Source organism: Camellia sinensis, chromosome 11 (assembly GCF_055761805.1).
Source record: "Camellia sinensis isolate YWXY chromosome 11, ASM5576180v1, whole genome shotgun sequence".
Classification (NCBI taxonomy): domain Eukaryota; kingdom Viridiplantae; phylum Streptophyta; class Magnoliopsida; order Ericales; family Theaceae; genus Camellia; species Camellia sinensis.
Genome location: NC_138971.1, coordinates 77,111,273 through 77,183,361, shown reverse-complemented (window position 1 = coordinate 77,183,361; position 72,089 = coordinate 77,111,273). Strand labels below are relative to the sequence as shown.

The 72,089-nt window shown below is 40.1% G+C and overlaps 1 protein-coding gene across 1 annotated transcript in view; it reads left to right on the top strand.

The window, feature by feature from the left end:
* Window positions 1-71,137: 71,137 nt before the first annotated feature.
* The window catches only part of LOC114316078 (uncharacterized), a 2,312-nt gene continuing 1,360 nt past the window's right edge, over window positions 71,138-72,089 (top strand). Inside the window, exons 1-2 of the mRNA XM_082895137.1 lie at window positions 71,138-71,379; window positions 71,487-72,008. Coding sequence (XP_082751263.1) covers window positions 71,138-71,379; window positions 71,487-72,008 — 764 coding nt within the window. The remainder of the gene's footprint in view (window positions 71,380-71,486; window positions 72,009-72,089) is intronic.

Here is a 72,089-nt window from a genome sequence, read left to right as displayed (position 1 = left end):
GCGAAAACAGATTCTAAGGCACAATACCCAAAACAAGAAGATTTGTGACAAAAGAGATCCACTACGGGAAAATTTTCATTTCTTTTGTGATGAAAACATGATGACTAACATATAATAGACTCAGAAAATTTGCTTGAAGGTGTGCCTTTGGAAAGTTTGAGAGATTGGTATGAAAAAGATAGTTTTGTACCGAAATGAGGGAAACTACAAGAGAGGTAGAATCATGGCTCAACCCTTATCATTTTTAACACAAGTAACTCATCAATAACACATCTAAAAACAATGTTTAGAACTCTTAAGAACGTGTATTTGAAAAAAGGAAAATGAAAGAGAAGGTTGTGTTGTGGCTTACTTGCTAGGCTTGAACAAGATGGCTCTCCTCTTCCTTCCTCTCCCTCTCAAGACTTCTCTCTTGCTCTCATTTCTCTCCTCTGGGCTGAATGTGTGTGAGGGTGTGCCGTTTGTGTTTGCCATGCTAGGGGGTGGTGGTATTTATAGGCAAATTTTGGTGTAAAAAGACATAAAGGCCCACTAGTTGCAATTGGATGGAAAAGTTTAGATTTACTTGGAGTCTAATGGAATAGGGAGTGATTAGGGACCTTAATCATGGGATTAGACAATATCTAGTTGGTCTCTAGTTGTAGTGAAACTAGTGTTGGAAACAAAACCCTAGATTTAGGGTTACTAGGTGTTAGGGTTTCTAGAACATCATAATTACAATTTCTTGAAAATAGGCCCCTCACAATCTCCTAGGGTGGCCGGCCATTGGGAAGGGAAATGGGGCTATTTTTTTAATCAATTTAGGTACTAGGGGCACATTCCTCAATGTATATATATATCTCAATTGGTTGATGGTACTTATAGTATAAGGGTACATGTACTAGTTTTTGGGGAAATTCTTGAATTTAAATAAAGAGTGAGGGCTTCGAATTAAATTCATGTATTGGAACCTTACTTATGTAGAATTAAATTAATTTAGGCTAAGGAACCTAATCCGGCTAGGATATTCCTGTTTCGATAAAAGTAAAAATAAAAGTGCTAACCGACAAGATTCGAAATAATTCCAGGAACTGAGGGGCTTTAAGAAAATAATTCAAGCATTAGGGTTTTTAAAGTGAATACATTTTTCTGGGGCTTCACAATCTATCCCCCTTAAAACAATTTTGTCCCCGAAATTCAACTACATACTGCCTTCGAAAAGCTCGCGGTAGTTTTCCTTCACCCAATCCTGGCGTTCCCAAGTAGATTCCTCAATTCCCCGATGACGCCATAGCACTTTTACCAAGTGAATTGTTTTGCCGCTAAGGTTCTTCTCTCGACTATCCTGTATTGCTACCGATCCTTCTTTAAATGTAACATCTTTGTCAAGACTGATCTCTTCCCATTTGAGGATGTGTGACGGGTCAACGATGTATTTTCTCAACATAGATACATGGAAGACGTTGTGTATCCCTGCTAACTACGGGGGTAGAGCTAGTCTATATGCTACTTCGCCCACTCCTTCCAATACCTCAAAAGCCCCAATATATCGTGGTGATAGCTTCCCCTTTCTCTGAAAATGTATGACTCCACGCCTAGGTTGCACCTTTAGGAACACGTGGCTGCCTACTTCAAACATCAATGGTCTTCTCCTCCTGTCTGCATAATTCTTTTGACGGTCTTGAGCAGTCTTTAGCCATTGTCAGATCAATTTAACCTTCTCAGTAGTTTCTAGAACAAGTTCGGGTCCTATTAGATTTGCATCACCCACTTCCGTCCAACAAATCGGCGATCTACAAGGTCGTCTGTATAATGCTTCAAAGGGCGCCATACCGCTGCTAGCTTGAAAGTTGTTGTTGTAGGAAAATTCAATTAGTGGTAGGTGTCGTTCCAATTTCCTTGAAAATCCATTGCGCAGGCTCTCAACATATCTTCAAGTCTCTGGCTGGTGCGTTCTGATTGTCCATCTGTTTACGGTTGAAAGGCGGTGCTAAAACATAACTCAGTACCAAGAGCTTCTGCAGACTCCCCCAAAATCGAGAGGTGAACCGTGGATCACGATCTGACACAATAGATACCGGAATTCCATGTAGTCAAATGATCTCCCCAATGTAGAGCCTGCATATAGACTCTAAAGTGTCGGTTATCTTATAGGGTAAGACATGTGCTGACTTGGTGAGGCGATCCACTATTACCCATATAGCATCGCGCCCTCTAGGTGTCTTAGGCAACCCTGTCACAAAGTCCATCGTCACATACTCCCACTTCCATTCGGCTATTGGTAGAGGTTGCAACATTCCCCTTGGTTTTTTATGTTCCGCCTTCACTTGTTGGCATGTTAGACATTTTGCTACAAATTTAGCCACCTCCTTCTTCATTCCATTCCATCAATATTGCCTCTTCATATCTTGGTACATTTTCGTCCCTCCTAGATGTACTACAAATGCAGAATGATGACATTCCTTAATTACCTTTTCACTAAGTAGCTCGTCACTTAGTACAAACAATCTACCTTGGTATCTTAAACTCCCATCGGGGTGAATTACCCAATCGAGCATTAGTTCTCCTGCTTCCAGGCGTCCCTTGATATAGGCTACCTCTTGATCGTGCTTGTGGGCCTCCATGATCTAATTCATCAACTTAGGCATCACCTTCTGTGTGCTAAGATATGCTTTTGTATCATGAGATTCTACTTGGATCCAGAATTCATTGAGTGTCTTAACCATATCCCATTCCTTGACGGAGATCTTAGCCATCATCCCCCTGCTCTTGCGACTTAGAGCATCTGCTACTACATTGGCTTTACCGGGGTGATATGAGAGAGTGAACTGGAAATCCTCAAGATACTCCATCCATCGTCTCTGTCTCAAGTTAAGGTCCTTCTGTGTAAATAGATACTTTAAACTCTTGTGATCTGTGAAAATCTCAAATTGTGCCCCATACAGGTAATATCGTCATTGCTTAAGGGCACAAACTACGGATGCTAACTCCAAGTCATGTGTGGGGTAGTTGCGCTCATGAGGTTTCAACTTTCCATTTTGCATGAGCACGCAACCTAACCCTTCTTTAGACACGTCGCAATACACACTGTACCCCTCTTCTCGTTCTGGGATGGTCATAATTGGTGCACTAGTTAACCTCTTCTTTAGCTCTTGGAAGGATTTTTCGCAAGCTTCGTTCCACTCCTACTTTACTACTTTTTGCGTCAAACGAGTCATTGGTTTAGCTAGTTTGGAGAAATCTTGAATGAACCTCCGGTAATAACGGGCCAATCCTAAGAAGCTGCGGATTTCTGACACGATTTTCGGTTATCTCCAATCTAATACTGCCTCCACCTTGGTTGGATCCACTGCAATCCCATTCTCTGATACTATATGCCCTAAGAATTTTACTTCATTCAACCAAAACTCACATTTACTTGCCTTGGCATATAACTGATTATCCCTAAGAACTTGAAGGACAATCCTTAAATGTTGCTCATGCTCTTCTTCAGACCTTGAATAAACCAAGATGTCATCGATGAACAATACTACAAACTGGTCAAGGTATGGTCTAAAGATCTTATTCATTAGGCTCATGAATACTGTTGGTGTATTGGTTAGTCCGAAGGGCATTACTACAAACTCATAGTGGCCATATCTAGTACGAAAGGCAGTTTTTGGTATATCCTCCTCCTTGACTCATAGTTGATGGTAACCTGACCTGAGATCGATCTTTGAATAGCACCTCAAGCCTCTCAGTTCGTCAAAAAGGTCATCAATCCTTGGGAGTGGGTATCGGTTCTTAATTGTGACTCGATTGAGTTGATGGTAATCGATGCATAACCTTAACGACCCATCCTTCTTTTTAGAAAACAACACGGGTGGTCCCCATGGTGAAGTACTTGGCCTACTGAATCCTTTCTCGAGCAACTCCTGTAGTTGTGTCTTTAATTCTCGTAATTCTGCGAGTGCCATGCGTTACGGGGCCATGGATATTGGGGTACTTCCAGGTTGTAGCTCAATACGAAAGTCTACTTCCCGGGTTGGTGGCAATCATGGTAATTCCGTAGGAAATACATCTGCACACTCGCATACTACGCGCGGAAGTTCTTATTCTCCTTGGCCCTCCTCATTTAAAATCAAACTTGCTATCCTACCCACAAGTTGATTGTGCCACTGCGTCCTATGTTTCGTTGAAGCCATGGGGTCTTGTCTATCCCCCTTAAACTGGAAACGTGTTCCATCTTGTGTGTGAGCTACCAACTTCCTCTGACGACAGTCGATCACTGCTCGGTGGGTAGACAACCAGTCCATGCCCAAAATGATATCAAAGTCCGACATTTCCATGACACGAAAGTTGCAAGTTAAGCGTAGGTCCGACATTCCTATCTTACAGTCCTTACAGATCAATCCTACCCGAACGCATCCTCTCATAGGTGACATTACACTTAAGGCAGTTTCTGAAGGTTCACATACAAGTTCTAATTACTTAGCACAAGCAGAGGATATAAAAGAATGTGATGCACCAGTATCAAATAAAACATGCACCTAAGAATTGTATAGTACTAAATTACCCTCAATTACAGACGGGTCCGCTTCTTCCTCTTGCCAGGCAAAGATTTTGCCGGTTGCCTTCTAGTTGCCACTGGTCTTGGCATTCTGAGTTCCCGCACTCTTCTGGTGCTGCTACCCGGTATATCCTGTCTTATTCGTCTAAGGCTTCTGCCCACCTAATGCCTGGGCATTTGCTCCGGAACCTCCTCCTTGGTATCCAGATGGAGGGAGTTGGGGGCATTCTCTCTTTTTGTGCCCTAAGTGTTGGCAATGAAAGCACTAGATTTGTCCCATCGGCCTTTATTGATAGCCTCCTCTCTGGATCTGTTGCTGCGGTTGGTGACGCTGCTGTTGTGGTTGTGGTCTGGAGTAGGGCTTCGAGGTCATGTTTCCTTTCTAATTCCTCTAAGGTCCAACAGACGTCTGACTCCCTCTCCTCTTGTTCCAAGCCTTTCTAGCGTCAGTTACTTCCCTTTCAGATTCTAATGTCGTTTCTAGCACCTTGGCATATGAGGGGAGTCGTTGTGGAAGAACTCTTCCCCTGATTGTAAGGTCCAATCCCCACTCGAACATCCTTGCTTTCTCTTCATCATATGCTACGTATCTAGTTGCGTAACTGGCTAACTCTTCAAATTTTGCAGCATACTAGGTCACGGTCATATTTCCTTGTTCCAAGTTTCCTTGACTCATTCTCGGCGGATCGTACTTGGGAAATATTTATTTAGGAATAGTTCCCTGAACTGGTTCCATGATAGGCTCGCTACGTCACAAGTATTCTTGATTAACTCCCACCAATGGTCAGCCTCATCATCAAGCTCGAATACTACCAAAGTTATTCTATCAACGGCCTCGGTTATGCCCATGGTGTCTAGCATTTTATCTATCTGCCAAAGCCAATTTTCAGCTACCATTGGGTTCGGTACACCTGTGAACTTTGGGGGCCTCTGCCTCCGAAACTCAGAAAAGAGTGAAGTCCTCTCATTCTGCCAATTGTTCCTTAATTGCCCTAGTTCCTCCAAAATTTGATGACCTAGGTTATTGGGGATGTCAGCCCCTGCGAGGACGGGTCTGTGTTGGTTTCTGGTACGGTTCGGTGCATTGTTGTTGGTTTCGGTATAGCCATTAGCTCGCGTGTCCACCATTCTGTTCATGGCACTTGGTGAGTTGGTTTCTAGTTTTAGAGAATCTTACTACTTAGATTTGAAATGAAGGTTCAGCTTCCTTAGGGTGTACTAAAGCAAGTAACAGGCAACAACATAGATCAACACAGCATTCATATATTATAATAGGCATCATTACAAAAGGGTTCCTAAATCGGAGTTACATTCAAAGGGCATCTACGCATTACAAAGTTCTGGCTATCTTATTCTAAGGATCCCCATCAACGGATCTTAAAAAGTCTAGTTTTACTATTCCTCAAACTAGTTCTCATTTTCCGACCAATCAAAGTCTTCTTCTGGGTCTTCATCAACGGAGTCAGTTGCTTGGTTCGGAGAGCGGGGGGTGTGCGTTGGTGAGGGGGGATTGTGTTCAGATGACACTTCTATAGGGTAGGCTGGGTTTGCTCCTTGTTGTTCTGGTGGCTGCTCCATATTCATTGGTTGATTGTTGTCTGGCCCCTGATAACAAGATGCGTGACTTTCAGCCGGAGTCAGTGGTCGGTGGTATGCTCTGGTGGTCAAAGCTCAGTGTATCAAGGAGTCCATCCTCTGATCATCTTGGTCCATTCGAATCGCCTTCTTCGCTGCCCGGCTCAAGAATTGTAGGCGGCGCCGCACCAGGGACCCCTTCTGCTCCCTCGTATAGCGGGAGTACTCCGTCTCCGCCTTACGTATCTCGGTTCTGATCATTTCCTCAGCGGCACATGTACAGCGTCGGCGGCTAAAGTAGGGGCTAACAGACATGGCCCTCCTTCCTTGCATACGGAAAGTACCCCATGAGTCGAGACTGACGCCGCGTCCTAGGTAGTCCCCCGATGACATCCTAAGGTGGAAAAGATTTTTATTTGTTAGTCTTCTTTAAATATAATAGCGTGATAGAATAAAATAAGATAAAGGGGTAAGGGCTTCTAGAGTCGCATATTGGGTTGTGCGGGTTAAGGGTTGAACCTATGCTCTGATACCAAGTTGTGACGTCCCGATTCTATACTATTGGTGTCAATCAAGGGAGAGTCACTAATGAGTCCAATGGTCAATAACCAAGTAAGATCCCGGATCACTGGAAGAGTCAAATTAGTCTCCCTTCTAAGTCCAACTTTCTTAGGCAGCGCACTACCCTTTTGACAGATCTTAAAAGGTATTGACACAAGGTCTCACAAGCAACGATAAGGTTTGTAGAATATAAATACATAACAATCACAAATATACTTAATTCAAAAGCTTGTTCCATTACATTGCATCCCAAAAGAAAATTTAAATCTTCACTTAAGTCTTACAAAATATCAAACGAAATTTCTAACTTTCCTAAGATAGCCAAAAGTCTTCGAAGGTTTCAGGCTCGTCGTCTCCAGCTTTAAGCTCCTCTTCGGCACCTGGCATGATACGCCGTGAGCTTTGAATGCCCAGTTAACACACACACAACCTGCCCCCTTTTCCGCAGTCCAATACACAATCACAATATGACAACAAGTACTAAAGCATGATACTCAATTAAATAAATAAAGGGTTACCAGGTTAGGTATTAGCAAACTAGAAATCCCCCAAAGAGATTTCGTCCTCCCAACCACAAGAATTAGACGCGGATTATTCGGTATGCCCCCTCTTTTGCTGCTTTGTTGCAGACCTAACCTCAGATGCCTACCAACGGTTATGTACTGTGTAGCGCCAACGGCAGGGCCTCAAAAGAGACGGTAAAATAGGGCCTTGTCCAAATCCCTCCTCACACCAAAACCACCTAGGGTCCGAATACATCTGCTCCGTTCAAGGGTTCCGAAAACCACTTGCGCAAGTCTTTAGCTTCCAAATAGGAAACGCATCCCAACAATCCATACATCACATATTATCATCTTTTTATTACTCAAAAGATCGAAAACCCAATACCATCCCAATTAGGTTTTTCGTGGTGTTAAATGTTTTAAATCAAGGTTAGACCAACTTAACAAGATAATAATATCCACATAAGCATGCATTATTAAGATGAAGAAGATAAAGAAACATAACCATAACACTTACAATATCATGTCAAGATATGATCATAAGCTAATAAGCATTTTCATGAACACAAGAGCATAAAACACCGATGCGCAACAGAATTTCCAGATTCAATATCACATAAGGATTAGAATGAAAGGACTATTTTAAATTTTTCACCGGACTCAACCTTCCTATGGGTCGTAGAGAATTTAATCTAGTTTCCAGAACATATTTCGGAAATGGGATAGCTTTTCTAGATTTTAAGTTATTTTGAAAACACTCTAGCACTGTCCAGATTCGTCGACCGTTACAAAAATTTGATTTTCTTGCAAACCGCTCACTATTTTTCAATGAAACCAATTTTAGTTGAAAGATAACTCCTTAAGGAATATTTTTACATAAAATAGAGGTCCAGAATACGTTTCTACTTTTTTCTAGAAATTTTGAAAGTTGGCTGCGAAAACAGATTCTAAGGCACAATACCCAAAACAAGAAGATTTGTGACAAAAGAGATCCACTACGGGAAAATTTTCATTTCTTTTGTGATGAAAACATGCTAACTAACATATACTAAACTCATAAAATTTTCTTGAAGGTGTGCCTTTGGAAAGTTTGAGAGATTGATATGAAAAAGATAGTTTTGTACCGAAATGAGGGAAACTACAAGAGAGGTAGAATCATGGCTCAACCCTTATCATTTTTAGCACAAGTAACTCATCAATAACACATCTGAAAACAATGTTCAGAACTCTTAAGAACATGTATTTGAACAAAGGAAAATGAAAGAGAAGGTTGTGTTCTGGCTTACTTGCTATGCTTAAACAAGATCGCTCTCCTCTTCCTTCCTCTTCCTCTCAAGACTTGTCTCTTACTCTCCTTTCTCTCCTCTAGGCCGAATGTGTGTGAGGGTGTGCTGTTTGTGTTTGCCATGCTAGGGGGTGGTGGTGTTTATAGGCAAATTTTGGTGTAAAAAGACATAAAGGCCCACTAGTTGGAATTGGATGGAAAAGTTTGGATTTACTTGGAGTCTAATGGAATAGGGAGTGATGGGGAGCTTAATCATGGGATTAGACAATATCCAGTTGGTCTCTAGTTGGAGTGAAACTAGTGTTGGAAACAAAAACCCTAGATTTAGGGTTACTAGGTGTTAGAGTTTCTAGAACATCATAATTACAATTTCTTGAAAATAGGCCCCTCACAATCTGCTAGGGTGGCCATCCATTAGGGAGGGAGATGGGGCTATTTTTTTAATCAATTTAGGTGCTAGGGGCACATTCCTCAATGTATATATATATATATCTCAATTGATTGATGGTACTTATAGTATAAGGGTACATGTACTAGTTTTTGGGGAAATTCTTGAATTTAAATAAAGAGTGAGGGCTTGGAATTAAATTCATGTATTGGAGCCTTAGTTATGTAGAATTAAATTAATTTAGGCTAAGGAACCTAATCCGGCTAGGATATTCCAGTTTCGATGAAAGTAAAAATAAAAGTGCTAACTGACAAGATTCAAAATAATTCCAGGAACTGAGGGGCTTTAAAAAAATAATTCAAACATTAGGGTTTTTAAAGTGAATACATTTTTCAAGGGCTTCACACATAATTACCATTCAGATTCACTGGGCATATAAACACATATATAATTAATGAATTGAAAGCTTAATACAGAATAGGGTTGTCATATTCTTTCCCTTTTTAGGAAGTTTGGTTCTCTAAACTTATGTTATCTTCAATCGGAAACAATTCGGAATACTTTTATTGAACGATTTCAATTCTTTTGGTAGTCATTAGCTCAGTCTTGAAATCAAGCAACACTTTATCCTCAACTTGTCAAAGACCTACCTTTTCTGCAATACAAGGCTTTGTACAGTGCTACACCAAAACTAGAGTGGAAACGGTTGACATAAGCAAAGTCTTCCAATGGCGAGTAGGTTTTACGAACTTCCCTATGACACTTCACACTTCTTGGATTAATGGGATTTCTCTGAACACCTTTATTATTATACTTGGAGCCTCTTAGATTCATTTTGGAATATTCATTGACGTGGTATCATGTTTGGGAAGTAGGATTGAACCAAAAACTTTGATTCGAATAATTGTCCTATGAGCAATCATCACTCTTTTACCCTTTTTCTTTTTCCATAGTTTGAATTTGGATGTGCTGCTATAACCATTGGAATGACTATTTCCAGGACTTCGATTTGGACACAAGAATAATCTAAAATGGAGTTCGGACGAGGGAGTTATGCCCGTTTGAATTTCGAGTATCTGTGCTGGAAGCAAGTTAGCTCGAGCGGTCTATGCAAATTTCAGAGATTCTAGGAGCTCATTTTCAATGCTCGAGCCTAGCTTTCTTCGCTCGAGTGTACTGGTCGATATCAGTCACTTTAAAGTGACTTTTTGGCTCAAATACATTATTTTTCCTTCTCTCTTATCCCCCTCTCCTCCATACCAGAAACCCTAGCCCTAAAAACCTTGATTTCATCCATTTTTCACCTATAATCCACCATGGATCTTGCATTAAAGATGAAGAACAAGTGAAAATGAGCATTTTTAACCGATTGGATCTTGATTTTGTGAAGGATTCCCCTAGAAGTCTTGCTCTATGGCTCTTTTCCTGAGATAGGATTACTTTTAGCTTTGTATCTCTTTATTTTGAGGATGATTATTGGTATTATTGTGACCTTGATGCTATAATTAAAATTTTGAGTTTACAAAATTGGGTTTTGTTTCAAAAATGAGATTTCCTCTACTTTCTCTTGAGATTTTTATTAATAGCTATGGATTATGGAGATTTTAGTTTGAAGCTAGCTTTTTACATGGCTTATGGGCAAAAGCCCCAAATTTATGAAATCCCTAGTTGTCAAATTTTGAGAAAAGATGAAATTGACTTCAAATCTTTAAATTGATGAATGGATTATGATATTTTGAATATTTACTGCTTGAGATTTATGAATTTAAAAGCGTTTGAGATTTTTCCTTCGAATTAACATTCAATTCTTTCAATTTATGATTGAATTGTGAGATTGAGATATATTTTGATATGAGAATCTTGAAATTGAAAGCTTTTTGAGAATTTCCTTTGAAATATGAAGATTATGTCTCCATAATTGTTCAATTATTTGAATGGGGAAATTTACCTTTGTTCTCATGGATATATAATGTAATAACCCGACCCTCGTATGTGATTGTGTGATATATTTTAGTCTATTATTCTGAGCCTTCAAATACTTAATGTGAAATTTCAGGAGAAATTAAATTTAAGTACACAGATGTTATGAATTTAACATGTATCTGTTGGGCAATTAGAGTATTTGTCACACCTAGAATGGGTAAATCAGAAATTGAGAGTCTTAGAGACTTGGTAATCTGAAACAGACTTCATATTTGGAAACGGCATAATTTTTAGGTAATAATAAGCATATTTGAAGAAATTTGATTTGGGAATGATTAAACGATTGGATTTTGTCTTATTCCTCCTTTACAATACATATATATATATATATATATATATATGAGCTCTTGGGCCATTTGATCAAAAAGCCTTTTAAATTAAAATTGCTTCTAAGGAAAAAGACTAAGGGAGAGAAGAATTGAGAGAGTGGAGCATCAAGAAGGTTAGAGATTTGCAAATTGAAGTGTAAGGTATGCAGATGTCTGTTTTGTTCTCAGAATCATGTTACTTAAGGGTTGAGATTGTGGTGCTATGTGTGTGTAAGGAGGAGATTGGCAAGATAACCATATGTGTGAATGTTTGATTGAATTTGAAGTAGCTACAAGAAGCTACACTCCTTCCTCCAATTCTTTTGCTTGAATTCAATTATATGACATGGTTTTGTGCATATATGTTTATGTTAGAACCTCATGAGAGTGCATGTATTTATGAGTTTATATTTGTGAGTTATGAACTTAAGAGTAATGATCTAACTTATACTCACTTGAAGCATGTATTTTGATCTTTAATCACATGAATTTGGGACTTTAGACTATCAATTTATAGTTGAATTTTGAGGCTCAAAACATACCAGCAAAAGGATGGAATTTTGAGGAAATTTTCTGGCTTTTTGTGCAGAATCGCCGCACATGTGGGGGTCAAGGCCGCACGTGCGGGAGTCATGGCCGCACGTGCTGGAAAAATGACAAATTTTGGTGTTCAACACTGCTAAAAAGGTGCGTGTGGGGCATCACTGCCGCACGTGCGGGGATCCTAGCTACACGTGCGGCCCAGGCCGGGAAACACGGGTTGCTCTGTTTTGCGTGTTGGCTCCTCTAACATTGTCAAAACCTGCAATTGATGTTGTTATGATGTTCGTTAATTTAGTCAAAGTAAAATGAATCAAGAAGTGATTTAACAAGAAAGAGGAGAACTAATTTATGTGTTGTGCATGTGTAGGGCACGCTTCAAGAGGATCAAGTGCCCCGCCGCAACACAGTGAGTAATAGTACTAGATGTACCTGAATCATGCTAAGTGTTACTGTTGTTAACGTTGTCTTTAACATATATGCTACTTGGAAAGAGATGTAAAGTTATGAAGTTGAGAAACATTGTGAAGCTGTGAAAATACCAAAAGAACTTGTGAAGTTATAAAATTCAGACATTGTGAAACTATGGAAACACCGAAAGAACTTGGGAAAATGAATTTATGTGGCCGAGAGCCAACTTGTGAAATGTGAACCTATGAGGCCGAGAGCCAGCTTGTGAAATGTGAACCTATGAGGCCGAGAGCCAAGCTGTGAAATATGAAATTAAGGGGCCAAGGGCCAAATTGTAAACTATGATTCTAAGTTATGAAATTATGAAGCCAAGGGCTAATTGTGAACATGTGAACCCCTTAGGCCAAGGGCCAACCGATGAGATTGTGAACCGATAAAGTTGTTCGGTAAATGTGTACAGATTCAGACTCGCTACATGATTTTCACATTACTTACGCTTTTATATGTGTTACAATGTAAATGATGTAACGAAGCATTTTAATACTATTATTCACTGAGCCTGGCTCACTCTATTTTATGTCTGTTTCTGTAGGTAACCAAACTGGAGGTCGGTCCTGGCCCTGTCACTGTCACGCTTTTGTCAGCCTAAGCTTAGCCAGACCTTTAATTGAAGCCGTTCATTTTTGTGTTGTTTCACTAAACTATGGCGTACACTCTTGTTTTGGCTTAGGAGGAAATGTATATAATGTTTTGTTCTGCGCCCAATCTTGGGGCTGGTTTTGTATATGTATATATATCTAGTTCTCTTGTGTATCCCTCATGATAATGCTTCTGTTCAGGCCCCTATGTTATATATATATATATATATCAGGTTAAATGTCTATTTCTGCATAGGTCATGCCCGACCTTTTAGGGGCAGGGTTAGGGCATGACAGTGGTTTCAGAGCACGAGTTGCTGTCTCACACACGAATCCATTGAGCCTTAGGATGTCTAGAAAAGACTTAGGCATCATGCATGACATCCTAAAATTTATGAAAGATCGATGGCAACGTTTAGTGTACTTTACTAATGTTAACAATTTGAATTATGTTATTGGATATACATGAATGTTATGAAGGTTATGGTGAGAACAAGGACAAAAGATCTGGAAGACGCTACTGCAGCGCAGTTGGACCGAATGGAAAGGATGATGATGGAAATGGACGAGACTTTAGGGCAACAACAACAGCAACCACAACCGCCACCGCCACCGCCACCGGTACCCCCACCTGTAGTGCAGGATTTTCATGCCGAGGACCGAACTATTACACTTACAAAGGAGTTTAAGAAGATGAAGCCCCTGTCATTCAAGGAAGGGACAGAACCAATGAAAGCGGAGGCGTTGGTGTTGGGACTCTTAGACAAGGAACTAAGACCGTGGCAGAATATGAAGCTCAATTTGCAGAATTGGCTCGGTTTGCGCCTCATATGGTAGATACGGATTATAAGAAAGCATGAAAATTTGAAGGGGGATTACGGGGTGCTATCTTAGACCGAGTCAATATGTTAAAGCTACCTACTTATGTCGATGTGCTAGAAAGGGCCGTTATATCAGAAGGAATTTTGCTGCTCAGAATCGGACTTCCGAGTGGAAAGGGAAGAGGCAAAACAATCAATGGTCAAGGGGATTAGTTACTCCACCAAATAAGAAGCTTAATTCAGGGAACTCCAGCACCACCACCCCTGCTTTAAACTCCAGCCCTGTGTGTCTAGACTGTGGAAGGCAGCATCATGGGACTTGCCAATGGAAGACTGGAGCTTGTTTTAAGTGTGGTAAAATGGGTCATTTGGTAAGGGATTGTCCACAGTGGACTCAACAAAAGGGTACTAGGACTACCACTAGTTCCGCGGGATCTACGCCAACCCCCAACACAAAGGTAGCTTCTAAACCTACTCACAATAAAGACACTACAAAGCAAGGTAGAGTGTTTGCATTGGTTCCAGGAGATGTACAGAATGCGGCAACAATGGTGTCAGGTACATTTATTGTTCATGGTCATTCTGCTCATGTATTGTTTGATTCTGGCTCCACCCACTCTTTTGTGTCAAAACTATTCGCCCCTAATTTAGATAAAACTGAAGAAAACTTGTCTTATATGTTACGTGTGTCTTCCTCTTTGGGAGACTCTATGATCTGTACTTCTGTATACTTAGCTTGTGAACTTCAACTCGGGGATATTCGAGTGTATGCTAATTTGCTACCTCTCGACATGACCTACTTTGATGTTATTCTGGGAATGGATTGGCTGAGTGATTATGGTCCAACTATAAACTGCTTGGCTAAACAAATCAATTTCCACCTTCCGGGACATCCAGAGTCTATTGTTCAGGGACAGGAAGTGACTTCGCCACCTTATCTGATTTCTGCAGTCGAGGCTTGTAAACTACTTCAGAGAGGGTGTCAAGGGTATTTCTACAGTATTTTGGAGCAACAGGTGATGAATGGGGATATTGATATGATTCAAGTTGTTCGTAAATTTCCGGATGTCTTTCCCGAAGAATTGCCAGGGCAACTGACAGACCGCGAAATTGAGTTTATAATTGATGTGGCGCCGAGAACTCAGCCTATTTCCAAGACTCCGTATAGGATGTCGCCAGCTGAAATGAAAGAATTAAAGATTCAATTACAAGATTTACTTGATAAGGGATTCATCCGTCTGAGTGTATCTCCTTGTGGTGCGCCGATATTATTTGTGAAAAAGAAGGATGGCACACTTCGGCTATGCATTGATTATAAGGAACTGAATAAGGTAACAATCAAAAACTAGTACCCCTTACCGCGGATTGACGATTTATTTGACTAGTTACAAGGGGCACAAGTTTTCTCAAAAATTGATCTACGGTCTGGGTACCATCAAGTGAAGATTAAAGCTGATGATGTGGAGAAGACAGCGTTTTCCACTTGGTACGGTCATTGCGAACTTCTAGTTATGCCCTTTGGAGTTACTAATGCACCGGCGGCATTTACGGATCTAATGAATCGTGTCTTTAAGCCGTTCCTGGATGAGTTTGTGGTGGTCTTTATCGACGATATTCTTATTTACTCAAAAAGTGTAGAAGCTCATGAGGATCATCTCCGCCTAATCCTTCAAACACTTCGGGAGAAGAAATTGTATGCAAAGTTTAAGAAATGTGAATTCTGGCTACAGGAGGTGGCATTTCTGGGGCATGTAGTGACAAAGGAAGGAGTCTCCATTGATCCACATAAAATTGAGGCGATTGTGAATTGGCCAACTCCTACCAATTTAACCGAGGTGCGTAGTTTCATGGGATTAGCCGGATATTACAGGAGGTTTGTTCAAAATTTCTCCAAGATCGCCGTGCCACTTACACAATTGACTCGAAAGGGAGTTGTACTTGAATGGTTAGAAGAGCGGGAATCTGCTTTCCAAGAATTGAAAACAAAGTTGACTACAACACCAGTTCTGGCCTTACCATCCGGTACCGAAGGGTTTATCATTTACAGTGATGCTTCGCACAAAGGGCTTGGTTGTGCACTTATGCAAAATGGATGAGTTATCGCTTATGCCTCTCGGCAATTGAAACCCCACGAGAAGAATTATCCCACACACGACCTTGAGCTAGCAGCAGTGGTTTTTGCTTTGAAGATATGGCGGCACTATCTCTATGGCACGGCCTGTGAAGTCTACACTGATCACAAAAGTCTCAAGTACCTCTTTACCCAGAAGGAATTTAATATGCGACAGCGACGATGGTTGGAGTTGATTGAAGATTATGACTTACAGATCCATTACCATCCTGGAAAAGCCAACACAGTTGCGGATGCACTTAGTCGGAAGAATATGGGAGATTTGGCAAACCTATTGACGGAGGAAAAGGAGGAAAAGGAGTTGAGTGTTGAATTAGATAAAATAAATGTGGACTTTGTGGTACGTGGACAGAAGGCAGTACTAGCAGCAGCAACGACTCAACCAACTTTACTGGAAGAGATCGGGTTACATCAAATGGAGGATGATACTCTAAGAAAGATATGTGATGAATTAGAGACAAAACCAAGACCGGGGTTCAACTTTATGGATACGGTGCTTAAGTTTCAAAACCAAATATGTGCCGCCAATGTGTTGGAGCTTAGACAAAAGTTGATGGAAGAAGCGCATGCCTCGAGATTTTCAATACATCAGGGAAGTACTAAGATGTACCGGGATTTGAAGCAAAATTTTTGGTGGCCAAGTATGGAAAAAGAGATTGCAGAATTCGTTTCTAAGTGTTTGCAATGCCAGCAAGTAAAAGAAGAACATCAAAGACCAGCAGGCTTACTACAACCCCTTACAATTCCGGAATGGAAGTGGGAACACCTGACCATGGATTTTGTTGTGGGGTTCCCACGAACTCCTCGAGGCATGAATTCGATATGGGTTATTGTAGACCGGCTAACAAAGTCTGCTCACTTTTTGCCAGTGAAAACTCAGTATAATGCAGATAAGCTTGCAGTGATTTATGTAAACGAAATTGTAAGGCTTCACGGCGTTCCGGTTTCAATTGTGTCAGATAGGGATCCCAAATTTGTTTTGAGATTTTGGCAAAGTCTGCAGGAAGCTATGGGTACAGAACTTAAGTTCAGCACAGTTTTTCACCCTCAGGCTCACGGTCAATCCGAGAGAACGATACAGACTTTAGAAGATATGCTCCGAATGTGTGTGCTAGATTTTCAAGAAAGCTGGGAAACACATCTACCATCGATAGAGTTTGCATACAATAATAGTTACCATTCGAGTATTGAGATGGCACCTTATGAAGCCCTATATGGAAGACCGTGTCGTTCCCCCGTACGTTAGGCTGAAGTTGGAGATAGAGCATTACTAGAACCTGAAATTGTGCAATTGACAACCGAAAAGGTTAAACTTATCCAGGAAAGATTGAAAACGGCTCAAAGTAGACAGAAGAGTTATGCGGATAACTGACGAAGGAATTTGGAATTTGAAGTGGATAGTTATGTGTTCGTGAATGTCACCCCATTGAAAGGACATCCGAGATTTGGAAAAAAGGGTAAGTTAACACCCCGGTATGTTGGTCCCTTCCAAATTCTGGAAAGAGTGGGCCTGGTAGCTTACCGCGTGGCCCTTCCACCGAACATGAGCCAAGTACACAATGTGTTCCATGTCTCTATGCTCCGAGAATACTTACCAGATCCATCTCATATCATAGATTACCACCAAATTGTGTAGGAAGATAAGCTAAGCTATGAAGAGAAACCATTTCGAATTTTAGATCGACAAGTGAAGCAGTTACGCAATCGAGAAATTCCAATGGTAAAAGTGGTGTGGCAAGAACATTACGGGACCGAGGCAACTTGGGAAAAAGAAGAGGAAATGCAACATCAATATCCGCATCTGTTTCCATTTTGAGGTAAAGCAAGTTTGAAGGACCAAACTTATTTAAGGGGGGGGGAGAGTGTAATAACCCGACCATCGTACGTGATTGTGTGATATATTTTAGTCTATTATTCTGAGCCTTCAAATACTTAATGTGAAATTTCAGGAGAAATTAAATTTAAGTACACAGATGTTATGAATTTAACATGTATCTGTTAGGCAATGAGAATATTTGTCACACCTAGAATGGGTAAATAAGAAATTGAGAGTCTTAGAGACTTGGTAATCTGAAACAGACTTCATATTTGGAAACGGCATAATTTTTAGGTAATAATAAGCATATTTGCAGAAATTTGATTCGGGAATGATTAAACGATTGGATTTTGTCTTATTCCTCCTTTATAATATATATATGAGCTCTTGGGCCATTTGATCAGAAAGCCTTTTAAATTATAATAGCTTCTAAGGAAAAAGACTAAGGAAGAGAAGAATTGAGAGAGTGGAGCATCAAGAAGGTTAGAGATTTGCAAATTGAAGCGTAAGGTATTTAGATGTCTGTTTTGTTCTCATAATCATGTTCCTTAAGGGTTGAGATTGTGGTGCTATGTGTGTGTAAGGAGGAGATTGGCAAGATAACCATATGTGTGAATGTTTGATTGAATTTGAAGTAGCTACAAGAAGCTACACTCCTTCCTCCAATTCTTTTGCCTGAATTCAATTATATGACATGGTTTTGTGCATATATGTTTATGTTAGAACCCCATGAGAGTGCATGTATTTATGAGTTTATATTTGTGAGTTATGAACTTAAGAGTAATGATCTAACTTATACTCACTTGAAGCATGTATTTTGATCTTTAATCACATGAATTTAGGACTTTAGACTATCAATTTATAGTTGAATTTTGATGCTCTAAACATACCTGCAAAAGGATGGAATTTTGAGGAAATTTTTAAACTTTTTGCGCTGAATCGCCGCACGTGCGGGGGTCAAGGCCACACGTGCGGGAGTCATGGCTGCAAGTGCGGGAAAAAAGGTAAATTTTGGTGTTCAACACTGCTAAAAAGGCACGTCCAGGGCATCGCTGCCGCATGTGCAGGAGACTTTGCCGCACGTGCGGGGATCCTAGCCGCACGTGCTGCCCAGGTCGGGAAGCACGGGTTGCTCTATTTTGCGTGTTGGATCCTCTAACGTTGTCGAAACCTGCAATTGATGTTGTTATGATGTTCGTTAATTTAGTCGATGTAAAATGAATCAAGAAGTGATTTAACAAGAAAGAGGAGAACTAATTTATGTGTTGTGCATGTGTAGGACACGCTTCAAGAGGATCAAGTGCCCCGCCGCAACACTGTGAGTAATAGTACTAGATGTACCTGAATCATGCTAAGTGTTATTGTTATTAACGTTGTCTTTAACATATATGCTACTTGGAAAGAGATGTAAAGTTATGCAGTTGAGAAACATCGTGATGTTGTGAAAATACCAAAAGAACTTGTGAAGTCATAAAATTCAGACAATGTGAAACTATGGAAACAACGAAAGAACTTGTGAAAATGAATTATGTGGCCAAGAGCCAACTTGTGAAATGTGAACCTATGAGGCTGAGAGCCAAGTTGTGAAATATGAAATTAGGGGCCAAGGGCCAAATTGTGAAACTATGATTCTAAGTTATGAAATTATGAAGCCAAGGGCTAATTGTGAACATGTGAACCCCTTAGGCCAAGGGCCAACCGATGAGATTGTGAACCGATAAAGTTGTTCGGTAAATGTGTACAAATTCAGACTCGCTACATGATTTCCACATTACTTACGCTTTTATATGTGTTACAATGTTAATGATGTAACGAAGCATTTTAATACTATTATTCACTGAGCTTGGCTCATTCTATGTTATGTCTGTTTCTATAGGTAACCAAACTGGAGGTCTGTCCTAGCCCTGTCACTGTCATGCTTTTGTCAGCCTAAGCTTAGCCAGACGTTTAATTGAAGCCGTTCATTTTTGTGGTGTTTCGCTAAACTGTGTCGTATACTCTTGTTTTGGCTTAGGAGGAAATGTATATAATGTTTTGTTCTGCGCCCAATCTTGGGGCTGGTTTTGTATATGTATATATATTTATCTAGTTCTCTTGTTTATCCCTCATATCTACTAATTTTACGCGGTATCTGTGATCCTAGCGTGAAAGTAACCGCTCAATGGGTGTCATACTTTTTTTTATGTTATCTTTTGATGATAATGCTTCCGTTCAGGCCCCTATGTTATATATATATATATATATGTCAGGTTAAGTGTCTATTTCTACATAGGTCATGCCCGACCTTTTAGGGGCAGGGTTGGGGCGTGACAGTGGTATCAGAGCACGAGTTGCTATCTCACACACGAATCCATTGAGCCTTAGGATGTCTAGAAAAGACTTAGGCATCATGCATGACATCCTAAAATGTATGAAAGATCGATGGCAACGTTTGGTGTACTTTACTAATGTTAACAATTTGAATTATGTTATTGGATATACTTGAATGTTATGAAGGTTATGGTGAGAACAAGGACAGAAGATCTGGAAGATGCTACTGCAGCGCGGTTGGACCGAATGGAAAGGATGATGCTGGAAATGGCGGAGACTTTAAGCCAACAACAACAACAACCGCCACCGCCACCACCACCGGTACCCCCACCTGTAGTGCAGGATTTTCATGCTGAGGGCTGAACTATTACACTTACAAAGGAGTTTAAGAAGATGAAGCCCCCGTCATTCAAGGAAGGGATAGAACCGATAAAAGTTGAGGCGTGGGTGTTGGGAATCGAAAAGTTATTTGAAGTCTTTCCATGCACCGAAGCCCAAAACGTGCAATTGGTTGCCTTCACTCTTGAGGATGAGGCGCGGAGATGGTGGATGCTCACAAGGACCATACACCCAGGATTAACATGGCGTAGATTTCTAGAGTTGTTCTATGGCAAATATTTTCCGCAATGTGTGCGGGATAAGAAGGTGACGGAATTTGAAACTCTTAGACAAGGAAGTAAGACCGTGGCAGAATATGAAGCTCAATTTGCAGAATTGGCTCGGTTTGTGCCTCATATGGTAAATACGGATTGTAAGAAAGCACGAAAATTTGAAGGGGGATTACGGGGTGCTATGCTAGACCGGGTCAATATGTTAAAGCTACCTACTTATGTTGATGTGCTAGAAAGGGCCATTATAGCAGAAGGAAATCTTGCTGCTCAGAATCGGACTTCCGAGTGGAAAGGGAAGAGGCAAAACAATCAATGGCCAAGGGGATTAGTTACTCCACCAAATAAGAAGCTTAATTCAGGGAACTCCAGCACCACCACCCCTGCTCAAAACTCCAGCCCTATGTGTCCAGACTGTGGAAGGCAACATCGTGGGACTTGCCACTGGAAGACTGGAGCTTGTTTTAAGTGTGGTAAAACGGGTCATTTGGTAAGGGATTGTCCCCAGTGGACTCAACAAAAGGGTACTTGGACTACCACTAGTTCCGCGAGATCTACGCCAACCCCCAACGCAAAGGTAGCTGCTAAACCTACTAACAATAAAGACACTACAAGGCAAGGTAGAGTGTTTGCATTGGTTCCAGGAGATGTACAGAATGCGGCAACAACGGTGTCAGGTACATTTATTGTTCATGGTCATTCTGCTCATGTATTGTTTGATTCTGGCTCCACCCACTCTTTTGTGTCAAAACTATTCGCTCCTAATTTAGATAAAATTGAAGAAAACTTGTCTTATATGTTATGTGTGTCTTCCCCTTTGGGAGACTCTATGATCTGTACTTCTGTATACTTAGCTTGTGAACTTCAACTCGGGGATATTCAGGTGTATGCTAATGTGCTACCTCTCAACAGGACCTACTCGATAAGGGATTCATCCGTCCGAGTGTATCTCCTTGGGGTGCGCCAGTTTTGTTTGTGAAAAAGAAGGATGGCACACTTCGGCTATACATTGATTATAGGGAACTTAATAAGGTAACAATCAAAAACAAGTATCCCTTACCACGGATTGACGATTTATTTGACCAATTACAAGGGGCATAAGTTTTCTCAAAAATTGATCTACGGTCTGGGTACCATCAAGTGAAGATTAAAGCTGATGATGTGGAGAAGATAGCTTTTCGCACTCGGTACGGTCATTACGAATTTCTAGTTATGCCCTTTGGAGTTACTAATGCACCGGCGGCATTTACGGATCTAATGAATCGTGTCTTTAAGCCGTTCCTGGATGAGTTTGTGGTGGTCTTTATCGACGATATTCTTATTTACTCAAAAAGTGTAGAAGCTCATGAGGATCATCTCCGCCTAATCCTTCAAACACTTCGGGAGAAGAAATTGTATGCAAAGTTTAAGAAATGTGAATTCTGGCTACAGGAGGTGGCATTTCTGGGGCATGTAGTGACAAAGGAAGGAGTCTCCATTGATCCACATAAAATTGAGGCGATTGTGAATTGGCCAACTCCTACCAATTTAACCGAGGTGCGTAGTTTCATGGGATTAGCCGGATATTACAGGAGGTTTGTTCAAAATTTCTCCAAGATCGCCGTGCCACTTACACAATTGACTCGAAAGGGAGTTGTACTTGAATGGTTAGAAGAGCGAGAATCTGCTTTCCAAGAATTGAAAACAAAGTTGACTATAGCACCAGTTCTGGCCTTACCATCCAGTACCGAAGGGTTTATCATTTACAGTGATGCTTCGCACAAAGGGCTTGGTTGTTGTAGACACCCCATTTTTGACCGGCCTCAAGACTTGGACGTCACCGTTGGAACACTCGGTGATCATCCATGATTGTGTTCGTCTTGAGTTCCCGGAGGTCTCGGTTGCGCACCTTACATCAGGATCTCTTGACTCGACTGTTTTGTGTCTGGTTTTGAACCAAACATTTGTGTTTTGCCTTGAAGGGGCAGGGAATGCCTTGTGAGGCATCCCCACACATCACCGGCCATGGATCGAGGCCACCGGCCAGTGATTTTATGCCATCGGCAATATATATTGCCGGTCGGCATTCTTTGTTGCCGATCGGGCATTTATTTTGTCAAAATGGAAATTTTGGATGGCCGATCACTGTTCATCTACTTTTAGTAGATATTTTGTGCCAACTGTGATAGTTGGCACCCACCTTTGCTCCCCTCCATACACGTGTATGGAGGGATTTCCCTCTTAGCAAGCTTGTTTTGTAAGCTTTGCAAGAGGGAGCTCCTATAAGAGGAGGGCTCTCCTCCCTCTTCTAAGGTTAGAAAACATTGTTAGAGAAGCTCTGGTTCTAGGTTTAGGGTTTTATATCTATCCTATATCTATATCTCTCCTTCTCTTGTATTGTGTGTGTTTAAGCCTTAGTTTTGTACACAAACACCTACTACTACACCTTTCTCTTGGAACTAAGGTTCTAGAGGGTTGTTTTTGAAGTTTTGAAGTTGGTTTGGACCTAAGGGAACTGCTGGTCCACCATTTGTGAAGAGGGTCTACAAGGGTAAGACTTTTGTCCCTTTTTACCCCTTTTTTGAATAGCTTTTTAGCCTATCTTGCATCTGTTTTTGAGCTTAGTGTATATCATAAAAAATTTCTATTTTTAGGCCCTCTCAATAGTTGTTTAAGGTTGCTTCAAGCTTTGGGGTTGGTTGACCCCTCTTAAGCCTTGTAAGGCTCCATTTTGTGCCATTTTGGGTGAGCTCCGAGACCTTGGTGCTTGGGCCTCCTCACCACTAAAATCTTGAGGGATTTCAGAGGTGAGGATGGTGCCTTGAGGTCCCAAGAAAGAGAGGGCTACCCCCTCTCCTTGTTGTCCTTGAAAAGGATCATTTTTTTGCCTCTTGAGGGAGCACCTAGCTTAGGCTCATGTTGACCATGCCTTGGCTGTTTGTTTGCTTATTATGCCATGATATAGCATTGTTTTAAGTTGGTTTTGGTACACCATGCTTGCTTAGCATTCATGCCATGTAATGCCATTTTGTTGCCTTAACATGCCTTAGGTTGTAAACCATTGTTCTAGCATGCTTTAGGCTTGGCTTTGTGAAGCTTTCATGTTTATTTTGCCATGTTTAAGGTCTGTCCTTAGTTGTTTGGGTCGACTTTAGCATGCATTGCATAGTCCCTTTGCATTTTAGCTTGTAGGCTTCAAGTATGTGAGTGTATAGCATGCATTACTTGAGTTGATTTAGTGAGTTGGGACTATTTTCCATGTCATTTCAGTCCACTTAGCATGCTTGTATACTTGCATTTCATGGCTCTTTGATGTTTCAAGAGTTTGTGTTTCATGCTCCTTGAAAGTGCATTTGTGCATGCTTCCATGTGTAAGTCATTTAGATGTCATCTAAGTGGTTTTTGGGGTTCATTTTGACATGCTAAAACCCTAATTTTAGTTGCTTAAATCATGCCATGTTTGGTCTTGATAAGTGTAGTCCAATGCCTCTTTGGTGAGCCTTAGGTGTTGGGCTTGGTTGCATGATATGCTTGCTTTGTTTAGTTGGTTTGGCACCTCCTATAGCATGATTTTCAGAGCTTCATTTGCATGTTAATTGTCCATGCTATGCCTCTTTTAAAGTGCGCTTAAAAGTTGCCTTTATGTGCTTAAATGTTGGTCCATGTTGTCATGTATGTTTGCATGTGCATTTGGCCTCATTTCCTTGGTTGATGGCCACTGTTTTGGGCTTCCTTAAGGGCTGCCCGAACGAGCTTAATTCCATCCTTTGCTTGTTTGCATGCTTACCTTGCATGTTTGCTTGCATACTTGCATAAATGCATTGTATGCCCATGTTGCATGCTAGTTCACATGCCTAGGTTACACTCCATCTAGCATGCATGCCTTGTTCCTTGATTTATTGATGGGAGTTGGGCCTTTGTTTGTTGGTTTGCATTGCATTTAAAATCAACATGCATAACTTGGTCTCTTGGGCCATCACGCATTGAAATGCGCGATTGATGGTCCGAGAACCAAGGACCATGCCCCTTTGAGTCATAAACATGATAAGGGCTATGGTTGGTGCATACATTGCTTGAATTGCAATGCCATGCAAAGCTCTGTCCTCTGCTGCTGTCAAACGGATTCTGCAGGAACTTTTTCCCGATCGACTGCACAGAGTGCCGACCGGCAATCCATCGGTGGCCGATGGATTCATTTTTGGCCGATCGACACCAAATCATAACCGATGATGACTCCCTCCAGCCGGTGGCATTCCCCAACATCCAGTGAGCACATCCTGAGACTTTGGCAGCCTTCAGAGGAGCAGAGCAGGGAAAACAAAGGCAGCTTGTGCATGGCACTGGACTTCCGAGCAAGACCCGAGCATGCGTGCATCGGACCCTCTTCCCGAGGCCCCCTTTTTTTTATTGCTTTTCTTAGCTTAGTTAATTTTTTTAATTAATTAGATAATTTGTAATAATTAATTAGCTTGCGAGTTAGTTAATTTGTACTATTCTTTCGGTCCCTCCGAGCGAGGGCGAATTTGTAATAAGTGTGGGTGAGTGTGTGCATGTCTTCCAACCCCCACTTCTTTCTCCCTTTTACTTACCTGCTTTGATGGTTAGTAATAGGTCATGTTTAATTTAGCATACCTTATGCTATGCATGCGTGCATCATTCATCAGTATTGCATGGACCGGGCTCAGCGCATCATTCTAACTGCATTAGTATTTCAAATCTAACTTGATTACATGCTACTTGTGCATTTTCGCATGTCATTTACAGACTAGCCGAGCCTACCCTAGTCACATTCCGTATGCATTGCATTAGGCATTTAAACATGGACTTGGATCATGCATGATTGCTAACATGTTCTTGTTTTGGCTTCGAGTACTTGGTAAGCATTTATGCTTTAGCATACCACTTGCGTGTGAGTGTTGCCATAACAGCATGATTACCATGAGGCTAGCTGCTTATGTGATATAACTGCTTGAATTCCTGTGGATGAAGGTTGGATTGTTTGAGTTGGGATAACTCATTGAAATCCGTATTTTAGCCTACTTGTGAGTAGCAAATTCCAAAGCGTTTTCCAAACAAACGGATATGCAATGTTTTGTTCCAATTTAGGCGATTTGGTCTATACTTGTTTGTTGCGCGCATAACATAGTAATTCTAGGCTAATAAATGGAATAAGAACACATAACGTTTTCAAAAATGGATATCACGGTTAGTAGAGGCCGATCTTCGGATCGGGCGAGAGGGGGTGCTCATAGCTGACCTTCCCCGATCGTACCCAAGCTCCCGAGCCGAGGCAACTTTGGTGATGACGGACACGTGGCCTTTGGCACCGAGTCAGGGTTTCCTAAATTTCCCAAAACAAAATATTTAGGTGGCAACTCTGTATCTGGCAAAGCAGTCCACGTTTGGCACTTCTTTTTCAAAATCTGTTTTCTCAAAACGATTTGCCGGATTTGGACTCTTTGGTTCAGATTTATAACCATGACAAATTGAGAGTCCTGAACTGTAGTAGACCCGCAAAACGAACAGAACGGGACTCGTCCTCCCGGGGCGTTCGGGGACGTCTATAGTTTCTGGCGACTCTACTGGGGATTTAGAGAGCTTGACTCAAACTCGTGATATCCTGTTTTGATTTCACTTATGTGTTTCTTTGCATTGCATGTGCATTGGTGCGCCTAGGACACCGTGTTTGCCATCTGCCATTCCTGAACGGTTTGCCGGAGGCTTGTCTTGTCAAGGCATGACTAGAAGGTTGACCGGTTGTGGGCTCTAACAGTATGGGAACACAAACCCTGGTTTTACCTGGGCACCCTTTTCGACCATTCGACTTAGTGCATATCGAAATCCATAGTGACCATTCCAAACTAGGACAGGTTGCTTACCCGATGTTAGGTTGTTTGAAAACTGCTGCATGCATAGTGAAACCCTAGCTCCTGACAAAATAGGACAGGGAAACCCTACCCCTCTATAGGGGTGTTTTGGGTCTCTTTACTTCCTATGTGTTTTAGAGTGTATCTATGCAGGGGAACACACATATCAGTTCGCAAGTTTGAGTATCAGACCTGAGGGCATCAGTGTCAGTTTATGAGAATCAGTTATATCTGTGGGTATTCGATTCAGTATTTTGGGGGCAGTGATTTCGGGCAAAAGTGATCAGTAGTAGAGTACAGTTATTCAGCTATACTAACGTCCGTTCTGATTGGTCCGAAATGCTGCATGTTTTCTCTTTCAGTTCAGAGAGTTGATACAGAATAGCTAGTGTTCCTCCTTGCTGAGACAAGACAGATATCTAATTCATCAGTCGCCGTTCAGTACAGCGAACTTATCATGACGTAGAATTCAGAGGAAATTGTGGTTATGACGACCGCATCAGATCAAGGAATCACTCTGCAAAGCGAGACCAATGTCGATGTACCGCATCCACCCAGGTCGCCTGTCGCGCACCCAATTTGGACACCGCACTTGTATCAGCCTCGTGAGCCCACCACATTTGAATTGATGGGAATGATAGGCGACCTCCAGAGATCCGTGGCCGATCTGACCTATGGAATGTCGGCTTCGCCACCAACGGCACCGTATGCCGGGAATTTCATACCACAGGAGCCCCCGCTACTGGGGCGGATTGTGATAGAGCTCAGCCAACCAGAGGCTGCCTCCAGCTACAGCAACGACGTGTCAGCAACAACCGGGCTTCGCTCTGATGTAGTAACCCAAACCCCCGATCAGGCTGAGGCCAGAGGCAAGAACAAAATGAAAGCAGATGCCGATCCCATTGAACAACTGTTGTGGGCAGTCGAGGCTTTGAAAGCCGGGGGGATGAAAAAGCAACAGATATCCGCAGCTGTGGCAAAAACTGTGGAGGATGCTTTCCCCACTCCACCTGAGGGTAGTTCAAGTCAGTCAGAAAATCGGGATAGGCCCCGTCATACTAGAACAGTTCCTCCTATTCCTAAGTCTGCACCTGGGAAAGATCAGAAAACCAAGGCAGTGCCGGCCGACCCTTTTGCTAGTGCATCTAGTAAGAATACTCAGACTTCAAAGTACCTGCCCCGGGGGCACAGGATCTTTCATGCTCTCTACATGCCTCTGTCTAAGGCACTTCAGATTCTTGCTGAAAGGGGGCACCTCAAACCCCTTGAACCTCAGCCTCTCCCGAAGAATCTCCCTCTCACACATGATGCTACTTTGTACTGCGCGTACCACCAACAGACCGGTCACCCCACCGACAACTGTTTCCGCCTTCGCCATGAAGTGCAGGATCTAATTAATAATGAGGTCATTCTTCCACCTACCTCAGCGAAGTTTGTTACCACCGAGCTGTTGGACTTTGAGGATACTGCGAGTATGTGATCAGGGGTTGGACCACCTACGAGTGGGGCTCGGTGTATTTCAGATGTGGCGTCTGGCACGCACTTTTTGAGCATTTGTAAATGTAGTTTTGTAGCTTCTGGCTTGGGTTTTGAGTTAGTTCTCTGTTTTGTTTTTGAGTCTGCCTCTTTGCTTTGAGTCAGTCTTTTGTTTTTGGGTCTATCTTGTGGTACCGAGTCAGTCCCGTTGTATAGGATGTCAGGTGATTCTAGGTTTGTTGCCTTGAACACCGTTTTGGTTTGTAAATACCCTTTTGTTTTAAGTCTGTCTCTATTGTGGAGCCAGTTACAATCAGGGAATTTGAATGGAGCAGCTGCGGCTATCATGTTTCCATGCTTATAGCTAATTTTGAGCTAGTTGTGTCAAAGGATTTGAATCGAACGGCCGTGCATTCCACTTATTCTCTTGTGCCTTGAAAATCATTGCATTGACCTATGTTTTTCAAAACCTCTTTAACACTGCTGTGAAAACAAAGAGGAAGGAATTCCTCAAGTTTTGCAAAACTTTGATCAATTTGAGAAAAGGAGAGGCATGCTAAGCCTTTAACAAATGAAACCATGCTTGTTAGCGTGAGTATTGAGAAGGACCCTGGCTTGATCCAGATTGGTTCCACACTATCTTCGTTGCAAGCGATTTGTCGCTTTCTTAAAAACTTTCAAAAACAAATGTTTTGCGTGGCCCTGTGAAGACCTGTGTGGAATCGCTCCTCAGATTGTGCAGCCTAGGATCGCTCTCAGTCTCAAGGTTCAACCCGTTCATTTTCGAACCTTGAACCCGTTCAGAACGTTCAACGGTCAACCGCCATGTAAGGTCTATGTGGCCAGATTAGAAGCAGCCCTCGAACAAGAGGCACCAAAATCAGATCAAGAAGATCAGATCTCACTGGAACAAGCGCGTGAAGTAACCGTGATGGATCCTTCTGCAAATCAACGCAACAGCCATTCTCATGGATTCCGATGATTTCGGGATCTCAAAATCATCTGGCTTGGACTTGTTACACTTTTAGCCTTTGAGAGGCTCGATGGGTCGAAAACCCGGAAGGGCGACCTAGGCAAAAGTTAGAGTAAGAGAAAAAGAAAAAAAGAAAAAGAAAAAGAAAAATACAAAAAGAAAAGAAAAAATATATATACAAGAAAAATACAAAAAAAAAGAAAAAACACATATATACAAAAAAGCTCGCAAGGTCAAAAACCCACAACGGGCGCCTTGGCAAAAGTTAGAGCCTAAAAAGTGAAGGTTAAAATACCCGAGTGTACCTTAACCGGAACTACGTAAGGCTTGATTCCCATGTTTGGGATATGTAGGCAACTTCATCCTGAAGTCCAGCCCTCAACGCTTTCATAGCGCCTCAGTCCATGTAATGGTTTTGATTATTCTAGCCCTCCCCGAATCCGATAGTTCGGTTGTGACAACCGGATACGTAGGCAACTTCATCCCGAAGTCCAGTCCTCAACACCTTCAAAGTGACTGTGTCCATATATTGGTTTTGACCATCTTCGTCTTCTCTATATCCGAGAAAGTTCAGTCGTGATCATCACTGGTAAGGACTGCTTACAATATGCTGCGGCATCATCCAGGCAAGGGGCAACTTTCCGTTGCCATGAGTCATTGTTCAAACTAGGGGCAACTTTCTGTTGCCGTGCAGCGTCCTTCAAACAAGGGGCAATTTTCCATTGCCTCCGATCTGAGGTTGTGCATCTCAAGATTAGGTTCCGTGCTCGTTGAGCATTGGTCGTTTGCAAAAATAGTTTTTGAGAATTTTTACAAAGGTTTACTGATCTCTCGAAAACTATTCCATCTTTTCCAAAACTAGACCATTTTCTTGGACCCAAAAAGGAAAATTTTCAGTGCTTATAGTCTGACTTGCATGGTTTTCAAACCAAAAATCACATAAGCATGTTAATCTAACTCTCATATTGGTCAAAATTGTTTTCGTAGAAACCAAAACAAAAAAAAAAATGGTCAAAATGATGAACTAGGGGCACAGTTGAGTCAGGCGTTCTGTCTTTCCCACATCGCTAGCATACTTGCCAAGAAGGGCACAATTGAAGCTGTCATTAAAGGGCTGAAAGCTCTCTCAACCTCCGAGCAACGAGGTATCGAACCAAGTGCGAAGCACGAATCCGAAGGAATCAAGGTACTCCGTTCCCTTACCTGGGGCATCGACCAAACGCCACCAGAAGAAACAATCGTGAGCTAACCATGTCGGGCATGAACCCGCAACTTCCTATTCATTCATTAAACACCCCGGGGAGGGATAAAAAAATGAGAGAATAAAGAATAGAGAGGTTTAAGTTGAGAGAAAAAGCGAGCCAAAGGGATTTTGTGAGAAAAAAAAAACCGAACTTGAGTGCCAGAGGGCTGTGAGGATCACAAATAAGAAAGGGTGGGAAACACTACCCGGAGAAACTGGCTCCTCGCGAACTGAGTGGTCTCTTGTCTTTATAACACATCTGTGTGTCGTGTCTTTTATTTTGTTTACCTCAACTTTCGTTTTGAGTCTTTTTCAAGTGTTACTCGATGTGTTTAGGTCGTGTACCTTTTGTTGAGTCATAGTATGCTTTGTTCAGTTGTAGGCTCAATACCCGGTTGGGAACCCTTTTCTCATTTTCAAAGATTAATCGTTTTGTGCTCAGAATGCTGTGCCATTCTCCACATTTGTGCAAAAACATGATTTGGTTCTTTCATACAACTGCAGGGTCCACCCCCGATAAGTGTGAACAGGAAAACACTGGGCCTCTTTGAAGCTTCTGGGTTTCAGATCGCATCTGAGTGTGCTTCAACTTCAGTGGATTCAACCTTCATGGTCCGTCTTGTCAGATTTGGGCTGTTTGTTCAGGATCCGCTGTGTGCAAAATGAGCCAAGCGCTGTGTTATGAGCTGTATGCAAATTAATCCCTAGTAGAGTATGATCAGAATGTTCAGAATGTGCAGTGATTGGTATGGTTTGTTTTTGTTGTTGACTGGTTCGTTATCTGATTATTACAATGCAAGTGTTCAATTTTCAGACAACAGATCAATTTCATTTCGTTTGAGGTGCAACATGATGCAATGCGATGCAATATATGGAATGTACAAATACAACACTTTTTTCAAACAAAAAGTTTGTCTCATTTCATCATCTTTTTCAAGTACATAGTTTTGGAAATAAAAATCTGCCTGCGGTAGTACAAGATACTCTAACTACCAGCAAAAAGTACAAAAGAAAAAGAAAAAAAGAAAAACCAGCAAAAGTCTAGATCAGTGACAAAAGGCCGTGGGTCTAGGGGTCCGTCCTCGTCCTCTTCCTGGACGAAGGTTCAGGAACATCATCAGCGCTGTCATCGGAGTCCGAGTCCGAGCTGTCTCCGATCTCCTCCTCCGATGACTCTGCCTCCGCCTCCGCCTCCGACTCCTCATCATCATCATCAGGGACGGGTGCCCGTAAGCTACACCCAACATGAACGCGCCTCGCCTTGGTGCGGGGGTATGCTCTGCCATCTCCTCCAGTAGGAATAGAAGGTCCAGCTAGAGCACCTCCCACGGTGGAAATCTAGAAAGGAGGCTGAAAAGTATAAGAGGCAAATGCATCAGTATGCCGTGAGTAGTTTATCAGTACAGAATGTAGTGTATGAGTACAGTGTGCAAATGTCGTGAGCAATTTATCAGTGCAGAATGCAGTATATGAGTACAGTGTATGAATGACGTGAGCAGCTTATCAAGTGTTGTGTTGTGCAGCAGATTATGTGAAGCAGCTTATGAGTATGGTTTGAGGCCGTGATCAGAAGAACATACCGGAATACTATAGAGGGCCAGGAGGTCGAAGGTCCGCTGTAGCATCCCCATCATGGAGGCATTCAACTCCAGGGACTGCCGGGTGTACTCGGAGGATGCCTGCAAAAGTATCAAAGGCATCAGTATTCTGCGGAATATCAAAATAAACTGAAATAAAATGACAATGCAAGATGCAAGATAAAGTAGTACATAACGGGGGTAAGTCATAGAACCCGACCAACTCATGGTCAGCCGGAGGAGGAGCAAAGGGAATCTGGTATGTCGCCTCACCCTGCCCTCGGCATGTCATCGTCGTGGGTAACGCTGCCCAGCTAACCCCCTGACCCCTCCGAGCTCCGCTCCTGCCACGGGCACGAGCTGTCCTCGACGTCCCTGCTCCAGCTACTGGCGCCGTAAGTCCTCCTCTCTCAGCTCGATGGCCACTGCTCAGAGGCCGCATAATGTAGGTCTGGACGTACTCTCTGAAGTCACCGTCGCCCTTGAAGTCCTCTGCGTCCCAGCCGATCGTGTAATCGACCATCTCCTGGGCGGTGAACCTCTCAGTATCTCTCATGTGGGCAAGAGGTGGACCCGGGACTATCTGCTCTGGTAACCCCAGGGTCTGGCGTAGGAAACCCTCACCCAGGTACCAAGCCCAACAGACCGGGCCCTCCAGCAAGATCCAGAAGCGTGCAGTCTCCTCTGCCCCGGCAAACCGATCCCAGGTCACGGCTGGCAACGGAGCCCAAGGGTGCCAGGTGATCTGAAAATGAAATACAGTTTGTTATCTACTATTATTGAAAACATACAGTGCTAAGCAAAGCCTAAGCAAATTCTAAAGTTGAACATACCTCCGCGGCGGTAATGGTGTCGAAGTAGCGGCGGAAGAAAATAAAAGACTCCCGTGGTCTCCGCACGCATCGCACATCAAAGCGATGAGAAAAGGGGACGCCGATGGGGTCTCCACATCAGGTACTGGGGCAAGCTTGGAAAAGTAGGCATACACCCACAACTGCAGAACAGATATAAGTATGACTATCAGATAAAGCAAAATACAGAATAAAGCAGAAATGGCAGAGCCGTGTGTTGTGCAGTGTATTGTACAGAGTATACAGTGTGTGCAGTATACAGTCAAAGTAAAGCAGAGTATATGTGTGCCGCGTGTGCAGTATATAGTTAGTAAGACGTAGACCGTGGTGTGTGCAGTGTACAGAATACAGAAAACATGAAGCAAAAATATAAAAGGGGAAGAAGATGTACCTCCCAAGCTCGCTAGTAGCCGCCAAGAAGCTGTCCGCTGAGGCGGGAAGAAGAGCTCATGTAACCATACAATGTGGCCAAGCCTGCGCCGCCCCAGTCATAACGGCGGATCCGCCTGACATCCACCAGTGCGCTCAATAGACATAGGGGCACGGTGTTCGCCCGGTCGGCGAAAAGGGTCGTCCCGAGCAGAAACATGATGAAACCCCGTGCGTACTGATCCACCTCCTCCGGGGTCATCTGCGCCTCCTCCGCCAAGGCTGGCTGAATTCGGAAGTGGCTCTCGAACCACGAGTACCTGACAAACCCTGCCCGGGCAAGGGGTGGCTGAGTGCCGAGCAGGTACAGTTGGGCGGCGTCCCACTCATCCATATCGGTATCGAAGGGGATCGGATCACCCCCTACCCCGATGCTGGTGAGCATCGAGAAATCGTAAGGAGTCATCGTCATGTCCCCCGCACCAGAGAAGTGGAAGGAGTTGGTGGTATCCCACCACCTCTCCACTAAAGCAGCATGCAAGGGCCTGCAGGTCGTAAGCCGAGAGAGCCCCCTGCAGAAGATGCCGAAACCGGCCTCGTTGACGATATGGCTAACCGCATCTGGCAGCTCTATGTACCAGTCCCAAGCAACGACGTTCCCATACCCGCGGATGGTATGGGAATCCCCCTGTAATCAAAAACAACAATTGCGAGGCAATATTCAAAATGCAGTTTTTAGAAGCATACAGATATACAGCATATGTACATGTTTTCAGATTCAAGCAGATACCGGGTACCAGTGTGTATGTAGTGAAATACAGTGTGCGCCGTGCGTTTGGGTGATTCAGGGTCAGTGCAGTGTGTGTGCACGTGTAAGTTTCAAACAGATACCGGTTGTAAGTTTGTTTGCGATCAACTACAGTGTACAGTGCATCAGTGTATCAGAATTAAGCAGTTACAGAATATGACCAGCTACGGTAGTTTTCTATTCTGCATTGCGGAAAGTAAAGCAGAGGAAAGAATGTTACCTCGGAAGCGCCGAAGGACATATGAGAGGTAGGCTCACGTAGTAATAGCTTGGGTGCCACGCCCTTCTCAAAGCCCCTGAACTGGCGCAGTCCATCGGGGAGCATCACATGAACCGCTGGCCTGTAGGTCTCCGGATCGAACGGCCGGATGTGAAGTGGCAAGGGCTCGGCCTCGAGATCCATCTCGTGCTCTGGAGGGGTCCTGCCCTATGGAAAATCGTCCGCAATCTCGAAGAGAATGTGAAAATGGCCGGAAGACGAAAAACCGGGCAAGAATGTGAAGAGTCAACAAAAAGTCAACCCCGAGAGGGCCGGAAAAGGCCGAAAAAAACCGAAAAAGCCAAAGTGCGGAAAAGGCACAGATATCGAGAAAAACTCGAGGGAAACAAGCCCCGAATGGCAGAAATCAAAAACGAGACACCGAAACGAAGTTTCGTCGGTTCAAAACGTTCGAAACGCGAAGGTATTCGCGAATCGGACGATGAAATGGAGGTTAGAATGCAAGAAAACGAGGAAACCAAAGGAGGAAAATGATCTAGCGAGAGAGGGGGAGAAATTTCGAGCAAGTGGAAGTGAAGAAAAAAGGGCTAGAAGCCCTATTTTAAAAGACCCGTGGCCAAATGACTGAACTGCCCCGATACAGGAACATTTTGCCGGTCGGCCACACTATTGGCCGGTCGGCAAAATATTGTGCCGATGGAATTTTGTGATGGCCGATGGAAGGCCGGTGATGCATTTTGATGGCCGGTGGGTATTCGGTGGTCTCTTACAGTGGTTTTAGAGCCTCCTACATCCTTTTTCTGGGTTATATGTGTGGTTCAGGGCCTTCATTGCTCAAGACGGTGCAAGAAACGTGCATCTCCGACGCTCAACCGGCCTCCGTTTTGACCTCGGATCGTGTCTTCTGTGCGTGGCACTCGAATTCGTGCAAGGTGTATCCTTTCCGTATCCTTTTGGCTTTTACAAAACTCAAAAGTTGCCCCATGTGCATCCCATGTCAATCGCGCTGACTTGTGCATTTCAAATCAATCGCACTGTCTTGTGCATTTCAAATCAATCGCACTGTCTTGTGCACTCGCGTTGTCTAACGCATCGCGCTGTTTTGCGCATCTTATTGCATTTTGTATGCATTCAATCGCGCTATCTTGCGCATCGCACTGTCTTGTGCACTCGCGTTGTCTAACGCATCGTGCTGTTTTGCGCATCTTATTACATTTTGCATGCATTCCATCGCGCTATCTTCCGCATCGCACTGTCTTGTGCACTCACGTTGTCTAACGCATCGCGCTGTTTTGCGCATCTTATTACATTTTGCATGCATTCAATCGCGCTATCTTGTGCATCGCACTGTCTTGTGCACTCGCGTTGTCTAACGCATCGCGCTGTTTTGCGCATCTTATTGCATTTTGCATGCATTCCATCGCGCTATCTTGCGCATCGTACTGTCTTGTGCACTCGCGTTGTCTAACGCATCGCGCTATTTTGCGCATCTTATTGCATTTTGCATGCATTCCATTGCGCTATCTTGCGCATCGCACTGTCTTGTGCACTCGCGTTGTCTAACGCATCGCGCTATTTTGCGCATCTTATTGCATTTTGCATGCATTCCATCGCGCTATCTTGCACATCGCACTGTCATGTGCACTCACATTGTCTAACGCATCGCGCTGTTTTGCGTATCTTATTGCATTTTCCATGCATTCAATCGTGCTATTTTGCACATCTCATTGCATTTTGCATGCATTCAATCGCGCTATTTTGCGCATCTCATTGCGTTTTGCATGCATTCAATCGCGCTATTTTGCGCATCTCATTGCATTTTACATGCATTCAATCGCGCTATTTTGCGCATCTCATTGCGTTTTGCATATATTCAATCGCACTATTTTGCGCATCACACCGTCCTGTACATTCCACGGTCTAGGAGACCTTAAATCCTCGGAAGGTGCAGGACCTTTAGTGCATTGATGTGCACAGTCCATCTACATCGTCATGTATCTCAATAACCGCGCGTTGCCACGCATTTAAAATTCGTGTATTATCATGCGTCCTACAACGCGCGCTGTCGCGCATTTCAAAAAAGCAACATGCATCATTTGCATTACATTGTAAATAGTGCACATGTCATGCATCATTGTAAATAGTGCATATGTCATGCATTTCATTGTAAATAGTGCATATGTCATGCATCTTACTGTAAATATTGCATTTACGCCCATCCATTGCATATTTGTAAATAGTGCATTGTAGCTTGCATGCATTCACTGCATCACCCCCACCTATGGCTTGCGCCTTTCCATGTTGAGCTTGGTCTAGTATGTGCCCACACTTTTCACATCAAAGCACAGTTCTGCATGTGTACGCGCCTATTCCACACTGGTATGTTGGTTTGAGGGTTGCGGCACTGTTTCTGTGTTAGATGCGGTTTGTTTGAGTACATGCATTTCCTAGGCAAGATCTGATTTGGCCCGCGTGCCTTATCCATTATAAATATTCCATTCCATTGCATATTTGTAAATAGTTCATTGTAGTTTGCATGCATTCACCACATCACTTCCATCTAGGGCTTGCGCTTTTCCATGGTGAGCTTGGTCTGGTATGTGCCCATACTTTTTACGTCTATACACTCATAGTTTTGTATGGCCGTTCTATGTTAGACGTGGTTTGTGTGTGTCCATGCCTTTCCTAGGCAAGATTTGGTTTGGCCCGCGCGCCATATCCATCATATATATTACATTGTAGTGTAATATTTGCATCCAGCATTAGGATCATTAGTCTTTCTTCAGCGGGTCATTTCCCCACCTATGTCATTCCACCCAATTACCTGTTCTTGTGTCTATCTACATCACTCATAGTTCTGCATGTGTACGCGCCTATTCCACGTTGGTATGTTGGTTTGAGGGTTGCGGCACCTTTTTTGTGGTAGACGGACTTGTTACTTCCATCAATCTATTTGACATTTGTGTGGTTTTCAACCGCTCATGATTTAATTATGATTCAATTGCATTGCATTTTCATCTGCATTACTGTACGTAGTTTTGTATATCGCATGTCATTTTGCATTCATTTTCCATATTGCTAACGATATCTGTAGCTGTTAAGTTTGCTTTCTTTCAGGCATGATACGGTATGTACGGTTCATTTGAGGCTGGTGCAACCAGACGAACCGCGCAGGTATTGTATTCTCCGAGTGAGACGTATCGAGAATTGCATAATTCTCTTACATCCTTTTTGCATTATAGTGTAGTTTGGCGTATGCTAGCTTAAAACTGTCGTATGTTATGCTTCGTTACAGCATTCTTTGCAAGATCATAAGTTATGTTCAGCTTTGTGCATTGTCTTGCATTTTGCCCCAGCCTTCGGGCGCATATCTTGTCTGTCTTGCATGTTTGTCTAAGTCTTCGGCCTTGTCAAAAATGGGTTGTCTCTGGGCTTTGACATTCACTCTTGTCATTCTTATGACTTCCGAGTTCTGTCAAAGAGGGGCAACTGTAGACACCCCATTTTTGACCGGCCTCAAGACTTGGACGTCACCGTTGGAACACTCGGTGATCATCCATGATTGTGTTCGTCTTGAGTTCCCGGAGATCTCGGTTGCGCACCTTGCATCAGGATCTCTCGACTCGACTGTTTTGTGTCTGGTTTTGAACCAAACACTTGTGTTTTGCCTTGAAGGGGCAGGGAATGCCTTGTGAGGCATCCCCACACATCACCGGCCATGGATCGAGGCCACCGGCCAGTGATTTTATGCCATCGGCAATATATATTGCCGGTCGGCATTCTTTGTTGCCGATCGGCCATTTATTTTGTCAAAATGGAAATTTTGGATGGCCGATCACTGTTCATCTACTTTTAGTAGATATTTTGTGCCAGTTATGATAGCTGGCACCCACCTTTGCTCATGTGTGGAGGGATTGCCCTCTTAGCAAGCTTGTTTTGTAAGCTTTGCAAGAGGGAGCTCCTATAAGAGGAGGGCTCTCCTCCCTCTTCTAAGGTTAGAAAACATTGTTAGAGAAGCTCTGGTTCTAGGTTTAGGGTTTTATATCTATCCTATATCTATATCTCTCCTTCTCTTGTATTGTGTGTGTTTAAGCCTTAGTTTTGTACACAAACACCTACTACTACACCTTTCTCTTGGAACTGAGGTTCTAGAGGGTTGTTTTTGAAGTTTTGAAGCTGGTTTGGACCTAAGGGAACTGCTGGTCCACCATTTGTGAAGAGGGTCTACAAGGGTAAGACTTTTGTCCCTTTTAATCCCTTTTTTGCATAGCTTTTTAGCCTATCTTGCATCTGCTTTTGAGCTTAGTGTATAACATAAAAAATTTCTATTTTTAGGCCCTCTCAATAGTTGTTTAAGGTTGCTTCAAGCTTTGGGGTTGGTTGACCCCTCTTAAGCCTTGTAAGGCTCCATTTTGTGCCATTTTGGGTGAGCTCCGAGACCTTGGTGCTTGGGCCTCCTCACCACTGAAATCTTGAGGGATTTCAGAGGTGAGGATGGTGCCCTGAGGTCCCAAGAAGGAGAGGGCTACCCCCTCTCCTTGTTGTCCTTGAAAAGGATCATTTTTTTGCCTCTTGAGGGAGCACCTAGCTTAGGCTCATGTTGACCATGCCTTGGCTGTTTTCTATGCTTATTATGCCATGATATAGCATTGTTTTCAGTTGGTTTTGGTACACCATGCTTGCTTAGCATACATGCCTTGTAATGCCATTTTGTTGCCTTAACATGCCTTAGGTTGTAAACCATTGTTCTAGCATGCTTCAGGCTTGGCTTTGTGAAGCTTTCATGTTTGTTTTGCCACGTTTAAGGTCTGTCCTTAGTTGTTTGGGTCGACTTTAGCATGCATTGCATAGTCCCTTTGCATTTTAGCTTGTAGGCTTCAAGTATGTGAGTGTATAGCATGCATTACTTGCTTTGATTTAGTGAGTTGGGACTATTTTCTATGTCATTTCAGTCCACTTAGCATGCTTGTATACTTGCATTTCATGGCTCTTTGATGTTTCAAGAGTTTGTGTTTCATGCTCCTTGAAAGTGCATTTGTGCATGCTTCCATGTGTAAGTCATTTAGATGTCATCTAAGTGGTTTTTGGGGTTCATTTTGACATGCTAAAACCCTGATTTTAGTTGCTTAAATCATGCTATGTTTGGTCTTGATAAGTGTAGTCCAATGCCTCTTTGGTGAGCCTTAGGTGTTAGGCTTGGTTGTATGATATGCTTGCTTTGTTTAGTTGGTTTGGCACCTTCTATAGCATGATTTTCAGAGCTTCATTTGCATGTTAATTGTCCATGCTATGCCTCTTTTAAAGTGCGCTTAAAAGTTGCCTTTATGTGCTTAAATGTTGGTCCATGTTGTCATGTATGTTTGCATGTGCATTTGGCCTCATTTCCTTGGTTGATGGCCACTGTTTTGGGCTTCCTTAAGGGCTGCCCAAACGAGCTTAAGTCCATCCTTTGCTTGTTTGCATGCTTACCTTGCATGTTTGCTTGCATACTTGCATAAATGCATTGTATGCCCATGTTGCATGCTAGTTCACATGCCTAGGTTACACTCCATATAGCATGCATGCCTTGTTCCTTGATTTAGTGATGGGAGTTGGGCCTTTGTTTGTTGGTTTGCATTGCATTTAAAATCAACATGCATAACTTGGTCTCTTGGGCCATCACGCATTGAAATGCGCGATTGATGGTCCGAGAACCAAGGACCATGTCCCTTTGAGTCATAAACATGATAAGGGATATGGTTGGTGCATACATTGCTTGAATTGCATTGCCATGCAAAGCTCTGTCCTCTGCTGCTGTCAAACGGATTCTGCAGGAACTTTTTGTCGATCGACTGCACAGAGTGCCGACCGGCAATCCATTGGTGGCCGATGGATTCATTTTTGGCCGATCGACACCAAATCACAGCCGATGATGATTCCCTCCAGCCGGTGGCATTCCCCAACATCCAGTGAGCACATCCTAAGACTTTGGCAGCCTTCAGAGGAGCAGAGCAGGGAAAACAGAGGCAACTTGTGCATGGCACTGGACTTCCGAGCAAGACCCGAGCATGTGTGCATTGGACCGTCTTCCCGAGGCCCCCTTTTTTTTATTGATTTTCTTAGCTTAGTTAATTTTTTTAATTAATTAGGTGATTTGTAATAATTAATTAGCTTGCGAGTTAGTTAATTTGTACTATTCTTTCGGTCCCTCCGAGCGAGGGCAAATTTGTAATAAGTGTGGGTGAGTGTGTGCATGTCTTCCAACCCCCACTTCTTTCTCCCTTTTACTTACCTGCTTTGATGGTTAGTAATAGGTCATGTTTAATTTAGCATACCTTATGCTAAGAATGCGTGCATCATTCATCAGTATTGCATGCACCGGGCTCGGCGCATCATGCTAACTGCATTAGTATTTCAAATCTAACTTGAATACATGTTACTTGTGCATTTTCACATGTCATTTATAGACTAGCCGAGCCTACTCTAGTGACATTCCGTATGCGTTGCATTAGGCATTTAAATATGGACTTGGATCATGCATGATTGCTAACATGTTCTTGTTTTGGCTTGGAGTACTTGGTAAGCATTTATGCTTTAGCATAACGCATGCCTGTGAGTGTTGCCATAACAACATGATTACCATGAGGCTAGCTGCTTATGTGATATAACTGCTTGAATGCCTGTGGATGAAGGTTGGATTGTTTGAGTTGGGATAACTCATTGAAATCTGTATTTTAGCCTACTTGTGAGTAGCAAATTCCAAAGCGTTTTCCAAACAAACAGATATGCAATGTTTTGTTCCAATTTAGGCGATTTGGTCTATACTTGTTTGCTGCACGCATAACATAGTAATTCTAGGCTAATAAATGGAATAAGAACACATAACATTTTTAAAAACGGATATCACGGTTAGTAGAGGCTGATCTTCGGATTGGGCGAGAGGGGGTGCTCATAGCTGACCTTCCCCGATCGTACCCAAGCTCCCAAGCCGAGGCAACTTTGGTGATGACGGACACATGGCCTTTGGCACCGAGTCAGGGTTTCCTAAATTTCCCAAAACAAAATATTTAGGTGGCAACTCTGTATCTGGCAAAGTAGTCCATGTTTGGCACTTCTTTTTCAAAATCTATTTTCTCAAAACGATTTGTCGTATTTGGACTCTTTGGTTCAGATTTAGAACTGTGACAAATTGAGAGTCCTGAACTGTAGTAGACCCGCAAAATGAACAGAATGGGACTCGTCCTCCCGGGGCGTTCAGGGACGTCTACAGTTGTGTACTTATGCAAAATGGATGAGTTATCGCTTATGCCTCTCGGCAATTGAAACCCCACGAGAAGAATTATCCCACACACGACCTTAAGCTAGTAGCAGTGGTTTTTGCTTTGAAGATATGGCGGCACTATCTCTATGGAACGGCCTGCGAAGTCTACACTGATCACAAAAGTCTCAAGTACCTCTTTACCCAGAAGGAATTGAATATGCGACAGCGACGATGGTTGGAGTTGATTGAAGATTATGACTTACAGATCCATTACCATCCTGGAAAAGCCAACACAGTTGCGAATGCACTTAGTCGGAAGAATATGGGAGATTTGGCAAACCTATTGACGGGGGAAAAGGAGTTGAGGGTTGAATTAGATAAAATAAATGTGGACTTTGTGGTACGTGGACAGGAGGCAGTACTAGCAGCAGCAATGGCTCAACCGACTTTACTGGAAGAGATCGGGTTACATCAAATGGAGGATGGTACTCTAAGAAAGATATGTGATGAATTGGAGACAAAACCAAGACCGGGGTTCAACTTTATGGATACGGTGCTTAAGTTTCAAAACCGAATATGTCTCCCCAATGTGTTGGAGCTTAGACGAAAGTTGATGGAAGAAGCGCATGCCTCAAGATTTTCAATACATCCGGGAAGTACTAAGATGTACCGGGATTTGAAGAAAAATTTTTGGTGGCCAAGTATGAAAAAAGAGATTGCGGAATTCGTTTCTAAGTGTTTGCAATGCCAGCATGTAAAAGCAGAACATCAAAGACCAGCAAGCTTACTACAACCCCTTCCAATTCCGGAATGGAAGTGGGAACACCTGACCATGGATTTTGTTGTGGGGTTACCACGAACTCCTCGAGGCATGAATTCGATATGGGTCATTGTAGACTGGTTAACAAAGTCTGCTCACTTTTTGCCAGTGAAAACTCAATATAATACAGATAAGCTTGCAGTGATTTATGTAAACGAAATTGTAAGGCTTCACGGCGTTCCGGTTTCAATTGTGTCAGATAGGGATCCCAAATTTGTTTCGAGATTTTGGCAAAGTTTGCAAGAAGCTATGGGTACGAAACTTAAGTTCAGCACAGCTTTTCACCCTCAGACTCACGGTCAATCCGAGAGAACGATACAAACTCTAGAAGATATGCTCCGAATGTGTGTGCTAGATTTCCAAGAAAGCTGGGAAACACATCTACCATTGATAGAGTTTGCATACAACAATAGTTACCATTCGAGTATTGAGATGGCACCTTATGAAGCCCTATATGGAAGACCGTGTCATTCCCCCGTATGTTGGGCTGAAGTTGGGAATAGAGCATTACTAGGACCTGAAATTGTGCAATTGACAACCGAAAAGGTTAAACTTATCCGGGAAAGATTGAAAACGGCTCAAAGTAGACAGAAGAGTTATGCGGATAACCGACGAAGGAATTTGGAATTTGAAGTGGATAGTTATGTGTTCGTGAAAGTCACCCCATTGGAAGGACATCCGAGATTTGGAAAAAGGGTATGTTAACACCCCGGTATGTTGGTCCCTTCCAAATTCTGGAAAGAGTGGACCCGGTTGCTTTCCGCGTGGCCCTTCCACCGAACATGAGCCAAGTACACAATGTGTGCCATGTCTCTATGCTCCGAGAATACTTACCAGATCCATCTCATATCATAGATTACCACCAAATTGTGTTGGATGATAAGCTAAGCTATCAAGAGAAACCACTTCGAATTTTGGATCGACAAGTGAAGCAGTTATGCATTCAAGAAATTCCAATGGTAAAAGTGGAGTGGCAAGAACATTACGGGACCGAGGCAACTTGGGAAAAAGAAGAGGAAATGCAACAACAATATCCGCATCTGTTTCCGTTTTGAGGTAAAGCAAGTTTGAGGGACCAAACTTATTTAAGGGGGGGAGAGTGTAATAACCCGACCCTCATATGTGATTGTGTGATATATTTTAGTCTATTATTCTGAGCCTTCAAATACTTAATGTGAAATTTCAGGAGAAATTAAATTTAAGTACACAGATGTTATGCATTTAACATGCATCTGTTGGGCAATGAGAGTATTTGTCACACCTAGAATGGGTAAATCAGAAATTAAGAGTCTTAGAGACTTGGTAATTTGAAACAGACTTCATATTTGGAAACGGCATAATTTTTAGGTAATAATAAGCATATTTGCAGAAATTTGATTTGGGAATGATTAAACGATTGGATTTTGTCTTATTCCTCCTTTATAATATATATATATATATGAGCTCTTGGGCCATTTGATCAAAAAGCCTTTTAAATTAAAATAGCTTCTAGGGAAAAAGACTAAGGGAGAGAAGAATTGAGAGAGTGGAGCATCAAGAAGGTTAGAGATTTGCAAATTGTAGTGTAAGGTATGTAGATGTCTGTTTTGTTCTCATAATCATGTTACTTAAGGGTTGAGATTGTGGTGCTATGTGTGTGTAAGGAGGAGATTGGCAAGATAACCATATGTGTGAATGTTTGATTGAATTTGAAGTAGCTACAAGAAGCTACACTCCTTCCTCCAATTCTTTTGCTTGAATTCAATTATATGACATGGTTTTGTGCATATATGTTTATGTTAGAACCTCATGAGAGTGCATGTATTTATGAGTTTATATTTGTGAGTTATGAACTTAAGAGTAATGATCTAACTTATACTCACTTGAAGCATGTATTTTGATCTTTAATCACATGAATTTCGGACTTTAGACTATCAATTTATAGTTGAATTTTGAGGGTCAAAACATACCAGCAAAAGGATGGAATTTTGAGGAAATTTTCAGACTTTTTGTGCAGAATCGCCGCACGTGTGGGGGTCAAGGCCGCACGTGCGGGAGTCATGGCCACACGTGTGGGAAAAATGGCAAATTTTGGTGTTCAACACTGCTAAAAAGGCATGTGCGGGGCATCACTGTCGCACATGCAGGAGACTTTGCTGCACGTGCGAGGATCCTAGCCACACGTGCGGCCCAGGCCGGGAAACACGAGTTGCTCTGTTTTGCATGTTGGCTCCTCTAACGTTGTCGAAACCTGTAATTGATGTTGTTATGATGTTCGTTAATTTAGTCGAAGTAAAATGAATCAAGAAGTGATTTAACAAGAAAAAGGAGAACTAATTTATGTGTTGTGCATGTGTAGGACACGCTTCAAGAGGATCAAGTGCCCCGACTCAACAAAGTGAGTAATAGTACTAGATGTACCTGAATCATGCTAAGTGTTATTGTTATTAACGTTGTCTTTAACATATATGCTACTTGGAAAGAGATGTAAAGTTATGAAGTTGAGAAACATTGTGAAGTTGTGAAAATACCAAAAGAACTTGTGAAGTTATAAAATTCAGACAATGTGAAACTATGGAAACACCGAAAGAACTTGTGAAAATGAATTTATGTGGCCGAGAGCCAACTTGTGAAATGTGAACCTATGAGGCCGAGAGCCAACTTGTGAAATATGGAATTAAGGGGCCAAGGGCCAAATTGTGAAACTATGATTCTAAGTTATGAAATTATGAAGCCAAAGGGCTAATTGTGAACATGTGAACCCCTTAGGCCAAGGGCCAACCGATGAGATTGTGAACCGATAAAGTTGTTCGGTAAATGTGTACAGATTCAAACTCGCTACATGATTTCCGCATTACTTACGCTTTTATATGTGTTACAATGTTAATGATGTAACGAAGCATTTTAATACTATTATTCACTGAGCCTGGCTCACTCTATGTTATGTCTGTTTCTGTGGGTAACCAAACTGGAGGTCGGTCCTAGCCCTGTCACTGTCACGCTTTTGTCAGCCTAAGCTTAGCCAGACCTTCAATTGAAGCCGTTCATTTTTGTGGTGTTTCGCTAAACTATGGTGTATACTCTTGTTTTGGCTTAGGAGGAAATGTATATAATGTTTTGTTCAGCGCCCAATCTTGGGGCTGGTTTTGTATACGTATATATATATATATATATCTAGTTCTCTTGTGTATCCCTCATATCTACCAATTTTATGCGGTATCTGTGATCCTGGCATGAAAGTAATCGCTCAATGGGTGTCATACTTTTTTTTATGTTATCTTTTGATGATAATGCTTCCGTTCAGGCCCCTATGTCATATATATATATATCAGGTTAAGTGTCTATTTCTGCATAGGTCATGCCCGACCTTTTAGGGGCAGGGTTGGGGCGTGACATATAAATGCTTGGAATTTGTGAAAACATTGGAAAGATTGTTTTAAAGGGGTGGTAAATAGCTTGTGAGTCCGAGTAGAAAGTCGGTTTTGAAAAGAGTTATGTGTTGTGTTGGTACCCGCGCGTGGAGTTAAAGGTGCCCAATTACCCTGTCTAGGCTTACCGCTGGTGTAGACGTGCCCCGAGGGCCTCATGCTGCAGTTCGGACTCAAATGTGACGGTTCTGAATCTAGTCTTGTAAAGTGCAATGCAAGACCGATAAATCACCAAAGAGTCCAAATCCGGCAAATCGCTTTGCAAAAACTGATTTTTGTAAAGAAGTGCCAAACATGGACTGCTTTGCCAGATACAGAGTCGCAAGCTAAATATTTTATTTTTTGGGGGAAATTTAGGAAACCCTGACTCGTGTCTAAGGCCACGTGTCCGTCATCACCAAAGTTGCTTCGGCTCGGGAACTTGGGTACGATTGGGGAAGGTCAGCTATGAGCACCACCGCTCGCCCGATCAAAGATCGGCCACTACTAAACATGATATCTAGTTTTTGAAAACACATATGTTCTTATTCCGGTTAATTAGCTAGAATTACTATGTGATGCGCCAAGCAAAACAAGTATAGAGTGGATCGCCTAATTTGGAACAAAGCATCGCATATCCGTTTATTTGGAAAATGGTTTGAAGTTTGCTACTCATAAGTAGGCTAAATTGCGGATTTCAATGAATTGTTCGAATTCAAGCAATCCAACCTTCACCCACAGGCATTCAGGCAGTTATATTAACTAAGCAAATAGCCTCATGGCAAGCATGCTTTCATGGCAGCAATGACACACATGTAGTATGCTAAAGCATAAAAGCTTACCTAGTACTCCGAGCCAAAACAGAAGCTAGTTAGTAATCAAATGCATGATCCTAGCTATGTTGAGATGGCTAATGCAACACACGCAAAATGCAACTAGAAATAGGCTCGGCTATCCTAAAATGGCATATAAGATGCAGCGATTGATACATGTATTCAACTTGGAATTGAAATAGAATGCAGTTAGTATGATGTGCCGAGCCCGGTGCATGCAAGATAGATGAATGTATGCAAACATGCAAAGCATAAGGATGCTAGGCAGATGAATGGATGCAAATATGCAAAGCATAAGTATGCTAATTGAAAAGTGACCTAAAACTAACCAACAAAAGCGGGTAAGTAAAAGGGAGAAAGACGTGGGTTTGGAAGACATGCACACACGCACACACACTTATTACAAAATTGGCACTCTCGACGGAGGGTCCGAATAAATAATACATGCTGGCTAATTAACTAACTAACAAGTTAATTAATTATTACATAACATAATGAATTAATAAGCGAACTACTTACTAATTATTACAAAGCTTAATTAATTAACAAATTAATTAATTATTACAAATTGATTCTAACTAACAAGTAAGCGTTTAAACAAAGCTGCCTCGGCAAGTTGAAGAAGGTGGACATGCATGCTCGGCTCCTGTCCCGGTAAGCTCTCTGGTTGCTCTGAAGAGGCTCTGTCTGCAGGGTGTCCTTGAGACCTTGCTACTGGAACTTACCAAAACCAGTCTAGGGAATGCATCAGTGGCTTGCCGGCCATGGGGAGCTGCTGCCAACCACCTGTCGGCCAAAGATGAAGGTTTGCCGGCCAAGGATGAGGAGGTGTCGGCCACGTGTAGGGCACTGCTGACCACTGATGTGCTGGGACACCAAGCTGTAGCAAAGCCCAAAATAGAGAAAATAGAGGGTCTCCCAAGGGTATGTACGCACTATGCCACCCCATATCACCTCAAAACATAAAGGGGGAGGCGTAGTTGGATCCACGACCATCAATCACGCATTCCGATGCATGATGGCTAAAGATCCAACTTGTGCAAATCAATGTGAAATGAATGCACAAATAAATACAAAAATGCCAAGAACTCTATCATGGGTAATCAAGAGTGTCAGCGGCCAAGAATTTAGACACGTTTCGTCACTTGAAGTATGAAACGCCCCTCATTCCTCGTGCTTAGATTAACACTTAATCCAAGCAACAATGCAAAACAAACATGGCCAACATGCAATGCAACTATATGGCATACTCAATGCTAACTTGAACATGCAATCATGCAATATGACTTAAGCATGCAAAATGCAGTGTAATGAACATGCAACAACATGTAATGGAACTAGCATGCGACAACATGCAAAGATGGAGCAAGCACACAACAATATGCAAGACACGCATGCAACAAACATGCAAGGAATGGACTTAAACCAAAATGGACAGCTCTCGAATAGGTCCAAATCAGTGGCCATAATGCAACAAAACTAAGGCATGAAAGCATATATAAGCATGCACAATGCAATGGCTTAACAAAGAGGCCTAAAAGCATAACTCTCTAGAGTGCTTAAGGAGTGACAAATGTGCAAGTGTAGCAACACTAAGTGCACTGAAATTAAGTAAGAAATGATGCCAAATCATTCAAACAACACAAGTATGGCATGCAAGGGTCCTAAGGCATGAAAACTAGCAAAGAGTAACACAAAGGGGCATGCAGTACATGGCACAAGTGCATGAATTAAGCATGGACAGAGCTTAATTAGGTCTAAACAAAGACTTAAACATGCTGAGATGGAGGCTCAAATACCTAGGCATGCAAGCATACAAGCTAAGCTATAAACTAGACAATAATGCACAACACTCAAAGACACTCAAAGCATGATTGAAGTGGGAATATGGCAATGCTACATGCTCTGAAATGAAGCATTAAATGATTCCAAATCAACTAAATAGCTTAAACATAACATGCATGAAACATCAAAACACAAAGCTAGCAAGGCCAATTACACTGCAGCTATACAAAGCATGAAGGATATGGCAAAGGCAATCCAAAACAGTCCTAGTACATGCTAATGTGAGACTAAAACATGCATAGAAGGAAGCCAAAACAAGCTAGCATGGTGAGCATGAGGCATGATGCATATAAGGCAAATAAGGTGGATTACACTACACCTATTAAGACCCAGCATGGGGTGACTCAACCAACAAAAATCAAAGTTGCATCATGTCATAACAAGACCAAAAATGCACTGAAATGATGAGCCAAGGGCTTAGGCTCAATGGCATGCACAAAAGTTCATTCTTAAGGCATAAAGGGCCAAGGCTCTAAGGCATTAAAAGCATGTCAAATGCAAGTGTATGGCCACATTTCATGGACTGAAATAACACTTAGAATGATGGAAAAGCATGCAAACATCACGTGTATGGCATGGTAGGGGCTTCAAAACCCAAGACTAGCTTAAGCATTTACACTATAGCTATATAAAGCATGAGTGATATGGCCATGGAAGCCTAAAACAGTCCAAGAACATCCCAAAACAAGGACAAAATCATGCTGGAGCAAAGCCAAAACATGCTAGGATGATGAGTCAAAACATCATGCACATGAAGCTAGTAAGCAAGATTTGTTCTACAAGTATATGGAGCACGCATAGGATGGCTAAACCCACTTTAGACAGAGTCATGACATGGAAAAACATCACCAAAAATATGCTGAAATGGGCTCAACATAAGCTAGAATGGCATGCTAAAGCAAGAAGCATACAAGACTAGTTTATGGGATTTACACTACAAGTGTAAGATGCATGCATGGAGTGACAAAACCAACCTAAAAAAGATCTAAGTCATGGTAAAACATCACCAAAAACCTACTGAAATGGAGCCAACACATGCAAGAAGAACATGCTACTTTGTAAGGCTATAAATGGGATTACACTACACATGTAAGATGCATGCAAAATATGACCAAACCAGCCATGGACAGGGCCAAGGCAGGTCCTAAAAGTCACAGAAAAGGGCCTGAACCAAGCCTCAAAAATACATAGATACATGCTCCTTTGGAAGGTCAAAAATGCAAGCAAACAAGAACCAAAAGAGAGAGGGCCACTCCCTCTGATTTCAGGTCTCAAAACCACATGCCTACCACTGAAAATCCACTGGATTTTAGTAGTTAGTAGGCCAAACCAAGGCTAGCTCGGAGGCCTTAAGGCATGGCTCAAAACAAGGCCAAACAAGGCCAACAAGAGAGTTGAAGATCCCCAACAGCCAAAAGGCCTTAAACAAACTCCAAAAGCACTTAAATACAAGACTTTTTTCAGTTGAAATCAAGGCCTAAAACAGCATGCAAGTATGGCCAAAAAGAGGTACAAGAAAGTGCTAAAAAGGGGAAGAAAGTTACCCTCGAAGAACCACTTCAAGACCAGCAACTTCAGGGGCGAAAAACTTACTTTCAGAGCTCAATAAGTCCTTCCAAGAACCTCAACCCAAAGGTGGTGGTGTATCTCTAAGTGTTATAGTGTAAAAGTGCAAGGAAAATGGACTTCAAGCACAAATGCACAACAATATATAGAGAGAAAGAGAGAGATTTTCCTTCTCAAAAGGCTGAACCTCTGCTGAGAAGAGAGGCTCTCTCCTTTTATAGAAGAAAGAAAATGCAAAGCTTCTTCAAGAAGCTTGGCAAGAGCTTCATCCCTCCATACACGTGTATGGAGGGCAGATAACAGGAATCCAGCTAGCTCAAAATATCTGGAGTAAAACCAACTGAGACAGGGGTTCTGCCGGCTATTAGTGATAGCCGGCAGTGGCTCATTGATGGCCGGCAGGCTCACTCAATGGCCGGCAGCAACAGGTGAAGGCCGGCAGGGCCAAAAGGGGGGCCGACAATGCACCAAAAAACTAATTCTGAAAGGACAAAGTCATGGTCCAAGAATGAGGCAGAAAGGATACAGGGTCCGGAAAGCTTGAACCTGTGACGTTCCGCCGCCAAAGTCGAATGCCCGACGAGCAATCGAACTTGTATCTAGATGTACCTGTAAGCACAATCGAGTCTTGAGGACGGTCAAAAATGGGGTGTCTATAGCTGGACAGATGTGGGAAAATGTTTTTGGGTGTCAACTAGTTATGCCGTACTGTAGGCAGCAAAAGTGGAAAAACATATGAGTTTGGGTGCCCAATGCATGCCTTTTAATAGTTGGCAAATGTGGAGATCGTTTTAAACAAAAAAGAACTTGTGTTTTGACTTAGGATCTCTTTAAGGACTTCATGGCTCATTTACCCCCAGCTTTGAAATGTGATTTCTCATGGAAATGATAATATTTGATTTTTGACGCTTAAACATTTATCATGTGTTTAAAAAGTAAAATGTTTTGGTTGTGATAATGCCACATGGATTTTCAGATAATTATATACTTTGTTAAAAGTATATCTATTAGGCTTCTAGCTCATTCCTATCTAACATTTTAGGAATTGTTTGTGTGATTCCACCCAAGTGACATAGCGGTGAAGTTTTTTGAACAGAGCACATGGGCTCATTGATTGTTAATTGTTGAAGCTTCGGAGCTAATGTATATTGGGACCATGTGTCCATTTTGTTGTACCAAGGCTATGCCTTGTTTTTGTATGCCATTAAGGCATTATTATTTTTATTTTCTAGTTTCTTGGATTATGTAAATGTTATTATTACAAGGACAAGAACATGAAAATTATAATATTTGATATGTAAATCAATGGAAACGAGGACTTTTCATATTATTGTTATTATTAGTTTGGAAAGATATCAAATTAATCAGATTAGGAGTGATGTTTTAGTTTAATAAGTTTTGGGGCGTTAGAAGTTGGTATCAGAGCTAACCAGGTTTGAATACCTTGGGCTCGTGGGAAGTGACATTTGTCACAATATGTTTACTAGGCTAGGATTAGGCACTTTTGTGCTTTGTATGCCTTGTATGTTTATGTGGTTATGTGGGTATCGGGTTAAGCTTCTAGGATATGACTATTGTCCATTGCATTCTTTGAAATCCTTTTGGAAAGGCACCTGATCAACGCTTTTTCCACTTTGAGGTCCTTAAGCGCCACGGGACTAGTTGGTATCTTAGGAGAGTAACTCGTAAGTGCTCTATGTGATTATGTACTTATTTGGAAGTAGATCCATGTATCGGCACATGTGTAACTCGCGTATGACTTGTGAGATCTCGTGTGGAGTATTTAACGTGGATTAAACCTTAGCTCTATTTTTTTATAGGATAGAAGAATGTGAGTGACCCCAAATGGGGGAAAACTTTTGGGACTCAAGTCTTTGGCATCACTTTTATTTCTAGGATACATTGTATTGGGATCACGTAAGAACATGATTATGAGATTGGTGTGGAACCTTGGTTTATCGGTTTTGTAAGTTCATGAGAAGCAATTGTGATCTTATGATGGTAAAGTTTTTTTTATTGTATCGTGAATGGTTTGTGGTTATGAAAAGTTGAAATTATCTCATAAACTCACATTGAAATTTTGAAAAATAGGCTAGTAGGGAGGTCTTGGAAGAGGAGTGAGGTAAGGATTAAACCTTATGGTAATGTACATTGATTGAGACCTTAAGGACGATTAGAGTGACCTAAGGGTAAGCATTTTGGACTGTTAATATCGGAATATATGAACCAGTTTTAAAACTTTCTCAACTAGGTGAAGTTAGTTTTATCTAACTAGGTTGGCCAAGTAGGATGAGGAAGAGGCTATGTGGCGGATGTCTTAAGGGTTGGCTCTATAAACATTGAGACCGTGAGTCAAGCGTGGAGTTGTTATGAATAAACTGACGTTTATGATAGGCATTTTAAAATAAATGATGTGGTTAAAATAGGGAAATCTTCATAAGAAGTGGTATTTGACTTGTGGAGACAAATAGGCGTTCCCATCATGTTCCATCCTTATCATGAGGTAGGAGTCATGGATACGAGAAATGTAAACAATTGCCTAGAGTCGGTTTTGATGCATACCAGGATGAAGCGAGTATAACTGTGTTCTTGACATATCAGATTATAATACCCTTGAGTTTAGCCTAAACCTTCAATTTAGAATGATTGATAATTGTTAAATTACGACTGTTTCAAATTATGAATCCAAGTTATATAAGAGTTATATATATGAAAGAGTTATGAAGGGGAATGGTGTAAATTGTGGCGATACAGGTTATATAGTTAGAGTTAAGATTGACTTCTTCACCGTGCTTGATAGACTACGATATTATTTAAATTACACTGAGTTGTTGTCAATAGTAATGCCAATTATCTAGTTGTCCCACCCTAAATTTGTCTTATCGTTAAAGGTGAAGAAATTCTATGTAGTAAGGGATGTGTTTCTTAGAGAGTTTGTTTTATTCCGAATTTTGTTGTAAATCACAAATGAATGAATTAGGTAAAGAATTTTGGAATAGATTGGGATGAGATTAAATTTAATTGGGATTGCACCATTTGGTGAAATTACTAGTAGTGAATATAGTGGTTTGAGAGTAGACATTTTGGATTGCGTAGTCATGTATTGAATGTTTTCAGGTTTGGCAGAGTCAATTCTCTTAGAGTTGGTTGTTGATGCACTCAAGTGTAATATATGAATGTTTAGGGATATGATGTGATTAGTATCTCAAAGGATTGTATTAGCAAACAAATGACTTTGGAGAAATTTTTGAAAACGATTCTTGTGGGAATGCTGTGATTTTATGGAGACTATGATTAGGTGCTTAAAGATGGTTGATATGACTGTGATTTGAGTATTTTCATGGAAATTTGTGCCTGGTCCACTGCTAGTGATTGGTGTTAATTCTTACAGTTACTCTTACTTAAGGGTTAGAAATTGTGAATATGAGAAGTATAGGTGAGCATTTTGGGTTAAGTTTGGCATGTGTGGTGATGGTGTTCTTCATGCAATTGAAGTGGAGGTTGTTTTGTATCCATTGTCCTTTAGTTATAAAATTGTTTTGTGTCCTTGGAGTAAGAGTTGTGAACCCCTTTTATTGATATTGCATTTTGTTATAAGGATGGTGAGAATTTATGTTGTTGGTAGGTTGATCTAATATTATTAATGGGTTTAATTTGTGTGTATTTGATCTTGAGTAGTAAGTGGTTTTCTTAATTAAAGGATATTTAGTTTTGCCTAATATAGGGTGACTCCTTATTTTAATTTTATTCCAAGATGTGTTGTGATGGTATCATCTTATATGAAGTTATTCAGCGGACACTTCATCAAGAAAATGAATTTGGTGCGAAGTACCTTTGTTTTTTGGTCAGAGATTTTTTCGGAATGATCATTGTTGATAGAGAGAATCTGTTCGAATGAATAGGTGACATTATAACCTATGGTAGTATCTTTAGAATTTGAGTACTGGTGAACTGATTAGAGACTTCGGATGAGATTTCAAAGTAAGTATAACTATGGACATTTGTTGGTGTAACCGGATGTCTTGAGTTGTGTATGCTTTTGTGGTGGGTTTGAGATGGTAGTTGGTGTTGTGTCTTGTAATTTGAGCAGCTTAAGTAATGATTGGATTGAAGTACTGAAAATGTGATTTTGTTAGAATTTCGTAATAGAAGCATAGTACTATTTTGGTGAGAGAGGTGTCCTGAAGTTCATTAAAAGAGATTTTATTGTAATCGGAGATTAATTTACCAACGGTATGACAATTTGTCATTGAGTAAGTTTGCGTTATAGAAGATATTGAATTCAAATTTGATCCCATGGGGCATCATAATATGGGTGTGGTGTTGGGTCGTGTTTTAGCTTTGGAGCCAATATTATGGCATTGACTTTAGGGAGTGTGGTGTGTTGTGCAAGTATAGGCTGATGATTTTTCCTTACGTGGTGTTAGTGATTGTTGTGGCAGAGGAGAGATCAACTAGGAGTCACCTCAGAACTTGTCTTAAGTCTAGAAATGAGGTCTGTGAATGGGAATTAATTGTTTGATGAACATGTGTGTTACTCAAGGGAGTGACAAGTCGTGTAAATTGCTTCATAATTATTTTTAGTTGATTGTGTGTGATCCCCCAAAATGGGGTTAATTATGAAAATTGTGATGCAAACATAAGACAAATAATGCGTAGTTGTTGGATTATCGTAGTAGTTGTGAATCGGATGTGACTTACCAAATTTGTGATGTTTAGTTTGTTCGTGTTGTTACGTGTCAGTAATGTCTAAATAACTATAAAGGGAATGTGGCATCACAATAATGGTAGGATCATTGGTGGGGTGACGTTTGAGAGTCACCGATTGGAAAATGTTTGCGAAAAGAGATGAGAATAGAGTTTTCCTATTGAGCACGACCTTGTTTTCACTGAAATTGGGAATGTATCGTTATGGATAGACCAATTAGTAAATAAAATATAATTATGAATGAGGCATAATGAGTCTTATGATGTGTATGATTCTTAACAATTTCAAAATAAACAAATAAATATATTTTTTCTTAAAAACCACTACTTTTGCAAATCATCTGTATGTATCTAAAACATTTTCATATAAAGTCTTCTACCAAGAATGATCTCTTTTAAAATTCAAAAGTCAGAAAATATATTTTCAGATGTTCTTTTTTTGGTTCTTAAGTATTTTAAAACCGTAAGTGAGTAATGTGAAGGCATGGAATACTAGTTATGTTGCAAGCATGAAGTTTGTGGTGCTTGGTTTCGTTGAGTTGCGTTTTGTTGAAGGCCATGATTGGCAGATGAAACTTTTATTAGAATCCTTCCTTCTCATGAAAAGGGATTGAGGACTTGTGTAGTAATGTGCGGTAATTGTTTAGAAATTTGGTTGTTGAGAGACCGATAGTTGTTTCTTGGGGTGTGAATGTGAAGTGGAAGCTTATTTTTCTAAGGTTTTAGGTTGTTAGACAACCAAAGGTTATTTCCTTGAGGTTGAGTCTGGCTGAGACGTGAGCATGGCTGGATATGTTAGTGAGATCTTTTGTCTAACTTTTGTTTCATTGGATCGATGGGTCCTTCTAGCTCATAAAGATATACTTGTGAATGGGTTGAAATGGAGGTTCACCACTTTGGAGTTATTGTCATAACATTTGGGTGCTATCAGAATATCAGTGTGGGACTGATAAATGAAAGGTCCTTTAGATTTCAAATTAGATTTTGTTGTGGCGCTTTTAAATCAATTGAGAATTGTTTCTTGCCCAATTCATGAAATTAGTTCCATTGAGAGACCCTTCTAGAAGCTTGTGATTGAGTAGAGATTGTTCATGACTAGTTGGAGTAAGTGTTAATTCCAATATCCATTCCATTTTGGTTGTTCAAAACTTTGATTCTTGAACTGTCTAATTTTGGGGGCAAAATTTCCTAAGGTGGGAAGATTGAGACACTTCATACTTCTGGAATTAATGGGATTTCTTTGAACACCTTTAATATTATACTTGGAGCCTCTTAGATTCATTTTGGAATATTGATTGAGGTGGTATCATGTTTGGGAAATAGGATTGAACCAAAAATTTTGATTCGGATAATTGTCCTATGAGTAGTCATCACTCTTTTACACTTTTATTTTTCCACACTTTCAATTTGGATGTGAGGCTAGAACCATTGGAAAGCTTATTTTCGAGGCTTCAATTTGGACACAAGAACAACCTAAAACGTAGTCCGGACGAGGGAGTTATGTCTGTTTGAATTTTGAGTATCTGTAGTGAAAGCAAATTTTCTCGAGTGCAGGAAGTTGCGCTCAAACTATCTGCGCAAATTTCAGAGATTCTGGGAGCACTTTTTCTACGCTCGAGCCAAGCTTTCTTCGCTCCAATGAACTAGTCGATATCAGTCACTTTAAAATGACTTTTTGGCCCAAAAACTTTATTTTTCTTCCTCTCTTCTCCCCCTCTCCTCCATACTCAAAACCTTAGCCCTAAAAACCTTGATTTCATCCATTTTTCACCTAGAATCCACCATGGATCTTGCATTAAAGATGACGAACAAGTGAAGATGGGCATTTTTAACCGATTGGATCTTGGTTTTTTGAAGGATTCTCCTAGAAGTCTTGCTCTCTTGCTCTGTTCTTGAGGTAGGATTACATTTAGCTTTGTGTCTTTTTATTTTGAGGATGATTATTTGGTATTATTGTGACATTGATGCTATAATTAAAATTTTCAGTTTACAAAATTGGACTTTGTTTCAAAAATGAGATTTCCTCTACTTTCTCTTGAGATTTTTATTAATGACTATGGATTATGGAGATTTTAGTTTGAAGATAGCATTTTACATGGTTTATGGGCAAAAGCCCCAAATTTATGAAAATCGTAGTTGTCAAATTTGAAGAAAAGTTTAAATTTATTTCAAATCTTTAAATTGTTGAATGGATTATGATATTTTGAATATGTATTACTTGAGATTTATGAATTTAAAAGCCTTTGAGATTTTTCCTTGGAATGAACTTTCAATTCTTTAAATTTATGATTGAATTGTGCGATTGAGATATATTTTGATATGAGACTCTTGAAATTGAAAGCTTTTTAGAATTTCCTTTGAAATATGAAGATTATGTCTCCATAATGGTTCAATTATTTTAATGGGGAAATTTACCTTTGTTCTCATGAATGTAAAGATGCATGGAATTTGTAGAAACATTGGAAAGGTTGTTTTAAGGGGGTGATAAATAGCATGTCAGTCCACGTAGAGAGTCAGTTTTCAAAAGAGTTATGTGTTGTGTTGGTACCCGCGTGGGGAGTTAAAGGTGGCCAATTGCCTTGTCTAGGCTTATTGCTAGACGAAGGTGGGAAAAAGTTTTCAGGTGTCCACTGGTCCTACCATATTATAGTCAACAAAAGTGGGAAAACCGATGATTTTTGGATATCCACTTCCTGTCGTATAACAGTCAGCAAATGTGGGGATGGTTTTAAAAAAAAAAAGGAACTTGTGTTTTGACTTGGGCTCCCTTTAGGGACTTCATGGCTCATTTACCCTCTGGTTTTGAAATGTGATTTCTCGTGGAAATGATAATATTTTATTTTTTATGCTTAAACATTTACCATGTGTTTAAAATGGAAAATGTTTTGGTTGTGATAATGCCACATGGATTTTCAGATAATTACATACTTTGTTAAAAGTATTTCTACTAGGCATCTAGCTCATTCCTATCTAACATTTCAGGAATTGTTGGTGTGATTCCGCCCAAGTGACATAGCAACAAAGATTTTTGAATGGAGCACGTGGGCTCATTGATTGCTAATTGTTGAAGCTTCGAGGCTAGTGTGTATTAGGACTGTGTGTCCATTTTGTTTTACCAAGGCTATGCCTTGCTGTTGTATGCCATTAAGGCATTATTATTTTTATTTTATAGTTTGTTGGATTATGTAAATGTTATTATTACAAGGACAAGAACATGAAAATTGTTATATTTGATATGTAGATCAATGGAAAAGAAGGCTTTTGAGATTATTGTTATTATTGATTTCGAAAGATATCAAATTAATCAGATTAGGTGTGATGTTTTAGTTTAATAAATTTGGGAGCGTTACATTCCCTAAAGTCTAATGCACACATTTGGAGCATTTCTTTCGAAATCTGAATAGTTCTCTCTGATTTTTCATCGGTTTGAGGACAAAAAGCGGTGTTGAATCTCAATTCGATTTCCATTCCCCTTTGTCATAGAAATTCAATTCATTACTCAACCATTCTATAGTTCATGCTTCGATTCAGTATTTGGTTCAGTGACTCATCATAATTACTCAAGGTTAGTCGGAAGTCATCGGGAATATAAAGTGTATCCAAATACTAATTCCCGAGTTAACAAAGGTAACAATGAAGCAATCAACCACATGATGTACATAATTCACATATCGCCATAGTATCAATTGTAAAGTACAATAATACTAAAGCAGTCAATTTCTAACATAATACATATGTTCTCAATCATTCAACAGTTTACAATTCAGTTCATTGTTTGATTCCTTGTTTTGTCAAGTCTTTCAACATTATCTGATATTCGTTAAGAGCATAAAGCAATTCATATATTAATCCCAGGACATCAAAGTTAATATCAAAGTAGTCAATCACATGTTAAACACAATTTACATATCCTCAAAGCCCCAATTGTAGAATACAATGGCACTGAGCAGTCATTTATAGGGCGCACTGCATTCACACACTTTCAGATAATCAAGGTTTTCTAATCCCAATAGTGTTTACAATCAAAACAATTCATGGTTAACAATTACCATAACATGACTTCCCAAAATCCGATAACATTGATCCAATTATTCTCCCATACAAAACATATTCTAATCAGTCAAAGGTAAATGTTCAGTATTGTTTATAATCAAATCAATCTGCTGTTATTGGTTCCCATAGCGTCAAACAAAAGAAGTAATTGTTCCTTAAAACACCAAGTCACTGGATTTGCATAATTCAGTTCATTTATAACACGTATGTCCCCAATACTTGAAGGTTGGTTCTTAATGTCGTTCATGATTAGATCAGTCCGTTGACAGCCCACATAAAGTCTTCCAAATAAGTCAAGTATTCCAAACGGATTCAAGTTTTGGGTCTATCGATTTTCTTGTCAGGAATAATCCGGTCATTCGTTCATGAACAAGTCGTAATCTCCCTTAAACAAAATCAAATCAGATAGAGGTTCTTATCAAATCAAATCAGGCTAAGGTTTCGTCCGATTAAATCGAACAAAGGTCCCATATTGTTGGGAAGAGTCCTTTTTGAGCTTTTTTGTTTGTTCATGGTAAGATTGATCATGAAGCAGCAGCCGAATCAGGAGTTTGTGGTGTCATTTTTTCACATTGTTGGTGAATTGCATTAATATTAAATTTTCACCTTGAAACACCTTTTCTGTCAAATTGATAAATGAGTCTTACATACGGTACACATTAACGCATCATACTAAGTTCCTCAGTGGCACATAATAGCAAGTTTGTTATGTACAAATCTCAAATCAGTAATACAGTCCCAAAAGCGGAGGGTTACTATCTAGGGTGTTCAAACAAGTCACACAATCACAGAGTCATAGTCCTAATGGTCTAGTTAATAAAACAAATAACATGACAAATCATTCTGAGCATAGGTTTATATACATATGCATGTACAAGGTCAATCAATATCCCCAATATGTATTTCATAGATTTTCCAAATGATGTAGATACATACAATAAATAAGGTATTGATCCAGCGGGTCGAACCAATCTAGATGCACATGTATCAAATATAAAAGAATGTGTCGAACCGAATCGAATAACATCCCAAGAAAAGGTATATACATGCACAAGTCTAGAATTAATCAACACATAGGCATTCGTTTAGAAACAATATAGATACCTGGATAACGGTCGCAGTATTCTGAGTGTTTTCTGGGACGAGTGCAATTAGTCAATCCTAACTAGCAGTTCCTGCCATTGGTACGAACCCAGCTGAGACTGCGGGTCTATTCACATTTTGTTCAGTCCAAGGACAGTTTCTTACCATATGGCCCATTTCACCACATCCATAACAAGCCCCAGAAATTCGGTAACAGATCTCTCTTTGTTTCTTACCATATTCATTATGTTGCTATTGTATTCCTTGTGGAGGTCAAAATGCTCAATGATCCTCTATTTTGCATTTTAAATGATCTTTCCTTTAGGAAAAAGCCTTGCCTCTTGCTTTTCCATTCAAAAGATCGGTTCATATTAGCTTCAGATTTCAATACTTGATCTAATACCTCAACATATTTTTTTACTTTCAAAACATTCACTTGATGCTCCTGTACCAGTGGCGGCGAAGGTTCCTGCCATAACGGTAGTTGTTGTTGCCGCCTTAAGGTCCCTGTCATTTCTTATACTATTCTTTCCACTCTATCAAGTCGGGCTACGGAGAATTCTTCTCACTCATCTATCCTTATTCTTGCCATGTTCTGCATGAACTTATATTATGACAAGAAGTACAAAGATATAAATAGATACACAAAGACATACTCGCACGTAGGCACATATTCTCATATTTGCAGAGTCAAAATGCACATAAGAACAACTTCATGATTCACATGTTCATATACTTGCATTATAACAAAAACAAAACTTTCTTGTACACATTATCACAACAATTTATATCTTATGTAACCACATGTTCTCAATGCATACAAGCATGTACTTATCAAATGGATGCAACTTAAGTCTTTTCTAGACACATTATGGCTCGTTTGGACAAGTGTGAGAGTTATTGACTCATGCACTGATACCATTCTGTCATGACCCGAACCAGCCCCTATAATCATGAGATTACCTACGGCCTCAGACAGAAATCAATTAAAAACCAATAATATGGAGCCAGATACGGAAGTAAAACAATAAATTTTGTCCAATGAGTTGTGCATATATGGAAAAATAAAAACTTTCCACTTATAGAATAACTCACACCCAACAAAACATAAAAGATTATACATGTCCAAGACCATTCAGAAACTGGCAAACGAAGAACCAAGGTTTATAAACAGGCCTGGTCTTACATAACCATCGAAAGTAAGCAAAAGAAAATCAAAACAAAAGCCTCGTGCGTGAGGCAACTTTGGTTGACTCCAAAATCTCGAGAATCTTTCACAATCTCACTAAGGCTGGGGCTAGACATCCCACTACTTACTACATACATATAAATACGATGTGAGCTAATGCCCAGTGAATAATATCAGAGTAAAGAGGTTAATGAATGAGATTCATACATAAATAAATCATACTTATAATTTAAACATTTGAACTACTATTCTCATTCATATCAGACTAATAGATCATAACAAACCAAAACGACCTCGAGTCCAATACATCATATCCATATACAAAACAACCTCAGGTCCAACTCATATACAAAATGACCTCAGGTCCATTATATGCAAAATGACCTTGGGTCCATCTATATAAAACGACCTTGGGTCCAATACTCATTCATAGACCAACCTCAGGTCTAATGGATCCATATACGAATGACCATTGGCCCTTCATATAATAATATCGAACGACCTTGGGTCCAACATTCTTATATTCATAACTATGTGCATAGTTACAATAATGAGTATGATCACATCCGTATTCATATTCAAAACGACATTTGGTCCATTTAACAATCATACAAAATGACCTTCGGTCCAATTCATATATAAGATGACCTTTAGTCTATCTTGGTAAACATTCCAAACGACCTTAGGCCCAATCTGTATCCTTGTCAAATATACCAAATGGCCTTGGGCCCATTGTGTGTTCATACAAAATGACCTTTGATCCAATCTTATAATTTCATGCTTATTAATCACGTTTCAAGTCTTTTATGAATCAAACGGGTAGAATACTCATTCATAATACAAATTCATGAGTTCAAAAACTTACCACATAGATAGCATTTAGAAAATACATTCATGGAAATATCTTTACTAAGATATTACTCACTATGTTCGGAGTGTTGATTCGTCCTTGTGGATGCTCCTACACAATTCTTAAATATATACAAATCGGATCACAATGCTATTTAATTCGCTCCTTAACTTGTTTAATTCTCTTAGGCTTCATTCTAAAATTTAATGCATTTAGAATGCACAATGTATGCCTAAGAATGTTGAAATCATGAACTTGCGTGGCTTATCCACAACTTCAAAAAATACTTAGAAATTCTTTCAAAAACATGGATTACAAGGTTCAAGCTCAAAGGATGAAACTTAACGTTCAAACCAAATGAATGTTTCTCCTTTTTCCTAATCATTTACTTTTGTTGTTTCTTAGCTTATTTGTTCTTAATAAGTCATAATTCATGCTTAAGAATGCCCAAAAAGAGATGGGAATGAAGATATGTACTTAAAACATCTTTTGAAAACAGTGTTGGCTAGGGCCAGCTTTTGGTCGCTATAGCTAGCTGAAGGCAAAAACTGAGCTCGCTCAAGCAACCATTTGGTCGCTCAAGCTAACTTTTGAAGAGTGCAAAATACTGGGAGCTCGCAATGTTGGCTTGAGCCCCTACTTGGTCGCTCATGCCAACTGTGAATTTTTTGGATTTCAAAATAGAAAATCTGAGTTCCAAAAATGCATTTTAACATGTAAAATCTTGTATGGCCATTTCAAACTCACGAAAACACTTTAATAATCATAAAAACATCTTAGAAAACTCAAACACAACATCCCTAAATAATTTGCTCAAAACCTCATGAATTTACCAAAATTGAACTCAAATCTTCATGCATATGAGGATAAATTTCAAAACTATTTTCATGACTTTTCAAACATAAAATTAAGCTTCCAAGACTTATGAAACAATGATGCATGTGTAATATAACTTCCAATTTCATCATGAATCATAGAATTCAAACCCAAAATGATAAAATTCTACATACTCATCTTCTAAATTCAACATGGATCATGCACAAAAGTATAAAACTCTTCCAATTCATGTAATTCAAACCTTCAAGACTTAGAAAGCATGAATGCATGTACAATCTAACTTCAAAATTCAACATAGATCAGGAATTCATGTTCAAAAAGAAGGAATCATAGGAAAATAATGCATGCATGTATGTCAAACTTCAAGCTCATCATCTTTAAGCTCATTACATGTTATTGATTTAATAATTAATGGCTTAATCTTAGAAATCAAGGCTCAAAACTTACATAGAGGCCTCAAGAACAATAATTCTTGCAAGATTATGAGTTGTCTTCTTCAATTCTTCAATCCTTGTATAGCGATCCCGGTTTTGCCCCAACCACCTTTGTGTTCCGGACTCGGGTTTCGCGGTTTAATATTGTATCCATGTCTTGTTTTTCTCCTTTGACTCTTTTTATTTGAGTTTTGGAACATGTTGGGCGAGTTTGGAATAGGTTGATTGTTAGTTAGTCTAGATTGTTATTGCCTAGATTTTGGCTTCTTATGCTCGAGCGAGCCTTGTGCAATTTGCTTCTTCGCTCGAGTGAGGTTTCTTGCACTCGAGCAAGTTTTAAGGGTTCTCAGGTTTCCTTCCCAGATACAGCATTTCTGGGAAGATGAAGTTCTTCGCTCGAGCGAGGCTTCTTGCGCTCGAACGAGGGTGTGCGTCTGTGAAATACCTGAAGGTATGTATTCTACGCTCGAGCGACACTTCTTGCGCTCGAGCGAGGTCACTTGTTGTGTCTAGTCGCTTAAGCGACAACTCCTTTGCTCAAGTGAGGGTCGCGTATATCAGTTTGCAGCAGAGCATTTTTGTATCACTTTTAGTATTTCTTTTCACCCAAAACCCTAGCCTAGCTCCTTCTCTCTCTAAAACACACACACTCTCTCTCTCTATAAATACACCTTGATTTGGGGTCTCTCAACCCTAGTTCCTTTGTTAAAAAGGTAGAGCACCTTGAGGGCTCTGTGTTGATCTGAATAGATCGTGGTGTCGGCTTGTTTGAAGTGTCTCCATCTTCTCCTTTGCTCTCCTAGCATTGAGGTAGGGATATTCTACTCTTTGATATGGTTTTTACCTAGGTATTGGTCGTTTGTATAAATGGTGGAGTTTGGGTGGATTTGGGTAAAGATAGGGTTTGGGTTTGAATTTTGAAAGAGGGATTTTCTACATTTGGTTCCATATATGTAGGGTGAGGTCCTGAATATAATGTTATTTGCATATAAATGGTGAGATTGGGCCATGCGGATGATATGGCAGGTTTGCCCTAATTTGTGTTAAATAACTATTTTGTATAAATGGTGAAATTAATATGGGAAATATGAAATTAGGAAAGTGTATGAATGAATGGTGTAGTTGGATTTATTAAATCGCTCACCTATGGAAATTTGATAAATTATCTGTTTAAAAGATTGTATATTTGCTATCGGTGGAGGATAGCTGTGATTATTGTAGAAATTGCCTGTGGATTAGGTGAAGTGAAACCTATCGTTTAATTTACATCATTGAATATGACGGCATGTTTGAGATATTGAATATGTGTCATGGATAGTCATTGTCTATGACGGTGCTTTTAATACATTATATATGTATCGTTGTTTGGGAGGAGATAGTGGATGTACTCCATTATTTGGGAGGAGATAGGAGATGGACTCCATTTAAAATTAAGTTGGCCGGAGTGTCTAGGGTGAAAGTCCCAGCACTACAACAAAAGTAACCAATGGTGACGAAAACTAGTGACGAAAATAAAATTCATCAGTAAATAAAAATAATTTATGAGGAATTTATACATTTTGTCACATATAATAAAAAAATAAAAATGATAGGTGACAATTTATTTTCGTCAATAAATACTTCATTTTAAGTAAGGAAAAATTAAGTTTTGTCACCAAAAATTTTCCCACTATTTTTTTTGGGTGGCGCAAAAATTTTGGGACTTTTGGTGACAAAAAATTGTCACTAATTATAAAATTATTTGTGAGGAATATATTTTCGTCACCAAAACATTTTAATACTTTTGATATCTTTTGGTGAGAAAAAAATTTGTCACTAATGATAAAATTATTCGTGAAGAATATATTTTCGTCACCAAATCGTTTTAATATTTTTGATATCTTTTGGTGAGGAAATAATATTGTCACCAATTTTGGTGGGAAATTTTTGATATATTGAGCGGCAATAAAAAAAAATAGGGTATTAATTTTTTTTACCCTTTTTCCTGTTTATCGTCTCTCTCTCTCTCTCTGTCGCTCAAAATAGGGTATTAATTTGTCTTACCTCTTGCTCCTACATCACACCGATCGCCATCACCACCTCTATTAGCCTTGCCGATCGTCGCCACCACTAGTAGTCTTGCCGGTAACTGCCACATCTTCTTCGCTCGGTGATTTGATACGTGATTTCTCTTTGCTCTTTTTCTGGTGTCTCTTTATCTTATTCTTTGTTTTGGTATGGTGACAAAAATTAGTGAAAAAAAAAATTCATCACTAAATAAGAATAATCCATGAGGAATTATAAATTTTGTCACGTACAATAAAAAAAATAAAAATAATAGGTGACGAAATTTATTTCCGTTAATAAATACTTACTTTTAGGTGAGAAAAAAAATAAGTTTCGTCACCTAAATTTTTCCCACTAATTTTTTTTTTTGATGGTGCCAAAATTTTGAAACTTTTGGTGAGAATTTTTTTTTTCGACAATTAAAAAATTATTAATGAGGAATATATTTGCGTCACCAATAATCTTTCTTTTTTTTTTCAAAAAACTTGATTTTAAATATTTTAAGACCATTTGGTGAGAAATATATTTTCGTCACTAATTTTGAAAGAAGAATTTTGACATATTAAGTGGTAATGAAAAAAATAGTCTATTATTTTTCCCTCTTTTTTTTTTTTTTTGATTAGTTTTCCAAGATTATTTTTCCCTCCCCCTTTTTTTTTTTTTTGGATCAGTCTTCGTAGCAGTCTCTCTCTCTATATGTCTCTCCCTCTCAAAACAAAACACAAGTGTTGTGTGTTTTGTTTATTGACGAATCAGTTTCCCTATCAATCTCTATCTCTCCCCCTCTCCCTCTCCCTCTCAAAATACAAGTGTTGTGTGTTCTTCTCCAACGCCGTCCTTGTTCTCCTCCTTTAGTGTCACCACAGATGTTGTATCTCCTTTATTACTGTGTGTTCTCTTCCATCAGGTATGAGTCCTCTTTCTCTCTCCCTCTCTCTCTCTCACTCTATTTCTTTATTTTTCTCTCTGTTTTCCCTAATTTTTTAAATTAATTTTCAGAATTAATGTTCTATTTTATTCTTTCCAGCAAGGCTTCTCTTCAACAAATTGTGAATGTGTAAATTGTAAACTTGGCCATCCTCAATGTCTTCTGCTTGTTTCTGCTATAACCTTGAGAATGATTGATTATAATTAACAGTTTGAATTTAGTAAAAGCCCTTGACTAAATGTGAATATTTTATATGATTTGGATTGTTTGTCTGTTTTTTTTTTTTTAATAAAATGAGGGTTCAACTCCTCTCTATATTTGAATGTTTGTTTAATATCTATTTATTTTATAGGTTTTTCAACTTAGGTTATTCATAAAAAAATAAAATTGATTACTTACGTCATGATATCGATCGATTCCTTTGCTTCTATGCTCATCCTCCTGATTCTTCTTGGATATCATGCCTGGCTATTTGAGGATCCTTGTACATGTCTGATGCTCTGCTATTGCCATTATTTCTTGCATTTGTTTTAGTTGGTTGTGGGCATCTTATCTTTATTTATTTTATATATTTTTTAAATTGTGTAATTTTTTTTTTTTTCAAATTGCTGATATAGTTTTGTACCCATTACATATTACGTTTTCTGGAATGGAGCTTAATTGGAAAGCTGTATGTGAAGATGAACAGAGAAAAGATTAAAAGAGATCCATTTTCTAGAATAAGAGAAATTAATGATTGAATAATTTAAAAATAAAAATAAATAACTGAATAATGTGTTGTTCTGTACCCATTCCATGATTTATATGTTTCTTTAGGATAAGTTTGAGAGATTCATTTCAGTTTGAATACAGAGCTTTCTCCAGTCTTTATCTCTGCTCATTTTCTTCTTGGTCTTCCTCTGTCTCCTCTTTTTTCTTTTTTCTTTTTTCTTTTTTGCCATTCAAGTGAAATGATGTTGTTTTGAACTACTCCATGGAAATTGCAGAGTGTGGACTCTAGAGGATCCGAACATGTTCTACACAACTGATAAGAACCGAATTCTATAACCACAATGTGATTAGCTCAAGTTAGGTACTTCTCATGATATTATTTGAGGTGCGCGTAAACTAGTCCAGGCATCGGTCATAAAAATATATGTATAATGGCTTTATTAGATGATAATGCTAGGCTAGCACTCTAAATGATGTACTGTTTATTTGTCAATACTTTGGATTATGTTAGAACATTTTCACAGGAAAATAAAGAAGAAAGAAAGAAAAAAAAAACAAAAGGGGGGTGGAACATTTTCTCAGGAAAATGAAGAAGAAAGAAAAAGGGGGGGGGGAAGGGGAGTATATCAACTACAATATATCAGTGATAATTGAACCTTTATTGTTGTGTGCTTCAAGTTCCAACCATATAAGAACCCATGAATGCATGTGAGCTGCACATGGATTTAGTTTGTTAATCTCTACTTCTGTTAGGCATGTTCATAGCCCATCTTCCATTAGGTAATCTATGTCCATGGCACTGCTAGTTCAAGCTACTTGTTTGCTGCTGCCCATTTGCCTTGATTTCCTGGATGTGCTAATTGCTGGATATAGGAAAATAGGTCTTTAATTGGTCCTTCTACTTATCTTTGGATGTCCTATCTTTTGGTGGGGTTGCTTGGCTGCTGTTATAGTTGGTTTGGCCTGCTGTTTGGCTGTTATGGTGTTGCTTTTGGCTGCTGCTTTGGCATCCTTGATGAGGTACCAGCAGGACTTGCAAAGAAGCTCATTACAGGAAATAAGGAGTAGCTCCAACCAACAAGTACCCGCAGCCTAAGGAGACTTGCAAGAGTCATAAGTCGAAGCATACAAGATTTAGACAACATTGCCTATTATTGCCCACCCACCTCAACGGGTGGTGAGGCCAGTTGAGTTCACTAAAAGAATGGATGGGAATGAAGTAGGAGGAGTTGATTTCTATCAAAACCCTTCTTTCCAATATCCTTATCCTCTTCCATGGGTTGATAATAACCCTTCTTCTAGAGACATCACTAGAGGAAAATGAGGAGGAGGAAATATCAGAATTTTTAGAGCACTGTCAGTCAGTGTAACAAGTCACAGCCTATTTAGGGTTTGCATCTGTCAGCTCTGGAATGTAACTCTCCTATCATCCTATGGTATGGTATTGTGTTTGGTTAAGGGTTTCTAACTACTTAGCCTCACATGGACTCTTCTAGCTACACCATTGAGAGTCTTATTACCTACTTAGAAAACTATTTGGTGGGTTTAGTACTTATGTTGCTAAAATCACTGCCATAAGTATTTATTAATTGTCTACCATGGGAGACCTAATTAGCAAGTCCTTACGGTATGTTAAGTTGGTTTGTTGTGTCATTAGCTAGTCCATTTACTCATTAAGCTCAACTCCAGAGAATGTGCATCTGGAAATTCTTATTCCCTGGGGTCGTTTATGTTTAAGAATAAAGGTAATAATGCTAAGTTAATTGTAAATTGGATTCTTAGTTTACATTCTTTGATTCCTAAAATCCCATATGAAACATATAAGAGAGTCAGCTCTAAGTTTCCCTAAAATGACCCCATGTTTGTGTCTAATTCTATATACTAATTCTCATTTATAGCAACATTACAGAGATTGAAAAATTTATTCAAAAATTAAATGAATTGTGAATGTTAATCATATTAAGGGTTGTTTTGAAAAGTTGATTTTTGATTTTTTTTTTTTATTATAAGAAAACGTATAAAACAAAAAGAAAAGAGTTGACTATTTTTGTAATATTTTTTAATTTATTCCCAAAACAGCTTTAAGTTTCATTTTCCATTTGCAGTGTACTTCTATAACCTTTTCTTTTACATCAATAAATCTTAATTTTTGTTGGAAAAAATAGGTGAGAATAGGTGAGATTAAGTTTAAATTTACGCCATATACTTTATTTGCTAATTATGTTTTGAATTACTTTTACTAGCTCCCTTTGTGCCCTTAGCATTATGCACCTTCATTTAAAAAAGCACGTTGGATGCCAAAGAAAATTAGTGACAAAAAAACTGAAATGTGGAGACCTGATTAGTATATATGATATCTTTGAGCTTTGTCTGCTAGAAGTGAATATCTTTTTAATGTTCTGAGATCAATATCTTGCTTTTGGTGTTCTGATATCATATTCCAATTTGTCTTTGTCTTTCATTTGTGTTTCAGTTTGATGCATTTCTTCATGGATTTTCTTATTGATGTATATGTATATTGTACACTCTCTTTGTACGTCTGCAATTTTCATCAAGAAATTTTTCTTTTGTTGATTTTTTTTATTAAAAAAAGTCAATATATTTATAAAATTTATAAATTTATATAATTTTTATACGATATTATATCATGTACTAATATAGGGTAGAGTGTGATTCTTTTTTCTTTATTTTTATTTTATTTTATTTATTTGGCTAAAATAATTTATTTGCACTGCTTGTGACCCTTAGCTTTGCATCCAAAATCTGTATACTTTGAATTATCTAAAACAGTGAGTAACAGTTCACAGCCCCTTGGATTCTCTCTTTCAAGGGTTTTCAACTTTTTCTTACAAACCATTCACCGTTATCATCTCCAATCCAACACTTCCCAAACAAAACAGTGGCCCCAGTCCTCTCTCTCATGTGCATTTCTAAGTTTTTAGGGGAGTTTGAGTCTATATGTTTGGGATGATAGATTTTGGCTAAAATAGTCAATAAAAATAAAAAATATTAAAATAATCAATAAGATAAAATATTATATATTACATATTAATTTATTATTTTTTTCTCTCACAATTATCGATTTAATAAAAATTGAAATATTACACCCTTAAAATAGCATATCTTGCTTTAACTTCTTTGGACTTCGTACATAGTTGAGTAAAGAGAAAATCAAACAGAGTACTAACTGCAGTAACAGGCCATAAGCACTAAATTATAGTCTCGCGGCATTCATTGGAATTGTCGCATATGGCTATCAATTCTATTGGCATCGTTCATTTCTTATATGCATAGCTCCTTAAGTACATTATTAAGTTCCTCTGCAGAATTTAATCACATTTTGTTTACCGAGTGAAATGTGAGCCAGAATAGTTATTGTTTCCCAATGTATTATTTTTTCAATATCCCAATTTAGTTGATAGATGCGTCAATTCTGGTATTCGGGGCATATATATATTTTTCCAAATACGTGCAGTTCAATCATAACATTTTGCATTTGGATATTTGAGTACTTAAATTGACTGTTTTAGAAACTCAATGTGGCATATTGTGGGTTTTCTTTCTGTGTCATGTTATCTGTTTTTTACTCTCAGCTCACTGCTTTATTGGTTAAATTTTCTCTGAATTATGTTATTTGTCTTCTAATTGATGGTTATTTTGCTGTGATTTATGTTTTGGTTTTGAATACTTCTTCTGTTTAAGCTACATTGCTTTGGCTATCTTCTCATGTGATTTATGTGGTTGAAATTTATATAACTCAGTATAATCATTGGACTTCAACTTTTTTTTTAATTAAAATATATATATATATATATTTATATCTAAAATTTGTCCTATTCACCTACCTTTAGTTAACTCAGCATAGTCAAACATGGACAATAGTTGGATTGCACTAGGCAGCATAGTTGATGGAAGGATAAGTCGGCATATTCTGATGGGATAATATCATTTCTTCGTTTTGCAATGGCGGTTATCAATCGAGATGGTAAAATTTTGTGCCCTTGTCGAAAGTGTGTGAATGTTGTTCATCAAAATTTTCAAATTGCTCAAATTCATTTGCTACAACACGGGATTCTCTCAACTTACACTATCTAGCACGTGCATGGGGAACCCCATGAATCAAATGAGGCTTATCATCATGATATACCCGTTGAGGTCAATGAGGTTTTGGGAGGTATTGATGCCTTAGTGGAAGATCGAATAAGAGGGGAATCAACTAATACAACCCAGAAGGAGGAGATTCGCACTTTTGATAAATTGTTAAATGATGCCAAATGTGAGGTGTACCCAGGTTGCACAAATTACACTTTGTTACAGTTTGTCATCGAGATACGTAATATGAAGGTAACACACCATTGGAGTAATAAGTCAGTTGACATGATGCTAGAGTTTTTAACTAAACTTTTACCGAAGGATAATTTGGTTCCAAAGTCAACTTATGAAGCTAAAAAAATACTACATGAATTGGGTTTGTCATACGAGCTCACTGATGCTTGTGTAAATGACTGTGTGCTCTTTTGGAAGGCGAATGCAACATTGGATAATGTCCAAATTGTAATGCTTCTAGATACAAGACAAATCATGGTAGAGGTAAGAAGATCACTCGTAAGGTCCTTCGATACTTCCTGTTAACACCGAGATTGAAAAGGTTGTACATGTCGAGAAAGAGAGCCGAGGATATGAAATGGTTCAATGAAAAACGTCTAGATGACAGTGTATTGAGGCACCCTGTAGATAGTGATGAGTGGAAGGAATTCGATTCACAACATCCTGAATTCGCCTTGGAGCCTCGGAATGTGAGGCTAGGGTTGGCTACTGATGGGTCAACCCTTTCGGAAATATGAATAACTCATATAGTTTGTGGACTGTCATACTCATTCCGTACAACTTGCCACTGTGGTTGGCTATGAAGGACCCATTTTTCATGCTGTCATTACTTATTCCTGGTGAATCACAACCAGAAATTGATATTGATGTCTACATTAGACCTTTAGTGGATGAATTGAATGAATTATGGAAAAGTGGTACATTAACCTATGATGGCTCGACTGGTGAGACTTTCTGTATATGTGCAGCTTTGTTGTGGATGATACATGATTGGCCCGCATTTGGTGACATGTCTAGATGGAGAACAAAGGGTCATTACTCTTGTTACACTTGCAATGATGAACCATATTTTGAATCTTAAGAAGTAAGACTGCATACAGTAACCATCGATGCTACTTGCCTGATGACCACCCAGAAAGGCGAAAGAGTAGAGCATATAATGGCAAGCATGAAAAACATGAGAGATCTTTGGTGATACTGATAGAAAAGATTGAACAACAATCGGGCAGGGTGACAGGTGTCACATATGGAAAACATCCAAGCAATAGGAAAAGACCTCGTCAGAACCCAAATTGGACAAAGGTAAGCATCTTGTATAAGCTACTGTATTGGAAGAACAAGAGGCTTCGACACAACATTGATGTCATGCACGTGGAGAAGAACTTTAGTGAAAATGTTGTTGGAACTATGTTGGGAAACGATGGGAAGAACAAGGATACAGATAAGGTACGAATGGATTTAGAAGATATGAATATAAGGAAAGAATTGTGGCTGACAAAAAATACTGATGGATCATATGTCAAACCTCGAGCCAGCTTCTCACTAACCCCTAAAGACAGAGAGGGTTTCTTTGAATTCTTGAAATCAGTCAAGTATCCAGATGGGTACGCATCAAACATTTCGAGATCAGTGAATGCAAAAAAATGGTAGATTAGCAGGATTGAAAAGCCACAACTACCATGTAC